At 39.8% G+C, this 72,089-nt stretch overlaps 3 protein-coding genes across 5 annotated transcripts; all 3 read left to right on the top strand.

Annotated features, from left to right (window-relative positions):
* Positions 1 to 20,304: 20,304 nt before the first annotated feature.
* LOC117421847 (zinc finger protein 501-like) lies at positions 20,305 to 30,220 on the top strand. 3 transcript variants are annotated; one of them, XM_058991221.1, is made up of 3 exons: positions 20,305 to 20,609; positions 26,358 to 26,472; positions 27,973 to 30,220. In XM_058991221.1, the coding sequence occupies exon 3, from the start codon at positions 28,027 to 28,029 to the stop codon at positions 29,500 to 29,502; it is 1,476 nt and encodes a 491-aa protein (XP_058847204.1). In that variant the 5' UTR covers positions 20,305 to 20,609; positions 26,358 to 26,472; positions 27,973 to 28,026; the 3' UTR covers positions 29,503 to 30,220. The 3 variants fall into 3 exon arrangements, with proteins under 3 accessions (XP_058847204.1, XP_058847205.1, XP_033892154.2); XM_058991222.1 differs by lacking the exon at positions 26,358 to 26,472 and having other exon boundaries at positions 20,305 to 20,635; XM_034036263.3 differs by lacking the exon at positions 26,358 to 26,472 and having other exon boundaries at positions 20,306 to 20,609.
* Positions 30,221 to 35,775: 5,555 nt separating this feature from the next.
* Positions 35,776 to 48,856, top strand: LOC117421838 (gastrula zinc finger protein XlCGF7.1-like). The gene is made up of 2 exons (XM_034036250.3): positions 35,776 to 36,047; positions 45,101 to 48,856. The coding sequence occupies exon 2, from the start codon at positions 45,150 to 45,152 to the stop codon at positions 46,089 to 46,091; it is 942 nt and encodes a 313-aa protein (XP_033892141.3). The 5' UTR covers positions 35,776 to 36,047; positions 45,101 to 45,149; the 3' UTR covers positions 46,092 to 48,856.
* Positions 48,857 to 52,339: 3,483 nt separating this feature from the next.
* Positions 52,340 to 66,089, top strand: LOC117421833 (oocyte zinc finger protein XlCOF26-like). Its single transcript, XM_034036238.3, has 2 exons — positions 52,340 to 52,998; positions 64,002 to 66,089. The coding sequence occupies exon 2, from the start codon at positions 64,037 to 64,039 to the stop codon at positions 65,129 to 65,131; it is 1,095 nt and encodes a 364-aa protein (XP_033892129.2). The 5' UTR covers positions 52,340 to 52,998; positions 64,002 to 64,036; the 3' UTR covers positions 65,132 to 66,089.
* The last annotated feature ends 6,000 nt before the right edge of the window (positions 66,090 to 72,089 follow it).

Genomic DNA, 72,089 nt, shown 5'->3' with positions numbered 1-72,089 from the left:
TGGACTATCAGTGGTTCACAGACCACGATTCACACTAATCTTGGACTATCAGTTCACAGACCACGATTCACACTAATCTTGGACTATCAGTGGTTCACAGACCACGATTCACACTAATCTTGGACTATCAGTGTCACTTTAGGGAAGCTAGTCTGGGATCTGTGAAGCCAGCTGTACATGCTGTTTTATTTCTTTCCTTTTATTATTAAGTGAAAGCAAATTCTAACACACCCTACCTTTCACTGTAATTAAACTTGTGTAGCTAAACTTTTTAAAAGTAAACATGGACATTAATTGGAAATGTTGCCATTTCTCAAAGTGGTTGAGTTAGACGATATAAAAATGTGGTAGTGGAGTGTTTTGTTGTTTGAACCGTGGTTGTGTTTGTCCCAGACACAGCTGTTTTGTATAGGCATAATATTTCCTATAGCGACTATGTGATCAACTCCAGTTTTCTAGCACATTTTGTTAGCCCATGTATATACTTTCTCTGCAGGTCATGTCCAGTTGTTGTATTTCACATGGGAAAGTTATCCAGCTGCAAGTCTGCAGCTGCAGCCCAGGGAGCGAAGCCCGAGAGCTTTATTTCAACAGCAGCAGCAATAGCTGGGAGGATATCCTCAATCAGGAACACAGAGAGCACAATGAATAGCCTCCCTGACAGAAATATAGCTGTGAATATCTCAGCCTGTGTTACACTGGGTGTGCTAACAACCTCTGAGACTTCTGAGCTCTCGCTAACTAACCTGTCTGCTCCGATGTCTACCCATGCAACTCGTACAGAAAGCATGCATTATTCATAGAATAATATGTATGGCTTGAAGTGAACCAACCAGACACGTATATTATTGTGCTGAGAATATTTGGATTCTCTCTGAACGCAATGTTTTTATAAAAAGCGTGCTGTTAAAAACGTTTATTTCTTCTGTTGGTATGAACCTTGTTTCGCAGTTACATACATATGAACATGAAAAATAAAAGGCTATAAAAAATAATGAATTCACACTTTCTGCCAACATCTGAAGACAGATGAATACATGCTGTGTTATATGTACAATGGTGCAAACCATTATCCAGATAGTAAATGCAGTACAATATTGTTTAATTGTGTCTTTCTTAAGCTTTGGTCTAACAGCAAAACTCATGACCTACAATTATACGCCATCACAACCTTTACAGCCAACCAGATCACTCCGTTACTATAGGATATGTCACAATACACGACAGCGTTGGGTATCTGTAGTGTATGAAATGGAACACGTTTAAATTGAAAATAAAATATCACTATGGCAACCATGGAAACTAATGCAGGAGAGAGCAAAGATGTATTCAGGTATCCGAGAATGTGAACAGAACATGTTTTAATTATATTTTAGTTTTTTTACAAAGTAACGGTGTATAATAATGGTGATTTGTTTTAAGTGCAGTGAACTTGAAGGAAAACATTCCAAATCATAAAATAAATGACTCAGCAGGTTTATTAGAATTAAGATTGTTTACGTCCTAGTACACTACTCTTGAAAACAAATGATCGCTTCATTGCCTACTGCGTTGCATGCATTCCTGCAATATCTTTTTCAACATAAAGTTGTATGTTTTGATATTTTCATCAATTGGGAAATGAAGACAAACAGCAGACATTTGTTGCTTGACATACGTTCCACCCTGTAAGTGGAGGTGCGTGGGGGTGTGCTGGCTGCTTGAGAGACTCGAGATCGGATGGTTGGGATTGACACGCCCCACAGTCGCGCAGGTTTTATTTATTTATAGACATAAACAGACTAACAGGAACCAATGGTAGCTCACGTGAGGCATACGGTCCAGCGTACAAAAGGGAGAACTAAAACTACAAACAAAAGTTAACACCGCGAGTGCTGCTCTGCTAAGACGGAAGTGCTGCTTATACACCTGTCTGCTATACTGGTGGGATTTACTATCCCCAAACGAACTCCCTGTCCCTTGGGCAGCTCACCCAACCCCAACCCTGGATTATACACATGGTCGCTGATCGTTGCACCTTCCTTCTCCCGGGAAACAACCCCCAACCAGCTACCGACCCCAGATATACACACGGTCGCTGATCGTTACACCTTCCTTCTCCTGGGAAACAACCCCCAACTAGCTACCGACCCCAGATATACACACGGTCATCGCAAGAGTTGGTCGCTTCGTTTCCTGAAGCCCAGTCCTTCGCACAGACAGACTGCTGGACCCTTTTATTCATGACACTTTTGTTTTCATTATTTTTATTAACATTTAAAAAATATATAATTTATGATATATTACAAAAAGTACATATAACATGGGTTAACTAGCGGGCTGAATAATAGACTCTGTGCCATGTATGTTATAGAATGGAACTGTGGAACTAAGCTCTGTATGCGTTGAAGCATTTGTCTACTAAAACAATGTGCTCTGTGCTTCTCCCCACAATCCATGTCTGGGCTCTCTATTCTGCCTTCTGGCCTGGATGCAAACCAGAGTTCTGCCTGCTATTTTGTTCTTTACAGGCACCCAGCCAGTTATGTTAGTGATACTACAGTCATCGGCAGATCATCGGTCTGTGATCGTTTCGACCTGTTTTAAAGCCAGATTTACTGCAAAGGCTGGAAACTGTAATACAGGGGCAAGTTGTTATTGCATGGCTGCCAGCAGGCAACAGAAAGGAAGAGTATCATTTCTGAGTTTTTTCTTTTCTTCCAGTTACTCAAGGCTCTGATTCTGTGTCCACAGTAAGTTGAGACTTTGAAATCCTGCTCTATGATGGTACAGTCAGTGCAAGAAGATGAGTGTTTATTCAGACAAGCAGTTTGTAGAAACGCAACACTGCACTTTCCCATGCAGGCGCTGTCTCTTAATTGGTCCAGTCTGGGACTCTATATCTCATTGTGTCTATTCCTGAAGTCTGCTGTCATTGTAAAATCCAGATGTGCAGTCCAGGGCTTTCTCTTCCTTTGCATGTGCTCAGGCCCCTAAAAATAAATTGATACCAGACCCTTTGTCAATAGGTGTCTAGTAAGAAAATAAATTAGTACAAAGACAAACTGTCTGTCTTTCTCCCTTTGTATGTGCATGATTTGGCTTGGATTTCGAGCCTAAAGGAGTGGATAACCAAAAGATCCTTTCTGTTCTAACAGGTTGAACTATGCAGTGTTCTGATCTGCACGTAGTGTTACACAACACCCTGCAAGAAACACACTCTGCAGTGTTCTGATCTGCACGTAGTGTTACACAACACCCTGCAAGAAACACACTCTGCAGTGTTCTGATCTGCACGTAGTGTTACACAACACCCTGCAAAGTACAAGAAACACACTCTTTGCCGTGCCCTGCAGCTTTTTATTTTTAACCATAGCACTTTCTCTTTAGACATTTTCAGTCACACCTCATGGGTCATCAATCAACTGAACAACACATTTTACTCTGGAGTGTTCACCAGGAGAAAGAGAGATCTTCTAAGGATGACTGTGTAAGGTAAAGCAATGTGTTTCTTGTGAACACTGCAGGGGGTATGTACACTGTGTGGTGTAACAGCTATGGTTGCTCTCCAGCATTGTGTCCCGGGGATTGGGCTGGGAATAAGCCTGTACCTCTGCTCTTACAGTTTGCCTGCTCCATGCCTGCCTATAAAGGACATCTTTACAGTGGCTTTTCTGAAAGCTGCTACTGTTATAGGGATCAAGTCTTTCATTTAAATTACACAGGGATGTTCTGCTTCACTAAATGCAGCAGCATTGTGCTGTACGTCCACTGAATGCCATGTTGTGTTCACAACTAATGCTCATTTGATTCACACTGTCAAACTTGCAGGGCACGTGTTTCAACTGCTCTATTCCACCACACATCACCAATAAACCCATTCATGATATCAGCTCTATCATATTGAGTTTCTATTCTCAATACCGGTACTGTTGACGTCACTTTAGAAAATCATACCTGAGGCGCCGCTTGGAATTCAATTGAAAAGTCAGTTCAGAATAGCTAACGGCAACCCTAACCCTAACCCTAAACCTAACCCTACCTCAGCCACTTAGTATTGTCTTCATCAAAATGATGACATCACAATAGTCCACCTACCTCAGCCACTTAACATTCTCGTCATCAAAACGATGACATCACAACAGGCCACCTACCTCAGCCACAGCATTGTCTTCATCAAAACAATGACATCACAAGAGGCCACCAACCTCAGCCACTTAACATTCTCTTCATCAAAATGATGGCATCATAATCACCCACTTAACATACTTTTTATCAAAATGATGACATCACAATTGTCCACCACCTCAGCCTCTAAAGCCCACCATACACGGCTGTGAATAGTAACAGGCGACGTCTCGCATTCTATTCATCACCATACACAAGGCGATTTTTTGTTGATAATGGCCGATGAAGAGGTTTTATAGCTACACATATTTGAACCGTGACATGTTTGGTGTCTGTATAGCAGCAAATGCACTAATTGTAACTATATTACAATTTTGTACTTTGTATTTTGATATTTAACAAAACGTACAATGGTGCTACGAAAATAAATAAACATCAACAATAACAATTCTATTTGGAATACAACATTACATTACTTTATTAAAGTAGGCTACTTCTAAGAAGACCTGTCTATACTCAACACGCTTAACTTTTTTTCTGTTTAAAATTTTCTTTTTAAAATACTCATAGACATTCTAATTTAAGATTGACCAGCATTTGCTATTTAAACAGTCTGTATGCGCTTTTCTCATATCAAAAACTCGCCTGTCGTATTAATCTCAGCAGCAATTTGCTCAATTGCCTTGTTCCCATACATTTCTGTCATGGTACGTTTTCATTTTCATATTATATAGGCACCGATAATTCTCATAGAGGTCAATTAATTTTTCAATATGCTCCTGTTGCCAAGCCATTTTGTTTCCATTACTTTCTCGCAAAGACACACACAATTATTACAATAAGTAGGTTTCATACCATTCAAGAATATTTTATAGCCGTAAGTTTATTTTATATGAGCGAAAAGAACACTTTTATATAGGCTAATGGTTAATCTGTTTCTACAAAAATTGCTAGTCAAGTCAAAGTTGTAGGTAATATACTTCTGTGTAAGGTTGGGGATAATTATTGTGTTGATGTTGTTTTAACTTCAACTCAAAACCTTCAGTTTTATCACGTAACAAAACCAGCTTCTTCCTATTGGCCAATTCCTGGAGATTTGTCGCTGGGATTAGAGGGTAGCTCTATTTGATTAGAAGGTAGCTATATTTGATTAGATGGTAGCTCTATTTGATTAGAGGGCAGCTCTATTTGATTAGAAGGTAGCTATATTTGATTAGAGCGCAGCTCTATTTGATGAGAGGGCAGCTCTATTTGATTAGAGGGCAGCTCTATTTGATTAGAGGGCAGCTTTATTTGATTAGAAGGTAGCTCTATTTGATTAGATGGTAGCTCTATTTGATTAGATGGTAGCTCTATTTGATTAGAGGGCAGCTCTATTTGATTAGAAGGTAGCTATATTTGATTAGAGCGCAGCTCTATTTGATGAGAGGGCAGCTCTATTTGATTAGAGGGCAGCTCTATTTGATTAGAGGGCAGCTTTATTTGATGAGAGGGCAGCTCTATTTGATTAGAGGGCAGCTCTATTTGATTAGAGGATAGCTCTATTTGTAGATGACTTCTCACTTGTCGTTGGTAACTGACAGTTTTTCACCATACACTGAGTGATTTTGTCGGTGCAATAAATTGCCGGCGACAAACTCGCCCCATGTATGGTGGGCTTTACTGCATCAATTTTTTCAATAAAAATCACAATGGACAAAATAAAGTTGGTTATGAATATATATATTGAGTGACCAATTATTTTTATTTCTTTTCCCCCAATTTGGAATGTCCAGTTATGTTTTTTCTCCTCACAGATGTTCTGAGTGTGTGAGCATCCTCCAAACTCACAATCCTAAAGCCAGAATCGCTTTTACGCCGAGCAATCCAGAGTAGAGGTGGGCGGACTACCGATCCCTGAGAACAGAGATCAGTCCTGCTTTTATCCACTCTGAATGTGCTCAGTGTCTGGCCAGTAGGGTTTACTGTTACATGATGAGGAGAAGCAATCCTTGCCAGTTTCTCATCCAATACCCCAGGAGCATCAGAGCCAATCTGATGCAACGTTCAGCCTCTTTGCACAGCCTGGAGGTGAACTGGAGCAGTGCAAGCTGTGTGACTCGTCCTGCGCTCCCAGTGGCAGCGCATTAACTGGATGAGCCACTCGGGGACCCCATGAATAGATTTTGAAGTTGCATATTAATAATAAAGCAGTCTCCAATAGGACGTCTGTGTTTGGGTTATATCGACACTCAAAAGTTTATTTATATAGCGCCCTTCATACAGGTGTATCTCAAATCACTCGTAGAGAATTAACACTTTTTCATGTGTCAACTCATACCTACTATAACTCTGTATTATCCAACAACCAGACACTGCTAGCCATTCTGTTATTACTCAATAACAGAAAACATGATCCTAATTAATGGCCCCTGTTCTCAAATCACTGCTTACTGAGGAAATGCTTCACAGAGTCCTGTTCTCAAAAAGTCTTTCAGTGGACTGGCATGAATATTTCAGACAAACAGGTAAATAAATAGCTTTCAAATGTAAAATTCCATTATTGCCGCTTAACATATCAATACAATGCCATTATCCCTTAAAGGAATCTGCATTTCTCTGTTGCAGCATCAGAGAATATGAAACTCTTTCTACAGCCATTCTGGAGTACAACCCCAGATTTCCAACCCGACTTCAGCTTCCCTGATGGAATCAGAGACAATATTCATTGAGGAAAATGATCATTGAAATGAAAACATTTAAAAACAATGTGCTCACATAGTCTGAGAGGAAGTGCCTTGAAAGATGAATTATTCATACAAACACACATGTAAATTGTGAACAGCTGTTCCTGCAGTCCTTGATTGGCTTGGACTCAAGAAGCCTGTTTAACAAGATGCATGGGACACTTTTATTGCCAAAACATTTATTTTACAACTGTGGGGAAGTAGCACAGGTGCCCTGTCAAATAAAAGATCCATGACTTCCACCCAGAGGTACGCAGGGGATTTAAATCCCTCTGTAACACTGCCTGTCCAGATTAGTTCCGTATCTGTGTGCTGCAGTGGTGTCACAAGAGCCCTATTTGTGCACCAAGAAAATAAGCATGTCAGTAAATCTCAGAAATGTCTGTAATATAGAATTCAAGCTATTGGTATGTACATGGAAAAATATAAGAACAACATATTTACTTAAATTGTCTAGTGACTTTATTGGGACCTGTCTATCCAATTGGATTGGCATCACCCTGGTGTGGGCCGTGTTCTCCTGGTATACCCTGGGTCCCTTTACTCTGGAAAAATGAATGCCATATTTAAGCATCATTGTGGATCAAGTCCACCCAACAATGCTGCACTCGTAGCCTTTCAAGGTCGTGATGGCCCCTCCACTGTACCAGCATTGTGTGTGAATGGATTGAGGAGCATGACAGAGTCAATCTCCAGATCTCAGCATGCTTGGGATTAACTTGAGGGAAGCATTCATCATCACGATCCTCTGCCTTCAGCTCTGCACCATTGTGTGAAATATTAGTGATTCGTCATCACGATCCTCTGCCTTCAGCTCTGCACCATTGTGTGAAATATTAGTGATTCATCATCACGATCCTCTGCCTTCAGCTCTGCACCATTGTGTGAAATATTAGTGATTCGTCATCACGATCCTCTGCCTTCAGCTCTGCACCATTGTGTGAAATATTAGTGATTCGTCATCACGATCCTCTGCCTTCAGCTCTGCACCATTGTGTGAAATATTAGTGATTCGTCATCACGATCCTCTGCCTTCAGCTCTGCACCATTGTGTGAAATATTAGTGATTCGTCATCACGATCCTCTGCCTTCAGCTTTGCACCATTGTGTGAAATATTAGTGATTCGTCATCACGATCCTCTGCTTTCAGCTCTGCACCATTGTGTGAAATATTAGTGATTCGTCATCACGATCCTCTGCCTTCAGCTCTGCACCATTGTGTGAAATATTAGTGATTCATCATCACGATCCTCTGCCTTCAGCTCTGCACCATTGTGTGAAATATTAGTGATTCGTCATCACGATCCTCTGCCTTCAGCTCTGCACCATTGTGTGAAATATTAGTGATTCGTCATCACGATCCTCTGCCTTCAGCTCTGCACCATTGGGTGAAATATTAGTGATTCATCATCACGATCCTCTGCCTTCAGCTCTGCACCATTGTGTGAAATATTAGTGATTCGTCATCATTATCCTCTGCCTTCAGCTTTGCACCATTGTGTGAAATATTAGTGACTGAATAGATCCCTTGAGACACCTTCCAGCACCTTGTGGAGTCTGGGCAAATGGTAGCCCAACCCAAAATAAGGTAAAGGTCCTAATAAAGCATACAGATAATAAGACATATATTCCAAGAGTCTTATCTCAATAAGTGTTAGAGAATGTCCATACCAAGTTTCATCACACACACACAACAATTACATTTGATAAAACATACATTTAAAAAAAGAGATGAAAAATGTGGCTTTAATTGTAAAAAAGCTAGTTTCTAGAAACAGTAATTGAAAGAGTCTAAAACAATCTTGACTTAAATCTTGACTTAAAAACATTCAGAGTCCGAGCTTCCCTGACAGAAGGCGGCAGAGCATTTCATAATGTAGGAGCTTCACAAGTAAGGCCCTTCTTCCCCTGCTGTTCTTCTTCACCCTGGAATAAACAGCATCCTGTGATCTCAGAGTGTGGTTAGGAGTGTACAGGGTGAATAACCAGCAGCCTGTGATCTCAGAGTGTGGTTAGGAGTGTACAGGGTGAATAACCAGCAGCCTGTGATCTCAGAGTGTGGTTAGGAGTGTACAGGGTGAATAACCAGCAGCCTGTGATCTCAGAGTGTGGTTAGGAGTGTACAGGGTGAATAACCAACAGCCCTGCATCCTGTGATCCCAGAGTGTGGTTAGGAGTGTACAGGGTGAATAACCAGCAGCCCTGCATCCTGTGATCTCAGAGTGTGGTTAGGAGTGTACAGGGTGAATAACCAGCAGCCTGTGATCTCAGAGTGCTGTTAGGAGTGTACAGGGTGAATAACCAGCAGCCCTGAATCCTGTGATCTCAGAGTGTGCTTAGGAGTGTACAGGGTGAATAACCAGCAGCCTGTGATCTCAGAGTGTGGTTAGGAGTGTACAGGGTGAATAACCAGCAGCCTGTGATCTCAGTGTGGTTAGGAGTGTACAGGGTGAATAACCAGCAGCCCTGCATCCTGTGATCCCAGAGTGTGGTTAGGAGTGTACAGGGTGAATAACCAGCAGCCTGTGATCTCAGAGTGTGGTTAGGAGTGTACAGGGTGAATAACCAGCAGCTTGTGATCTCAGAGTGCGGTTAGGAGTGTACAGGGTGAATAACCAGCAGCCCTGCATCCTGTGATCTCAGATTGTGCTTAGGAGTGTACAGGGTGAATAACCAGCAGCCTGTGATCTCAGAGTGTGGTTAGGAGTGTACAGGGTGAATAACCAGCAGCCTGTGATCTCAGAGTGTGGTTAGGAGTGAACAGGGTGAATAACCAGCAGCCTGTGATCTCAGAGTGTGGTTAGGAGTGTACAGGGTGAATAACAAGCAGCCTGTGATCTCAGAGTGTGGTTAGGAGTGAACAGGGTGAATAACCAGCAGCCCTGCATCCTGTGATCCCAGAGTGCGGTTAGGAGTGTACAGGGTGAATAACCAGCAGCCCTGCATCCTGTGATCTCAGAGTGTGGTTAGGAGTGTACAGGGTGAATAACCAGCAGCCTGTGATCTCAGAGTGAGGTTAGGAGTGTACAGGGTGAATAACCAGCAGCCTGCATCCTGTGATCTCAGAGTGTGGTTAGGAGTGTACAGGGTGAATAACCAGCAGCCTGCATCCTGTGATCTCAGAGTGAGGTTAGGAGTCTACAGGGTGAATAACCAGCAGCCTGCATCCCGTGATCTCAGAGAGTGGTTAGGAGTGTACAGGGTGAATAACCAGCAGCCCGCATCCTGTGATCTCAGAATGTGGTTAGGAGTGACAGGGTGAATAACCAGCAGCCCGCATCCTGCGATCTCAGAGTATGGTTAGGAGTGTACAGGGTGAATAATGAGCAGCCCACATCCTGCGATCTCAGAGAGTGGTTAGGAGTGTACAGGGTGAATAACCAGCAGCCCGCATCCTGTGATCTCAGAATGTGGTTAGGATTGTACAGGGTGAATAACCAGCAGCCTGCATCCTGTGATCTCAGAGTGTGGTTAGGAGTGTACAGGGTGAATAACCAGCAGCCCGCATCCTGCGATCTCAGAGTATGGTTAGGATTGTACAGGGTGAATAACCAGCAGCCCTGCATCCTGTGATCTCAGAGTGTGGTTAGGAGTGTACAGGGTGAATAACCAGCAGCCTGCATCCTGTGATCTCAGAGTGTGGTTAGGTATACTGGGTCAGCAGTTCTCTAGATGTAAAAATGTAAAACACTGTAACTGTTTGCTAAACTAGAAGAAAAACTTGTGTTAACAAAAACAGCTTGTAGCAGCCCTTTAAAGTAATTGTAGTTAACAAAATAGTTTAATACATTTCAAATATATCTTTGAATGGCTAAATCATTAATTGGGGGGTCTCCAGTATGTATACTCTATTGCCTTTGACCAACATTTTGTATATGGTAGCACTGAAAACCTAATTAGGGTTAGTTTTATATTAAATCATGCTGTCAGAAGAGCACATCCTTTAGCATTAGTAATGTGCAGATTATAAATGAGAACACATGCATTGCTTGATGTGTTGCAGTTAACATATTTTTAACCTATCCTTTTCAAAGCGTCTCACAAGAGCAATGGTACCCCAACATGTTATTGTAAGAATGATGAACAACTAGGCTGGGGTGTTGTTAGCCCTTCTAACCCCTTGTTCACTAAACATCCTGGTATTGTATTGTACTGCACGCAGGCAATAAAAATGTGCATTATAAATATCATATGGGAGATATTGAAATTGAAGAAGGGAACTATGAAAAAGACTTAGGAGTTTATGTTGACTCAGAAATGTCTTCATCTAGACAATGTGGGGAAGCTAGAAAAAAGGTCAACAAGATGCTCTGATATATTGTGAGAACTGTTGAATTTAAATCAAAGGAAGTAATGTTAAAACTTTACAATGCATTAGTAAGACGTCTCCTAGAATATTGTGTTCAGTTCTGGTCACCTCGTTACAAAAAGGATATTGCTGCTCTAGAAAGAGTGCAAAGAAGAGCAACCAGAATTATCCCGGGTTTAAAAGAATTGAATCTATTCAGTCTTGAACAAAGAAGACTACGCCGTTATCTGATTCAAGCATTCAAAATTCTATAAGGTATAGACAATATCGACCCAGGGGACTTTTATGACATGAAAAAAGAAACAAGGACCAGGGGTCACAAATGGTGATTAGATAAAGGGGCTTTCAGAACAGAAAATAAGATGCATTTTTTTACACAGAGAATTGTGAGGGTCTGGAACCAACTCCCCAGTAATGTTGTTGAAGGTGACACCCTGGGATCCTTCAAGAAGCTGCTTGATGACATTCTGGGATCAATAAGCTACTAACAACCAAGATGGGCTGAATGGCCTCCTCTCATTTGTAAACTTTCTTATTTTCTTATGTTCTTATTTCTCAGTGGTCCCTCTGCAACAAAAACATGTCTGGATGGGATATTTGTTAGTTCCTGCTATTGTGACTGACAGACAAGTGCAGCAATCAATTTAAACCTCTCAGGAACTCCTGACACATGGGGCGCTTGTGAAGGCAGGTCCATGTCGAAGTGAGTGAGAGTTGTGATGGAGCTGCGTTAAAAAACTGTTCCTCGCTTTGCTGTGTGTTCTGGGGACCTCTAGTGGTGATTACTGTCTATTGCAGAAGGGGGCTGAAGCTGTGACGCATTCTTTGTGTAAGGGCTCCCTCATGTGGTAGGAATAAGACATTGCTCTTCAGCCATATTCTCTTGCTTGCAGAATAAGGGTTCCCAGCTCACTGTCCTCAGTCTTACATGCTTCTCATGTCTGAGGAACAATAAGCTCTGCACCAGCATCTTCTCATCTTGTCTTGTAGAGAAGCCATGAGCTCCAATTTCAAGGAGTGTGTTTAGTGACTGTGCAACTCAGAAGTGTGAGCAGCAGCTCAGCAGATTCCATTCCTGAGATTCCAGTAATGGAACCCTTGTTAACACAGTCTGTAAAGTGCAATTTAGCAGACCCAGGCAGCTTTTATAAATATTAAAAGGACCCATTTACATGATTTTACCTGCCAGTTTGATAGATCACCCCAGCATGTAGGTAGGTAGATACAGATAGATAAATAGATAGATAGATAGATAGATAGATAGATAGATAGATAGATAGATAGATAGATAGATAGATAGATAGATAGATAGATAGATAGATAGGTAGTAGATAGATAGATACACAGATAGATAGATTTTGTTTTTTACTTTAAAAAAAAAATACATTATTTTCTTTTGAGAATAAAAAAAGTTTAACACATAAAATACATCAGTCACACTTCACAAAATGACATTTAAATATTTCTAAAAGATCAGTTGACTATTTACGAATAAATATTGAGAATTCCTCCATCAGTCTCACAAATACACCGATTCAACACAAACATAGGAGCCTGTGTGGTCCAGTGGTTAAAGCAAAGAGCTTGTAACCAGGAGGTCTCCAGTTCAAATCCCACCTCAGCCACTGACTCATTGTGTGACCCTGAGCAAGTCACCTAACCTCCTTGTGCTCCGTCTTTTGGGTGAGACGTAATTGTAAGTGACTCTGCAGCTGATGCTTAGTTCACACACCCTAGTCTCTGTAAGTCGCCTTGGATAAAGGCGTCTGCTAAATAAACTAATAATAATAATAACATTTCTAAATGGTTTATCATACTGTAATACTGATAACCAGCATCCATAACACAGTAATAACATCTGTTTCACCAGCATTAGAAATTTTAGCTTTCCTACTGTTTAAAACAGATGGCTTTGCTTGTCCTAAAAGAAAGTTTGCCAGCTGACACAAACCTTCATTTATTTTAGTGTATGGTATACAGGGCCGAAGCCAGCCATGTAGAATGGCCTAGGCACTTGTCTATGCACCCCCCCACTGAAGTTTTTAGAACGGAAGAAAAAAGATCTGAGGAGATTATTTTATGCTGTTTATTTAAATACAGAAGTTTAGTTAACAGGTTTTTTTTTTTCTGAATAAGATACTATAATATAATTTGAGTACCTGAGGTTGTAAATTTGCAGGACCTGTATGGGTTTGTACAGTGCTATGACACAGCAACTATACACACAAATGGAAGTCCTCTCATATACACACAAATAGAAGTCCTCTCATTCAAGAAATGCAGTGCACTGATTGCCCTTTTTACACAACATCGTGCATCAGGTTTTAAATGCAATCTGTCAATCTTCCTGTGACAACTGGCATCAAAGTTCTGCACAATGTCTGTTCTGGAGAGCTCAAGCTCAAGTCTGTGACAGTGCAGCAGACCACAAAGCCCATCTTCATTCTGCATGTTATTTGCTGGAGTAGAAAGCAGTCTTAGTTATCGGCTCGGTTCAGAAAAAAAAACATATTAAAAGGCAGGTACATTCATCAGAAAAACAAAACAAGAAACAAAAAGCTATAATTTAAATACCCATGTACATACAGCATGTGGAGCTGCACACTGCTTGTACATACAGCATGTGGAGCTGCACACTGCTTGTACATACAGCATGTGGAGCTGCACACTGCTTGTACATACAGCATGTGGAGCTGCACACTGCTTGTACATACAGCATGTGGAGCTGCACACTGCTTGTACATACAGCATGTGGAGCTGCACACTGCTTGTACATACAGCATGTGGAGCTGCACACTGCTTGTACATACACTATCAGGAGCTGCACACTGCTTGTACATACAGCATGTGGAGCTGTGCACTGCTTGTACATACAGCATGTGGAGCTGCACACTGCTTGTACATACAGCATGTGGAGCTGTGCACTGCTTGTACATACAGCATGTGGAGCTGCGTACTGCTTGTACATACACTATCAGGAGCTGCACACTGCTTGTACATACACAATGTGGAGTTGTGCACTGCTTGTACATACACTATGAGGAGCTGCACACTGCTTGTACATACAGCATGTGGAGCTGTGCACTGCTTGTACATACACTATGAGGAGCTGCACACTGCTTGTACATACAGCATGTGGAGCTGTGCACTGCTTGTACATACACTATGAGGAGCTGCACACTGCTTGTACATACAGCATGTGGCGCTGTGCACTGCTTGTACATACAGCATGTGGAGCTGCACACTGCTTGTACATACACTATGAGGAGCTGCACACTGCTTGTACATACAGCATGTGGAGCTGTGCACTGCTTGTACATACACTATGAGGAGCTGCACACTGCTTGTACATACAGCATGTGGCGCTGTGCACTGCTTGTACGTACAGCATGTGGAGCTGCACACTGCTTGTACATACAGCATGTGGAGCTGCGCACTGCTTGACTCAACACGAAATGATAATTTTTACACCCAATTTCACCTGCGTATTGATGGCCTATTCACGGAGCCCAAAGTTTGGGTCTCGGGACTCAGCTGTGACGACACTGCAGAAGGCCCATGTATGATGAATATTTATGTATAACAAGTTACAGTGTCTATCACGAGCAAGCCCCCAAAACCCTACCTAAACTGATGTAATATTCACAACCTAAACTGATATAATATTCACAACATTAACTGATATAATATTCACAACCTTAACTGATGTAATATTCACAACCTAAACTGATATAATATTCACAGCCTAAACTGATGTAATATTCACAACCTTAACTGATATAATATTCACAACCTTAACTGATATAATATTCACAACCTTAACTGATATAATATTCACAACCTTAACTGATATAATATTCACAACCTTAACTGATGTAATAATAATATTCACAACCTAAACTGATGTAATAATAATATTCACAACCTAAACTGATGTAATAATAATATTCACAACCTAAACTGATGTAATAATAATATTCACAACCTAAACTGATAATAATAATAAAAATGGCCATAATAATATTCACAGCCTAAACTGCAGTTTACAAGCCACTTCCACTAGCGCTTTAGCATTGGAATAATAATAATCTGGGTTCGCTAAACTGAGACTGCCAAGGGAATGTGTTATTCCTTATTATTAGGCTGGGATGTGCTTCTTTCTAATCAACATTATTACTTTGCCTCACCTTGTAAAAAAGTCACAAATAATCCATGGTTGTTTGTGACGCATTCGAACACGTTTAATTAACAGCTATGAACTGGTGTTGCTGTGGTCTGCAATGTGACAGTTAGAGATTCTGAAGAGCACAGAGGCTGTGTCAGCAGGAAGTTTAATGTATGCACACAACGAAGGATGAAATGGATTTTATTGTGCGACAAAGCAACGTGAATAAATCATTTAGTATGATTTTAACTGAGGCCCATGCCTCGGCACCTCATAGCTGACTACGGCCTTGGGTATACCAAAGATGCAAATACATTCAGAAAAATTCAAACCCACCCTGACAAACAGGGTCTTCATTAAAACAAAAACAGGAATTAATCTGTTACTAAAAACAAAACCATGAAAAACAGTTTCCATTGTATATACAGAGATATGAATTGACAGTGAGAATGGTGTGCTGGAGTCTCCACTGCTCCTGATACAGAGATATGAATAAACAGTGAGAATGGTGTGCTGGAGTCTCCCCTGCTCCTGATACAGAGATATGAATTGACAGTGAGAATGGGGTGCAGGAGTCTCCACTGCTCCTGATACAGAGATATGAATTGACAGTGAGAATGGTGTGCTGGAGTCTACCCTGCTCCTGATACAGACGTGCTCAAATTTGTTGGTACCCTTACAGCTCATTGAAATAATGCTTCATTCCTCCTGAAAAGTGATGAAATTAAAAGCTATTTTATCATGTATACTTGCATGCCTTTGGTATGTCATAGAATAAAGCAAAGAAGCTGTGAAAAGAGATTAATTATTGCTTATTCTACAAAGATATTCTAAAATGGCCTGGACACATTTGTTGGTACCCCTTAGAAAAGATAATAAATAATTGGATTATAGTGATATTTCAAACTAATTAGTTTCTTTAATTAGTACCACACATGTCTCCAATCTTGTAATCAGTCATTCAGCCTATTTAAATGGAGAAAAGTAGTCACTGTGCTGTTTGGTATCATTGTGTGCACCACACTGAACTTGGACTAGAGAAAGCAAAGGAGAGAGTTGTCTGAGGAGATCAGAAAGAAAATAATAGACAAGCATGGTAAAGGTAAAGGCTACAAGACCATCTCCAAGCAGCTTGATGTTCCTGTGACAACAGTTGCAAATATTATTAAGAAGTTTAAGGTCCATGGAACTGTAGGCAACCTCCCTGGGCGCGGCCGCAAGAGGAACAGAAGGATAGAAGGATAGTGCGAATGGTAGAAAAAGAACCAAGGATAACTGCCAAAGAGATACAAGTTGAACTCCAAGGTGAAGGTACGTCAGTTTCTGATCGCATCATCCGTCGCTTTTTGAGCGAAAGTGGGCTCCATGGAAGAAGACCCAGGAGGACTCCACTTTTGACAGAAAAACATAAAAAAGCCAGACTGGAATTTGCTAAAATGCATATTGACAAGCCACAATCCTTCTGGGAGAATGTCCTTTGGACAGATGAGTCAAAACTGGAGCTTTTTGGCAAGTCACATCAGCTCTATGTTCACAGACGAAAAAATGAAGCTTTCAAAGAAAAGAACACCATACCTACAGTGAAACATGGAGGAGGCTCGGTTATGCTTTGGGGCTGCTTTGCTGCGCCTGGCACAGGGTGCCTTGAATCTGTGCAGGGCACAATGAAATCTCAAGACTATCAAGGCATTCTGGAGCGAAACGTTCTGCCCAGTGTCAGAAAGCTCTGTCTCAGTCGCAGGTCATGGGTCCTCCAACAGGATAATGACCCAAAACACACAGCTAAAAGCACCCAAGAATGGATAAGAACAAAACATTGGACAATTCTGAAGTGGCCTTCTATGAGTCCTGATCTGAATCCTATCGAACATCTATGGAAAGAGCTGAAACTTGCAGTCTGGAGAAGGCACCCATCAAACCTGAGACAGCTGGAGCAGTTTGCTCAGGAAGAGTGGGCCAAACTACCTGTTAACAGGTGCAGAAGTCTCATTGAGAGCTACAGAAAACGTTTGATTGCAGTGATTGCCTCTAAAGGTTGTGCAACAAAATATTAGGTTAGCGGTCCCATCATTTTTGTCCATGCCATTTTCATTTGTTTTAGTATTTACAATATTATGTTGAATAAAAAATCAAAAACAAAGTCTGATTTCTATTAAATATGGAATAAACAATGGTGGATGCCAATTACTTTTGTCAGTTTCAAGTTATTTCAGAGAAAATTGTGCATTCTTCGTTTTTTGTGGAGGGGTACCAACAAATTTGAGCACGTCTGTATGTATATATATATATATATATATATATATATATATATATATATATATATATATATATATATATATATATATATATATAATTATATACAGTGCCTTGCAAAAGTATTCAGACGCCTGACCAATTCTCTCATATTACTGAATTACAAATGGTACATTGAAATTTCGTTCTGTTTGATATTTTATTTTAAAACACTGAAACTCAAAATCAATTATTGTAAGGTGACATTGGTTTTATGTTGAGAAATATTTTTAAGAAAAATAAAAAACTGAAATATCTTACTTGCATAAGTATTCAACCCCTCTGCTGTGGAAGCTCCCAGTTTACACAGATAAAAGAAATTGCCCTAACGAGGACACAATTACCTTACCATTGGCCTCCACCTGTGAACCATTAAAGTTGCTGTCACATTTTCTGGATAAAAACCCCACTGTTGAAGGATCATTGGTCAGGCTGTGAATCTGAAGGAAAATGAAGACCAAAGAGCATTCTACAGAAGTTAGAGACAAAGTAATACAAATACATAGATTAGGGAAAGGGTACAAAATAATATCCAAATGTTTGGATATCCCAGTGAGCACAGTTGGATCAATAATCAGGAAGTGGAAGCTGCATCACAACACCCAGGTACTGCCAAGAAAAGGCCGTCCCTCAAAACTCAGCGTTCAAACAAGAAGGAGACTTGTGAGAGAAGCCACAGAGAGGCCAACAATCACTTTGAAGGAGCTACAGAGTTCAGTGGCTGGGAGTGGAGTAATGGTACACCAGTCAACCATATCAAGAGCTCTGCATAACACTGGCCTGTATGGGAGGGTGGCAAGAAAGAAGCCGTTATTCAAAAAGTGCCATCTGAAAGCACGTCTGGAGTTTGCCAGAAAGCATGAGAGTGACCCAGCTGCGATGTGGGAAAAGGTTTTGAGGTCAGATGAGACCAAGATAGAGCTTTTTGGCCAAAACTCAAAGCGCTATGTGTGGCGCAAACCTAACACTGCCCATGCCTCAAGACACACCATCCCTACAGTGAAGTATGGTGGTGGCAGCATCATGCTGTGGGGATGCTTCTCATCAGCAGTGACTGGGCATCTTGTTAAAATTGAAGGAAGAATGGATGGAGCAAAATACAGGGAAATACTGCAAGAGAACCTGCTTCAGTCCGCTAGAAAACTGAAGCTTGGGAGGAAATTCACCTTTCAGCAGGACAATGATCCCAAGCACAAGGCCAAAGCAACATTGGAGTGGCTCAAGAACAAAAAGGTGAATGTCCTACAGTGGCCCAGTCAAAGTCCTGATCTCAATCCCATTGAGAATCTCTGGCACTATTTGAAAATTGCGGTCCACAAGCGTCGTCCAACCAACCTGAACAACCTGGAGCAAATCTGCCAAGAAGAATGGGCCAAAATCACTCCAACACTGTGTGCAAAGCTGGTACATACTTACCCCAAAAGACTTAAAGCTGTTATGGCTCTACCAAATATTAATGTGTGGGGGTTGAATACTTATGCAAGCAAGATATTTCAGTTTTTTATTTTTCTTAAAAATATTTCCCAACATAAAACCAATGTCACCTTACAATAATTGATTTTGAGTTTCAGTTTTAAAATAAAATATCAAACAGAACGAAATTTCAATGTACCATTTGTAATTCAGTAATATGAGAGAATTGGTCAGGGGTCTGAATACTTTTGCAAGGCATTGTATGTATGTATATATATATATATATATATATATATATATATATATATATATATATATATATATTAAAATACATTGCACACAGACTACAGCAAAACACATTGCACAATAATAATAATAAAACAAAGACTACAGTAAAACACATTTCACAAAGACTACAGCAAAACACATTGCACAAAGACTACTGTAAAACACATTGCACAAAGACTACTGTAAAACACATTGCACACTAATGAGTGTACCATTTGAATCTAAAATATCTAATAATAAATGAATAATTGGATCGTTAAGGAAACATGCCTGGGCAGTGTAAATTACTTTGCAATCACAGTGCTGGCAGCCACCTGAAGTTTCAGTTTTGCTACTTGGGGTCATACCCAGTCTACCCAATCTTTTTGTTAGCTGTCCCGTTTCAGATTTGGGAACATGTTGTTTAATAACGCTGGAGAAGATGATCAAATTTGAATGTAATTAATTGTTTAATGTCTTAAAATACCAATTTTTAGACAATGAAATGTCGTGAAATAATTTTACCGTGAAAAAAATACAGACCTAATTTCCCCTGATCCGCGCAAGTCCTCTGGTCAGCAGTACGATAGATAGCTGAGACAGCACAAGAAATGTGTTTTGTTTTTGCAATTAGAGAGCGCAGCTAAGGTTTTTGGGGTAGAAGGGTGAGAGAGAAGCGAAGACTTGAGCCCAGTCTGAGGGGCGGCTCGGTTAAAAAATAATAATGTACATTTACATTTCAAGCACAGCGCTGAAGTAAAAACTGCTATACATTGCACTGGCTTTTTTTTTTTTTTTTTTTTTTTATTAATCTTCCTTTGCTTACCTGCCGTTTTTAGGAGTTAAAGCAAAAGCAAATACAATTAGTTGTTGTTTTCTTTTAAGACAGCTCTTCTATTAATAGTACATTTCCAGAAGTGAAAAAAATATAATACTTGAATTAGAAAAGCATTCGCAGATAACAATTGATGGTACAAGATTGTGTTTATTACATAACCCAAAACAAGAAAAGAGAAATAAAACGTGAAAAACATCAACACTGAATTAAGAACTATAAACCTTGTCCTGCCAGAATTGGGAACCCACGTTAAGCGGAACTCGTGTGAGGGAAGTCGTGGTGGCTTTATTTTATGTGACCCCCACAGGAAACAGAAGCTATTTGTTTTGTGATTTGCCGAATCAACCCGCAATGGAACTTTATTTCTCGCTTTGTTTGTTTTTTGTTGTTTTGTTTTTAAGTTCATGATAATCTTTCTTGTAACCACTGTGGTTCTTGGCTTCTGCTAGCGCTGGATAAACTCGGGAGTCGGGAAGCTGAGCGAAACTGTCGGTAGGTTCTCCATACCAGTGGGGCCAGTAAGTGGTACATCGTCAGAATACGTTTAACAAAACTTGACCCGTGTAACGTCTGAAAATGGTACGCTGTCAATGGTGTGCATGACTACTCCACAAATCACTACGAACAAGTCGTATATGTTTATAATTTTAGATAACCTCATTTGTTGTTGCTCATCAGTTAGTCACATACATGTGCTGAATTGTGAAGATATTTATATTAAAAACAACTTTACGGGCAAAACTCAGTACATCGTACCCCCTTCAGATGGGCTTTTTCTGAGCGCGGGGCAAGCGCTATACAGGGTCTACCACGTTTTAACATGTACCACAAAATAATACCACACCGGGACTGTAGAAAACAGTACAGTTCAATTGTGGAAAAAATGATTAAACTGTTTGAAATTTACTTTAAAATGTACAGTTACGAACACCTTGTGAATGGAGGTTGTGCGGAAGTCTGAAATGCCTGTAACTCTGAAAATTAGTTTTCAATGGTTTTAATAAATGTTTACACCTGCTATCTACACTGTCAATCTGAAGAATACAGGATTACAGCACAGTAATACAATACTCATATTGTTATGGTCATAAAGTCTTTAAAACAGTACTATAAATGGAAAGAAGGCTAAATTGAAGTTACCATTAATCGTAACTGTAGCAAAAACACACATTTAAATGTATGTAGGAGTGTCTGTCTGGTTGCATTGCATGCGTGATTGAGTGATTGCATACTTCCGGTTGAAAGTGGGGGTTCGGTAGAACGTTCAGTTCATAAGTTTGGTGTTTGTAGCTCTGGGGTTCTACTGTATAAGTAGTAAGAGAAAATCCAAATTCGTTATGCCTTGTTTTTCATAGTGTGAAAATTATACCATCTGAGCCTATGGTTATGGCCTAAAAACTTAAAAGTATTCTTAATACAACCAAGGCGAAGGGAATAAAATGTTGTGTGTTCCGAGCTTCCACTTGCTGGATACTAATAAAACCAGGCATTATTTTGTAGTTCACACTCGTGCCTTCAGTATCCAGTCATGATCGGTGTGGCACAGTTGTGTAGGTTAATACTATCTGTATAGCCAAGCAAAGGAACATGTGTACTCCCATGCTAATCATATATTTACAATGTGTCCATTAATACAGATCCATTTTACAGGGGTGACTCTCCTGACAGACAGGTTGTGCTGATTGGGCATCGTTCTGTAGCTCGCATGGCTGCTGCCTTCAATTGCCAGCTAAGATCAGAGTGGCCAACCAATCTGATTTAAGGCAGTATTATTGGCCCCTCTACCCAACCAGCCCTGGTTATTATTAGAACTACCTTTTTAAATGAGCAGGTGCCAGCAGTCAGGTTCAGTAACTGTGCTTTAGTTATTACAGGTCGAGTCACAGATTGAGCATGTAGGTCTTCATTTGATTACATTAGTGATGCATAAAAAGATCCAGGTAACTGTGGAGGTAGTTATAACATAGTGAAATGCAGTAGCATTAGGGTGTTTTACAAAGTTACATTCAAGTAAGTACATCATTGGAATTGGCTTCCTTTTTTGAAAAGGTGTCTGTTTATTGGAAAAAATACATTTTTAAAGTCCATAGGTGTTGAATGTTGGGCCATTTTAAATTGGGCTTGCAGTGAGTAGAGAGAGAGAGCTGTCTTTGAACATGAAATGTATGTGCAATTTTGATGCAGCTTGGTAAGTACATTACCTGTTTCTTAAAAAACATTGCTGGCCCGATGAAGGCTCAGTAACTTTTTGTTTTCTGATTAATCTTTTTAATCCTTGAAAAGTTTCAGGACAATGTGCATTGACGCTGTTCTGATTGGTCAATTCCCTAGTTGTCACGTGACAAATTGCAAAATATAGGATTCAATTCTATTTACTTCATGTCGCTCCCGCATCGCCTGTGGTGTGAAAGATGCTTCTCAAAAGTATACGTTCTATTCATTTTGTCACAACGCTGTACAGTTTTGCTTCTTGCATCGTGAATGGTGGGTAACAGCCTTAAGCAAGCCCTTGATGCAAAAAAACTCCAGTAAGGCCACACCGTTAATTTGAAACATGCTGGCACACAGGTCGAATGCCGCCCCGTCATTAAATGAAGTATGATGATCAACAATATAACTAAGCTAAACTCTCCGGTTGTCTTCCAGCAGCAGGGCTTAAATTGGCAACAAAAAGGGCAAGGCCAAAACGGCCTTCAGTTCAATAACTTTGTAGATGGCACGAAACTTAAGTCAAGGTCAAAGTGTTGGATTCATATATAAAGCTAATTATTGACCACAGGAAAAAAAAACACAGTTTTACTTAATAATAACAATTTATTGATTCAGAAATTAATTATTTTTTAGTCAACCAGCAGCCTACAGCTATGGCCAAAAGTTTTGCATTAACTAGAATTTTAGGATTGAGACATAATAATAAATAATCCTGTAATCAAAGAAACTACAAAATGATATTGCAAAAGTCGACTGGAAGCCATTAGTAGTACAGTATTTAATGTTAGATTTAGAAATGTCAGTTATTGTCAGTTTTTCGGTAAGTGCTATAGAAAACTACAAAGCGGTATGTCATTCAGTATGTTAACGTAACATTATTCAGCAGGTTTCATTCAACTTTATGAAGCAGAATTAGTTCATTCTATAGGGTGATGCCAAACTTTTGCCAGAGCTGTAGATTTGGAGCCTGCGAGGGCATAGCTCCCTGCGTTGAAGCCAGGCATTGGCTTTTATCACTAATCCATGGGACCGTTTTTGTTCAGTAATGGCATATATTCTACTCTGTTTAACATAAACTCATTCCCTGTGTAACATACAGTCCAAGTCACTGTGTTGCATTTACGGATAAAGCTACCAACTTTCCGAAGCCTAAATCTGCAACTACTTTGCAAATACAGGTACCTAGTGTTCTTTCAATTTAATCTTTTCTGCACCGCAGTTTAATAATATGTTTGTGTGCAGAGCGTGTCTACACTGCCAGCTTGCTGCCAGGAAACAGGAAACGTTTTTTTTTTCTGAGCTCCTATATAAAATATATAATGAAAATATTTAAGGTGTATTTTACTGTTGGAATTTCATAAACGACTATTCTATCATCATGCTGCCTCGTAGTAATTAAGCAGCAATATCAGTTTAGCAAAGGGTTAACACTTCATTAACGGATTATTCTTTCAGTTTAGGGGCAACTTTAAAAACCAGTTTGGTTTCGTTGTGGTAAAAATAAGGAAATAAAGGGATAACGGCAATTGAAACATATTCAAGTTAGTTACAGTAAAATCATTTATTTAAAACCTGAAAGAAAACCACTTGTAAGTATCATGAACATTTTTGAACTCCTGACCTGAAAACTCCTGACCTGTATCAATAATCAATTTGAAAAGCTAAACTGTCCTCATGTAGTACTAATTATATGATAACGGCGACAGTACTATATTAATGGTAGATAGAAACGCATTGTTATAATAGCAGTTACCATGATGATAGTCTGGCTGATCAAACTTTAATAACAGAAGTAACACAGTGATTTAGAAATATTTGCACATGTTATTCCACATATAGGTTAACACCCTTGCTCTAATAATGTAGTGTGATTTTCAATGGATCATTTGTTATAATGTCAAGTCCAATATAATGTATATTAGTTTGTTTTAAGTTAAAATTGTATTGAAACAGGTACTGACATTGGTATTTGAAAGGTTATATTTAGAGCCCCATGAAATTATTATTATTATTTTCTCAAATATCGTTTTTACAGATAAAAATTAATAAAACAATTCAAATATATCAATAATTGTATAGTTACAGTTTTAACTACATACATATTTTTTTTTATTAAACTATCTTTTTAGCTTTAAAAAAAAAACACATTTTGACATGAACAGACCTCCCACAGAAAAATAATTTAGTTACCATAATTTCTCATTAGCGGCAGTAACGGTAACATACAGTCCCTCAGTCTTTTTAATTAACTGCCTATTTACAGTAAATATTGCCCTACTATTGTGGGGCTGTCATAATAATTGCACATACAGCATTAAAAAAAAAGATTTGTATTTCAATCCCATTGCACTGAAGCTGTATACAGCAAGTTTGAGGTTTCTCAGTATTTAAACACTAAGCAAAGCAAATCCATTCAAAACCAAAACAGCATTTGCTCCAGTGCAAAGTTTGCACCACTTGAAATAAAACAAAGAATCTGCATACTAATACAAAATACAGATGAAGCCGTTTTATATCGCCTCGCTTGATATCATACCCCGTTTATTATCACCATTTTTGAAAATCTGCTCGCCATGCACCAGAGGTTCTTTGAGAAATGACCTCTCTTAATATCATCTCACAAACCTGCTTATTGTCACGTTTTGTGCAGCCTGTCAAATGCTGCGTGGGCGGGTCTTGATAAGTAACGGGGGGGGGGGGGGGGGGGGGGGGTTTGAGCACTGACATTGTAAAGTTTTCATGCTTAGGAAGTAGTACTCGGGGAGATGGTGTTGAATTCTCAAAATGTTTGTTTTATTTGAAACTATAGAGAATTCCTGACAAACTGAACAGACAAGAAGTCCTGCAACAAAGCAGGTGTCCGGGTTGTTAAAATATATTTTTTTAAATTTGAAAGTAAAAGTATATGAAAGCATGATGACCTTTGTGTACAAAGATCTTCAGAAATATACAATTGAATTGTTGAGGATTTATTTTTGTTTTATAGAGTATTAAATGGCAGTGTTTATATCTGATAGTGAAGATGACTCGAGAATTTCAGCTGGCTGACTTCATCTTTCAAAATACTGCTTGTTTTCTCAACTAATCGTGTAGCACTGACAGTTAACAACACCCTTGCAAACTGAAGGTTATAGTTTCAAATTCCACGTATACCAGACCTTTATATTTATATTTATATAAGAAGATATTTTTTGCAGGCAAATGTTCCATTTTAAACAGAAATAAATCATTTCATATAAATGATATAGTCATCACAATAAATGTGTTCCCTAGTGTATTTCCACTTTGACAAAACAAGTTCATTTTCATTAAACTCGGATGTCCTGTAATAAACATATGCATGGATAAAATAGTGCCTTTTGTTTGCCTTACTTTGGCGACTTATTTCTCGTACTGTACGACAGGTTGTGGCATAGTGGTTTCTGATTATGAACGGGTGCAGAGGTGATGCAGAGATACAGAGATTTGTAATCCGGTTTGGAAAATAGTCATTTTATTTATGTTATAATCCAGGTCTGATGACCAAATAATAAACTCTGGTTATACACAGCAATGTGTAAAACACGGAAAACAGTAACAGGGATTGCAGCCCTAAACAATAAACACAGTATCTCTCCCACAATATACAACCACGGTCACCAGTCCTGGGTGCGTGCTGTAGTGTTCGTGGTGGGTGATACAGTTTAAAGAGTGACAAATAGTGCAGTGCTGTTCCGGGTTCAGTGGTGGCTCTTAGCGACAGCTCCGGAGCGTGTTAGCCGTCTATAAACACACAAGTAACAATTATAGACAAGACAAACAAACAAAACACTCACGAAATTCACAACTCTTAATACACAGTGCACGGTTCCTTCCGGATCTATTTCGAAACCAAAAGCGAAGGAAAAGATTTACGATTCTCCGGCCCCTTTATGCGATTATGCATGACCCCTTGGTAAACGATTGCAGCTGATTCTATTGCCTGCAGCTGCTACCTCATTTACCTTCCGGGTCAATACGTTTCTGCAATGGAGTCTCACTTTCTTCCAGGCTGACTGACTTCCCGACCCAGGAAATGAACTGTCAGGCCAGCCCTTTCTCTACTTAGCGCCCTCACAGGTCGGGAGGATTTACAACCAGAACTCATTATACTTCTGTCACACAGGTATTGACTTTTTTTCTACATTTAACCTGAGAGTGTTGGGAACTACAAATTAAAAGTGAAATGGTGTTTTTGGCTGATTTACTTTTGCTGCGCCAATATCCTGAAAACACATAAACTGTCCTTGCTGTGTAGAGAGTCTGGCAGTTCTCGCACTTCTCTGATAACTACTGTTCCTCTCAATAGCTGATATGCTTGCAAGTAACACAGCCATTTATCAATCGCTGTTATATGCATTATTATATGTGAAGTGTAGGTACTTCATCAGCAGAATAAATCGGTCGTTTTGACCAGTACCAATCCTGACAAGGTTTCCTTACAACCCCTTGTAACATCAAAGAAATAAATACCCTCATCTCATTCTCCCGATCGCGGCCGTCCAGCTTTGCTTATCTATGGAGGGGCCGGTCTGTCAAGCACAAACTGCAGACTATACTGTTTTGCACTTACTTTTTATTACATTCCTAAGTTTTAATACATTTTTTTTATTAGTGTAATGCGTGTCTTAATAAAGATTTTTAACCGCGTACACGCATGTTTCTTTTGTTTACTGTACCGGTGATTGGGGGACATTTTGAATGTCAGGTTATTGTGTGGGAGTTTATACCGTCCATCGCTTACTGTGGGCGAATCACATTAATACAAACACGCCTGTTCTAAGCGGAGGCGACTGTACAGGGTGATTTAGAGAGTAAGTTTGCCACATCAGTAATATGGTGGGTTGATGTGTTAAACTTATTTCTAATCAGCCTGTATATAAACACAAGTAAAAGACTACAGGTTCTGAAGTTGATGTTGGTATTTGGTTAACGCTTGCAATAAGGGATTTAATGGCCATGGACCAGAGTCTCAAAGCTATTTACTCCAAAGTGCCATTTTTTTAATAAAAAGAAAATAACCCCAAATACAAATGTTGATGAATTTTATTCTGAAATGTCTTCTTAGTCCAGTTAGATAAACTACCAGCTCAGTACCAGCCCTTCATGGACTGAACCTCTGTAATCCTGGCCTGCTTTGGAAATAGTGTGGACAAAATACAGTGCAAAAACAAATTACAAATACATAAAAAGATGTCTGAGAGGGACTTTCATGTCAAATAATTCCAATAACTTACAAGAGGTTGACATTCCCAGATATGCTGAACAAAGAAAAGCAAACATGCCAATGTTTTGACAAAAATGGTAACATTAAAAAATAATAAACTCCAGTCCCCTCCAGCTTCTTACATGAATCACAGCGTCCAGCCGATTGTGCAGCAGCAGGTAGATTGCAGCACTAGAGGTCACGCTGTGCTGCTGTATACACTCATGGGAATCATTTACAGAAATGATGCCAACACAAAACGGAACTGAATCTTTAATACATTCCCCCCACACCATTCATTAGTGACCCAATACACTGTTATTCAAAAACAAGTTAATATGAGACAATTGACCAGATATATGCCACAATACAATATCTGCTTTCTTTTTCCTGTTGTAACACTTCTGTTCTGTTTTTCAGGGCAGAGGTACTGAGCACAAAGTGCCTTTTATTTTTATAAGACAAGGATCAAAGATGGAAGCTGTCCACATTAAAGAGGAGGCCCCTGACATGGAACTTGTCCACATTAAAGAGGAGGCCGCTGACATGGAACTTGTCCACATTAAAGAGGAGGCCCCTGACATGGAACTTGTCCACATTAAAGAGGAGGCCCCTGACATGGAACTTGTCCACATTAAAGAGGAGGCCCCTGACATGGAACTTGTCCACATTAAAGAGGAGGCCCCTGACATGGAACTTGTCCACATTAAAGAGGAGGTCCCTGAATTTGAACTTGTCCACATTAAAGAGGAGGTCCCTGAATTTGAACTTGTCCACATTAAAGAGGAGGTCCCTGAATTTGAACATGTCCACATTAAAGAGGAGGCCCCTGACCTGGAACTTGTCCACATTAAAGTGGAGCACTCTGAACTAGAACCTATCTACATTAAAGTGGTTCTCCCTGAGCTGGAACCTGTCCACTTTGAACCAAGTGTGTCCAAGCCTGACCCTTTGGTAATAAAAGAGTCCAATAAGCAGAAACGATGCATCCCTTATAGGAAAGCTATCAAAATGCACCCTTCATATGAACAAAGACCAATCTCTTCCTTATCCCCTGTGACTGTAAATCTTAAAGGTTCACTGCCAGGTCATTCCAAATCAATACATAGCGGCCATCACTGTAGCGAATGTGGAAAGATTTTCTGTCAGTTCTGGCAGCTTAAATTGCATCTGAGGGTTCACACAGGAGAGAAGCCCTATCCGTGTACAGCATGCGGGAAGAGTTTTAAAGAATTAGGAACCCTTAAGAGACACCGGCGAATTCACACAGGAGAGAAGCCGTATCACTGTACTGAATGCGGAAAGAGTTTCAATGAATTAGGGAACCTGAACAAACACCAGCGAATTCACACAGGAGAGAAACCATATCGCTGTCCAGAATGCAAGAAGAGTTTTAGCCGATCTGAACACCTTAAAAATCACAAGAAAATTCATACGGGAGAGAAACCCTATTGCTGTTCTGTATGTGGGAAATGTTTCAATCTGTTAGGAACCCTTACAAAACACAAGCAAATTCACACAGGAGAGAAGCCTTATCACTGTTCTGAATGTGGAAAGAGTTTCAATGTATTAGGGAACCTTAGGAAACACCAGCGAATTCACACAGGAGAGAAACCGTTTCACTGTACTGAATGTGGTAAGTGTTTTAATCGATCAGAGCACCTTAAAAATCACCAGCGAATTCATACAGGAGAGAGACCTTATCTCTGTACTGAGTGTGGGAAAAGCTTCAATCTGTTAGGAAGCCTTAAAACACACCAGCGAATTCACACAGGAGAGAAACCCTATCACTGCTCTGAATGTGGCAAGTGTTTCAATGAATTAGGAACCCTTAAAAGCCACGTGCGAACTCACACGGGGGACAGACCCTATCAGTGTAACCATTGTGAGCAAACTTTTAATCAGCTGGGAAGCCTGAAAAAACACAAGCAGATGCACAGACAGGAGTGAAATCTTACCTGAGCCCCCATGAGGATGTCATTCTTCAAGAAAGTGACTTGTGTAAGAAGGAATCCCCAAGAGAGCTGGAACTAAAGTATTGAATTCTCTTTATGTAGATTTAAAAGAAGCAGGTCCAGGATAACCAAGAAAACCATTCACTCCTGAAGCACTGTATTTGAGAGTTGAGAATTAAGCACAAGCAGGCCTATTGCTGGGCATCTCTCAAGCACATCACCTCTCATCTAGGAAGCCTGTCATCCCTTCTGTTACATTCCACAAAGGTCATGCACAATCCTAGGATAAATGCATATGATTTTGATTTAGACTTGTTATTGAACTTGAGAAAGAATCAAATTATTATTGAGTAGTCAGGCCATGGGAATAAGAAGTGATGCATCCCACTGTATTGAGCTCAGTACAGTAAATCCTGTTTAATCCAGCCCCTCTACAAACCGGTTATGATCCTTTATACAATCCCAATCCTGTCTGTTCTGGAATCCAGTATGATTTGTAAGCCTATCTGTCTGTAATCAATGTAAAGCTTACTATGCAGTCTGTCACCATGTGATTTTTTTTTCTAAATGTATAATCAAGTATGTTGCATACATTCACAGATGTCCCTCAGGTATCATATATATATCTGCAGTAAAACACTAAATTACAGAGAAATATACCTGCACAGTACTTCTACTGTATTAACTGCAATAAAGTTCTTTAAGTGTTCAAATAGTTTGCCATGTATACCTTTTGGTACAGTATTAGATTTCCCAGTAAACCAGCACACTGTATAACCCCAAGTGTCCCGAGGTCTTGAGCAATGCCAGATTAGACAGGTTTTACTAGATTACATTTGGATGACCTCTAATTTACTAAGGGGTCCTCCCAAAATGATCATCAATTACAGAAAATGTACACAGCGTTCTCATTTCAAGACACCCCTAACCCTCCACCCCTCCAGCCAAAAAGCTTAGAAGCAGACCCAAGTTATTTGGACATGTGCTTGTACCTGGTTTGTAAAGCTGTATTCCCATGATTTACCCAGCCAAACAGCGGCAGAACGCATTTTAATGAAAAAAAGACAAGCTTTATTATGAATTAAGGTTCTAAATCGGAGTATAAAAGAAAATTAATATAAATGGTTGCTTACCGCTTACAGTTGTAATGACATGACAGAAGTCATGTTTATATGAATTCTATAAACACACACACACACACACACACACACACACTTATGTCGTGTTGTTATTGTAACTGATTCTGCTTGGATTGCAGGAGCATGATACTGATGCCAAGTAAAAACAAAGCCAACTTAAGCAAAACAAAACTTTATTTAAAATACACGTACCAGCGTTTGAGATGAGATGCATCTTTAAACCTCCAGTACATTGTAGGCCTGTCCATGCACAGTATTGGCACAAAGAACGCCAATGCAAAGTGATAGTGAAGGAGCACCAGGAACAGTGGCTTAGAAATCAAACTCAGATTCTTAGATCGAGTTATCCTCATCATCTGCTCAGGTTTATTCAGAAAAGACAACGTATGTTTATTTACTAGCACAGCTTCGCAATTGGAGTATGTAGAGTACAGGCTCAATACTAATGCGTTGTGTAACTAACGACTCAGTTTCACTAACTTTCACACTTTGTTTTGCTCACTGTGGAATGGGATTTGTACCTATTCCTAAAAATACCTTGTAGTGCTTTGTAGAGGTTTGCCAGCTGATAGTTCAGCATTGTCTTGCTGCTCTCCGCATACCAAAACTAGAAATGCCTACTCATCTGGACAACCTAAAAAAAGACTAGCAAAACACATTGCACACAAAGCCACTAAGCTTCTGAACCAGTGCAATGGTTTTAATCTAAAAGGACAGATACTTGTTTTTGTTTTAATATTTTGTATATCCATGATGTTTATATTACATTTATAACAGTGAACATAGACATTGGTATGTAATTTACAGTTGTTTTGTTAAGATTGCCACCACTAACCTTCGACCAGATATTGTCTTGTGGTCTGGATCAGCACGCCTTGTTCACCTGGTAGAGTTAACAGTGCCATGGGAGGATGCTGTAGATGAGGCGTATGAGAGGAAGAAACTGCGGTATGCTCAACTAGCCACTGAAGCGGAACAGCGAGGATGGAGAGTTCGGGTTTACCCAGTGGAAGTGGGTTGTCGAGGATTTGTGGCACACTCTACAACCCGGTTTCTCAGAGACGTCGGATTCAGTGGCCAAGAGTTGCGTCGCACAGTGAAGAACTTATCTGAAGCAGCAGAAAGGAGCAGCAACTGGCTGTGGTTGAGACGGAAAGATTCTGGCTGGGGACAGGTAAGTAAGCTGGGCTGAGTTGAGTGGGGGACGGAGGGGGGTGATGCGGGGACGCCAGAATCACTGTTGAGCCCTCTTGAGGTGTCGTGGGCTAGTCGACGAAACACTGAGGATGGAAGGTCCCCACTTGAAAACCCCAGAGATGTACCCTACTTAGCTCAATCCAGACGGTTGTCATGCTGATGCGCTGGGGAGGCCGCACTTTGGTTGATCCCCGGAGCCAGCATCGCAGCCGTTGTGTGTGCTGATGCGCCAGGGAGGCAAAATAAGCTGATCCCTGGAGCCAGCATTACACTTCAGCCATTAACACCAGACAGAAGGATATCTACATCATCATATGGAAGGAAACGTAAATGGATGGAGACACATATGGATCACATTAGTTTACTGTAAAGCTACGTCTTAGTTGGTGCTTATCTTGGCGAGAGCCGAGTTCAAATCAGCATGAAGTTTTAACATCTACTCTCGTGTAATGGAAATTATATGACTTTCCAATGTAAAATATTTGTGTTTTGTGCTCTGTGTTAAGGACAAATAAACTTTCCAGAAATCCTATTCATTTTGTATCATTTATTAATGCTTTTGGTTTTTTGTGCTTGGGAAATCATTTGCAAGTAAAACCAGGGTAAAAACCACGATGAACCAAAGTAAATACTTATAGTATAATCTAGGTAACATTGTATAAGGTTGATAAATTGTTGGAGACATTTCGATTATGTATTGTACCCTGGTTGATCTGGTAGCTCGTACATGACGAGGTTTTCTTGTGTGTATCTTATTAATCCGCTTTATAAGCAACTATTATTATTATTTATTTCTTATCAGATGCCCTTATAAGAGTCCAGAGCCCTAACCACTACTCCACACTACTGCTCTAGCAGCAGGCAGAAGGTGGTTTACTTAGTCTAGTTGGTACCGTGTTAGTTTAGCCTGTCTTAAAGAATCAACACACGTTTTGTCGAGTAGATTTAATTATGTTTGGCAACACCATATTAGGAAAATCATCTGTTCACAACATTTTAAAATAAGAATATGCACATAATCTAGAGAGTCTTGGGTTTTGCATGTTACACATAATTACACTACAAGAAAAATCATATTTTATTTGCTAAATGTAAATATCTACATTCAGAATGCATTACTTATTTAAATTATTTTATAAAATGTGCACGTTTGAGTTTATCACCAAATATAAGATATTCAAATCCAAAATAAGAACATTTTAATTACCTACTTCACCTTGCAGTCGGTATCAGGATATATAACATACGAACAGCAGTTGAAAATGCATACTTTTCATAATTACCGTAATCCAGTGCTTTAACACAATCACCATATATATATATATATATATATATATATATATATATATATATATACAGACGTGCTCAAATTTGTTGGTACCCCTCCACCTCCGCGCCCAGTGAGGTTGGCTACAGTTCCATGGACCTTAAACTTCTTAATAATATTTGCAACTGTTGTCACAGGAATATCAAGCTGCTTGGAGATGGTCGTGTAGCCTTTACCTTTACCATGCTTGTCTATTATTTTCTTTCTGATCTCCTCAGACAACTCTCTCCTTTGCTTTCTCTGGTCCATGTTCAGTGTGGTGCACACAATGATACCAAACAGCACAATGACTACTTTTCTCCATTAAATAGACTGAATGACTGATTACAAGATTGGAGACATGTGTGATACTAATTAAAGAAACTAATTAGTTTGAAATATCACTATAATCCAATTATTTATTATCTTTTCTAAGGGGTACCAACAAATGTGTCCAGGCCATTTTAGAATATCTTTGTAGAATAAGCAATAATTCATCTCTTTTCACAGCTTCTTTGCTTTATTTTATGACATACCAAAAGCATGCAAGTATACATGATAAAATAGCTTTTAATTTAATCACTTTTCAGGAGGAATGAAGCATTATTTCAATGAGCTGTAAGGGTACCAACAAATATGAGCATGTCTGTGTGTATATATATATATATATATATATATATATATATATATATATATATATATACAGCTCTGGAAAAAATTAAGAGACCACTGCAAAATTATCAGTTTCTCTGGTTTTACTATTTATAGGTATGTGTTTGGGTAAAATGAACATTTTTGTTTTATTCTATAAACTACTGACAACATTTCTCCCAAATTTCAAATAGAAATATTGTCATTTAGAGCACTTATTTGCAGAAAATGACAACTGGTCAAAATAACAAAAAAGATGCAGTGTTGTCAGACCTCGAATAATGCAAAGAAAATAAGTTCATATTCACTTTTAAACAACACAATACTAATGTTTTAACTTAGGAAGAGTTCAGAAATCAATATTTGGTGGAATAACCCTGATTTTCAAGCACAGCTTTCATGCGTCTTGGCATGCTCTCCGCCAGTCTTTCACATTGATGTTGGGTGACTTTATGCCACTCCTGGCGCAAAAAATCAAGCAGCTCGGCTTTGTTTGATGGCTTGTGACCATCCATCTTCCTCTTGATCACATTCCAGAGGTTTTCAATGGGGTTCAGGTCTGGAGATTGGGCTGGCCATGACAGGGTCTTGATCTGGTGGTCCTCCATCCACACCTTGATTGACCTGGCTGTGTGGCATGGAGCATTGTCCTGCTGGAAAAAACAATCCTCAGAGTTGGGGAACATTGTCAGAGCAGAAGGAAGCAAGTTTTCTTCCAGGACAACCTTGTACTTGGCTTGATTCATGCGTCCTTCACAAAGACAAATCTGCCCGATTCCAGCCTTGCTGAAGCACCCCCAGATGAGTCAAATTTTCAGCTTTGCCCAACACCTGGTCGTCTAATGGTTAGACGGAGACCTGGAGAGGCCTACAAGCCACAGTGTCTCGCACCCACTGTGAAATGTGGTGGAGGATCAGTGATGATCTGGGGGTGCTTCAGCAAGGCTGCAATCGGGCAGCTTTGGCATGAATCGAGCCAAGTACAAGGTTGTCCTGGAAGAAAACTTGCTTCCTTCTGCTCTGACAATGTTCCCCAACTCTGAGGATTGGTTTTTCCAGCAGGACAATGCTCCATGCCACACAGCCAGGTCAATCAAGGTGTGGATGGAGGACCACCAGATCAAGACCCTGTCATGGCCAGCCCAATCTCCAGACCTGAACCCCATTGAAAACCTCTGGAATGTGATCAAGAGGAAGATGGATGGTCACAAGCCATCAAACAAAGCCGAGCTGCTTGAATTTTTGCGCCAGGAGTGGCATAAAGTCACCCAACATCAATGTGAAAGACTGGTGGAGAGCATGCCAAGACGCATGAAAGCTGTACTTGAAAATCAGGGTTATTCCACCAAATATTGATTTCTGAACTCTTCCTAAGTTAAAACATTAGTATTGTGTTGTTTAAAAATGAATATGAACTTATTTTCTTTGCATTATTCGAGGTCTGACAACACTGCATCTTTTTTGTTATTTTGACCAGTTGTCATTTTCTGCAAATAAATGCTCTGTTCATTTTACCCAAACACATACCTATAAATAGTAAAACCAGAGAAACTGATAATTTTGCAGTGGTCTCTTAATTTTTTCCAAAGCTGTATATTGGGTCATTCATTATCAAATCAACCACAATTCAGCAAAATCCCTGTCTCGAACAAAAGAAACCATCTCAGCCAAACAAAAACAGCTTAAGAAGTCACGAAACATAGAATAACGGCTGGATTAGTGCGTATTACCAGGGAGGTTCTGGGTACTGTGGTGCCTGGGTATGGAGAGCTGCTGGATATGGAGAGCTGCTGGATATGGAGAGCTGCTGGATAACCTCACTCAGGCTGCTTGCTCACTAAATAAATATCTTGGTATCGCTGAATAGATCATTGCACTTGTGGGACAGACTTCTCATTTTTAATACAACAAATCCACAACCGGCTTTTTGTTTTTCACAGCTTTCCCTTTTTGTAGACAAAGCATCTGCTGTCCTGTACCTCGCCTTATCAGTGTAGGAAAGCAACGTTACGCGGAACTCGTGTGTAGGACGTCGTGGTGACTTTATTCTATGTGACACCCACAGGAAACGGAAGCGTCTTTGTTTACCAGAGTAACATACACGGATGAGATAAGTTGTTGAGAATCAACCCGCAGTTGAACTTTATTTCTCTCTCTCTTTTTTTATTTACATGATTGCCTTTTTTTAACCGCTGTGGTTCTTGGCTGCTAGTGCTGGATTACTCGAGAAGCGAAGCGAAACTGTCGGTAAGCGCTGCATAACTAGGTCACTTGCAAACAAAACATTCAGACTGTTTGAAATGCATTTTAAAGTGTTTATATTTAAAATGTGTAAGTATTAAGAGAGGCAGATACCAATTAGTTATGCTTTATTTTCATATTCTGAGTCGTATCACATCGGAACCTATGGTTATGGCCTAAACATTATATAAATCAACGTGTTTGGATTTTATATATACACACACACACACACACACACACACACACACACACACACACACATATATATATATATATATATATATATATATATATATATATATATATATATATATATGCATATATATATATATGCATATATAAAAAACAAACACGTTGACCAATAGTTTTTTTTCAAGAAAACCTAAAGTGAACAATGCATCATTTAAAGGGGCCTATGTGATCCCCTGCAGCTAACACTGAAGATTGTAAACGAACTGGACTGTCCACATGGTTTTGATTAAGTAGAGTACACAGGTGCTAAACTATGAAAATAATAATAATAATGTGGTTGTTCACTGCAGTTTTAAACTGCATATGTTTTATTTTGACAACGTTGGAAGGTTTTGATTTTAAGGGTGTATGAATTAAATAATGATAACATTTTCTTATTAGATTATGAATTGCAAGTTTTTACAGTTAGCAGCCTTTGTCTATAAACAAAACCATGCTGATCTCATTGCTATATTATGCAATGGAAATGTTTCATAGTGGCATATCTTTAAGTTCTTTAAAATACTTCAGCAGTTGAGGTCTGTATTGTATTGTTGTGATGACAGATACACATCCCTCGTGATAACAGTATGAGACAGGCACAGATCTGAAATAGTGCTGGGACAAACACAGGATTTTCATGTTCGGATATGCGATCATAATTTAAATATTCGTTCGGATATTCATTTGTTTTTTAAAAAGTAATATAAGCCATTATATTGCTCTGAACACAGGCAGAGACAGCATAGCAGTAGGGGTCGTGGCCGTGGCCCCTGTGTGTGTGTGCCTGCCTTTATTTTACAGCAAGACCTTACAACATGTAACATATTAAAACAGAAAAATATCCCAGGAGTAAAGAATAAGATGTGTAGGACTTACTTTACCCCAGTGAATTAACTACAAAACAAAGGATGCCAAATAGCAGCTCAAGTTAAACGTTGTTTTGTTTATTCCCGAAATAAATAGTACATAACGTTGACACCGCAGTTTATTTCTTTCTTTTTTTCATTCCTTGCCGTTTCTTCACAGTAAACAGTGGTCATCGACACGTTTTCATAAAGTAATAACATGAGGTTTGCTTGTGCCTTATTGTAGCTGAACAAGCAAACAAACTGAAATTTAACTTTAAACACTTCAAATAAAACAAACGTGGAAATGGTGTTGTAAAGTGAAGGGGAAAACAATTCACCATTTTGCTTCTCGTTTATTACATTCCACATAACAGGAAGTCGCAACAAAAAAATATATATAATACATACAATCTATATAAAAATCACTACACAACATTTTCAGGAAGTTGGGTACTGTTTAATCGAGGCATTTCAGCATGACGTGCTTACCTTTTTTCTGTCCCATGAGATTCTCCTCTAAAGCAGCACAACGAGTTTTTGTCCCAGATGGCTTTCCATTGAGATCACTCTATGCGTGTGTGCACAAAGTCTGGTTTGTTTACTTTTTGCTGTCTACTATATATATATATATATATATATATATATATATATATATATACAGTGCCTTGCAAAAGTATTCAGACCCCTGACCAATTCTCTCATATTACTGAATTACAAATGGTACACTGAAATTTCGTTCTGTTTGATATTTTATTTTAAAACACTGAAACTCAAAATCAATTATTGTAAGGTGACATTGGTTTTATGTTGGGAAATATTTTTAAGAAAATAAAAAACTGAAATATCTTGCTTGCATATGTATTCAACCCCCACACATTAATATTTGGTAGAGCCACCTTTCGCTGCAATAACAGCTTTAAGTCTTTTGGGGTAAGTATGTACCAGCTTTGCACACAGTGTTGGAGTGATTTTGGCCCATTCTTCTTGGCAGATTTGCTCCAGGTTGTTCAGGTTGGTTGGACGACGCTTGTGGACCGCAATTTTCAAATAGTGCCACAGATTCTCAATGGGATTGAGATCAGGACTTTGACTGGGCCACTGTAGGACACTCACCTTTTCGTTCTTGAGCCACTCCAATGTTGCTTTGGCCTTGTGCTTGGGATCATTGTCCTGCTGAAAGGTGAATTTCCTCCCAAGCTTCAGTTTTTTAGCGGACTGAAGCAGGTTCTCTTGCAGTATTTCCCTGTATTTTGCTCCATCCATTCTTCCTTCAATTTTAACAAGATGCCCAGTCCCTGCTGATGAGAAGCATCCCCACAGCATGATGCTGCCACCACCATACTTCACTGTAGGGATGGTGTGTCTTGAGGCATGGGCAGTGTTAGGTTTGCGCCACACATAGCGCTTTGAGTTTTGGCCAGAAAGTTCTATCTTGGTCTCATCTGACCACAAAACCTTTTCCCACATCGCAGCTGGGTCACTCTCATGCTTTCTGGCAAACTCCAGACGTGCTTTCAGATGGCACTTTTTGAGTAACGGCTTCTTTCTTGCCACCCTCCCATACAGGCCAGTGTTATGCAGAGCTCTTGGTATGGTTGACTGGTGTACCATTACTCCACTCCCAGCCACTGAACTCTGTAGCTCCTTCAAAGTGATTGTTGGCCTCTCTGTGGCTTCTCTCACAAGTCTCCTTGTTTGAACGCTGAGTTTTGAGGGACGGCCTTTTTTTTGGCAGTGCCTGGGTGTTGTGATGCAGCTTCCACTTCCTGATTATTGATCCAACTGTGCTCACTGGGATATCCAAACACTTGGATATTATTTTGTACCCTTTCCCTAATCTATGCATTTGTATTACTTTATCTCTAACTTCTGTAGAATGCTCTTTGGTCTTCATTTTCCTTCAGATTCACAGCCTGACCAATGATCCTTCAACAGTGGGGTTTTTATCCAGAAAATGTGACAGCAACTTTAATGGTTCACAGGTGGAGGCCAATGGTAAGGTAATTGTGTCCTCGTTAGGGCAATTTCTTTCATCGGTGTAAACTGGGAGCTTCCACAACACGGGTTGAATACTTCTGCAAGGCACTGTGTGTGTGTGTGTGTATATATATATATATATATATATATATATATATATATATACAGTACTGTGCAAAAGTTTTAGGCAGGTGTGAAAAAATGCTGTAAAGTAAGAATGCTTTCAAAAATAGACATGTTAATAGATTATATTTATCAATTAACTAAATGCAAAGTGAGTGAACAGAAGAAAAATCTACATCAAATCCATATTTGGTGTGACCACCCTTTGCCTTCAAAACAGCATCAATTCTTCTAGGTACACTTGCACAAAGTCAGGGATTTTGTAGGCATATAGTCAGGTGTATGATTAAACAATTATACCAAACAGGTGCTAATGATCATCAATTCAATATGTAGGTTGAAACACAATCATTAACTGAAACAGAAACAGCTGTGTAGGAGGAATAAAACTGGGTGAGGAACAGCCAAACTCAGCTAACAAGGTGAGGTTGCTGAAGACAGTTTACTGTCAAAAGTCATACACCATGGCAAGACTGAGCACAGCAACAAGACACAAGGCAGTTATACTACATCAGCAAGGTCTCTCCCAGGCAGAAATTTCAAGGCAGACAGGGGTTTCCAGATGCGCTGTCCAAGCTCTTTTGAAGAAGCACAAAGAAACGGGCAACGTTGAGGACCGTAGACGCAGTGGTCGGCCAAGGAAACTTACTGCAGCAGATGAAAGACACATCATGCTTACTTCCCTTCGCAATCGGAAGATGTCCAGCAGTGCCATCAGCTCAGAATTGGCAGAAAACAGTGGGATCCTGGTACACCCATCTACTGTCCAGAGAAGTCTGGTCAGAAGTGGCCTTCATGGAAGACTTGCGGCCAAAAAGCCATACCTCCGACATGGAAACAAGGCCAAGCGACTCAACTATGCACGAAAACACAGGAACTGGGGTGCAGAAAAATGGCAGCAGGTGCCATTTGGCTGTAGCAGAAGGCAGTTTTTTCGCTGAAGGGCTGGAGAGCGGTACACGAATGAGTGTCTGCAGGCAACAGTGAAGCATGGTTTGGGGCTGCATTTCTGCAAATGGAGTTGGGGATTTGGTCAGAATTAATGGTCTCCTCAATGCTGAGAAGTACAGGCAGATACTTATCCATCATGCAATACCATCAGGGAGGCATCTGATTGGCCCCAAATTTATTCTGCAGCATGACAACGACCCCAAACATACAGCGAAAGTCATTAAGAACTATCTTCAGCGTAAAGAAGAACAAGGAGTCCTGGAAGTGATGGTATGGCCCCCACAGAGCCCTGATCTCAACATCATCGAGTCTGTCTGGGATTACATGAAGAGAGAGAAGCAACTGAGGCTGCCTAAATCCACAGAAGAACTGTGTTTAGTTCTCCAAGATGTTTGGGCCAACCTACCTGCCGAGTTCCTTCAAAAACTGTGTGCATGTGTACCTAGAAGAATTGATGCTGTTTTGAAGGCAAAGGGTGGTCACACCAAATATTGATTTGATGCAGATTTTTCTTCTGTTCACTCACTTTGCATTTTGTTAATTGATTAAATATAAATTATTAACATGTCTATTTTTGAAAGCATTCTTACTTTACAGCATTTTCACACCTGCCTAAAACTTTTGCACAGTACTGTGTGTATATATATATATATATATATATATATATATATATATATATAATATATATATATATATATTCATCTCACATCACACGTGTCTTCATTTGCCATTTTTTTTAAACTGTCGCGCAAATTCTGATTTGATGGTAAATAAGCGCAAGGTATTTGTGTAATTTGTAGCGAATACAAACATCTGATTTTTTTGTATCCGAATACGAATATCAAAAAATATTCATTTGGATCCCAGCACTAATCTGAAAGGGAAGCCAGCTCAGTGTAACTGATCGTTTACACTTCCTGATTAATGGGAATGGTCTGATGCAGTCGTTCACAATGAGTTCATCTTTAATAACATTCACACATTCTTCGAATGAATAATAATAGAAACAGATCCAAGGTGCTTTGTAGCATGTCATGTAGAATCATTTTCATAACTTACTGCTATTCTCATAACCCTTTTAAAGCTGGCAAATTCAAATGTTCCGTATTGTGGGAACTGTTGGTAAAATATAACTGCACTGTTCACTTTGACCCGTGATCTAAGATGACCGGTATCATCAAGTTTTGGGCTCATGAATGTCTAACACTTTGAGATATTCTTATGCAGTACACAGCTGTATTCTATGATTCTCTCAAGTTCAGTTGTGGGTGTGGTGCAAAAAAGAACACTCTTATGCCAGTACCATCATTATATATATATATATATATATATTAGGGATGTGCTTTTGGTAAATTTTTATGAACGTTTAAACTGTTTGTAATGTCAGCGTTTAAACCATATCTACATACACACACACTCTTTATATTACATGCTGATACTCACAGCCCTGGTTCGTATCTTCTAAGCAAATAAACTCTAAATAAGCAAATAACATTTTAACATCGCAAAGACTTAACTACAAAGTTAAAAAAAAAAACTAAAAAAAACACATCAAAGTATATATTGAAATGTTTATATTTATGGTTATAATTAAATTTGCTAGTGAAGATATGACTATATACATATTGAACACGTTTTCGGATAGTATAATGTTTTTAGAATAGTGTGTTTCTTAAAGGTTCACTTAACAACAAAAAAACAGGAACCTATTACCTTTTTTTATATATATATATATAAGCAACTTTACCCAAAATTATGTGATTTAAATTTTTTTTTTTAAATAAATAGAGTTTTGCTTACAACTGAAAAAAAGTTGGAAATACTTTCACTTCTGGAAAAGGTAATTACCAGGGATAAAATAGCACAATAATTTGAAATTTTAAAGAGCACTGTGACTGATGTTAAAAAGTCTGCCTCAGAGATTTAAAGTTTGCAGTCTTTGATAGTAGCAGTGGGATTTTTGAGGTCTATTGTTGCTCGAGACGAGTACTTGAGCATTACAATTTCTGAGTACTTGAATCAAACGCCACTCTCCTCTACATACTGTACTAGTGTACATAAACCTCCTAAACATTGCCACAAGTCCTATTTAAAATGCAAAATTAACACACAATCAAGTAATATATTAAGTAATTAATGTAATGTTTGTGTTCTTGTGCAGTTAATTGTATATGGTCAAGTATTACTAAATAACGTAAAGTATTCAAATTCACGTATCCACACAACTTTACATTAAATTGTAAAAAGAGATGCCTGGCCTACCTGTCTGAAGTGTGTCTCAAGGGTCCTTTACTTTAGTGCAGTAGTTGCAACATGCAAATAAAAACTACTAAACATAAACGGCCGTTCAGTCCAAAAGCTTACAGAACAATTTCAAGTGAAAAAAGCCTTCCACCTATGGGAAGATTGGGGAATGGGGTCCACGAATCTGTGGTAATTGCAACTTTTTCTCCCATTGAAAGTTTTGTATGAACAGCTGGAGCACGATTTTCTTTAAGTTTTTCCAGCCTTGCTGTTATTGTTTTATGGGTCGGCACAGTATTGGGATAATCTTACATTGATTTCAAAACTGCTGCATTCACGATTCACACGCACTGTCCTCATAGGGGATAACGTGATCACGTCCTGTTCGGCCAAATCTATAGCAAATGTTGTTATGGATGTTTGCTTTTTATTGCTATCAGTAGCTGCATCCACAATAATTCTGAATGTTTTCATTTCAAACTGTGAAGCATTGAACTTGTGTTTTTGTGGTACAGCACATTTGTTTGGCATAATTGTTGACATACCACGGTTTTCTCATCCGGTTCCTCAAAATACTTCAACTGTGGCTTCCTTTGTTTAGAGATGCCATTTCAAATGTAGAATAAACTCAGAAAAAAAACGCTCCTCTGTGGAATTGATACCATACCACGCCTACTACAGGCATAAACACACACAGAGCACCAATGAAGCGCCAGATCGACAGAGAAAAAAAACCCACCCCAGCGTCAATCTTTCTGTTGCACCAATTAGAAAAGCTAATTGCCAAACCCCTTCCTTTTTATAATATCCGCCCTTACGGTGGCACTAGAGCAGTCTCAAACTCGACGGGCTAGTGATGATAAAATACTAAAATTAATGCATAAAAAAATATGCGTTTGGTGTTTGTCACGTGACTGGTTATACATGTAGCATATTATTAAACGTTTAACCACTTTAGAGTTTACACGTTTAAACATTTAAAATTCCCATCCCAATATATATATTCCCACGTTTAATTTGTGTCTTGCCCTAATGAAAATATTATTTTTCAGATCGCTAAACATATAGGGCGATATGTTTATCTCTTAGGCACATGTAACATTTTTAGCTGCGCTTAAAACCTGGGTTATTTTTAGTCGTATTCTCAGTATCATATTTATCTGTACATGCTTGTTTTTTTAAGGTTCCTAAAAATGACAAAAGTGTAGAATGTGCTGCTGGTACATTAATGTCCATAATTCTCTTATCAGTTACAAATATCTTTAAAAAATGTTACAATGTCAACTTGAGCTGACAAGAATGGAACTAGCGTGGCTTTTTAACCTAACCAAATAAGTATACATTTATAATTAATGAAAGTTATAAGCTACAGGGCTCTAGACTGCGACTAAAATGGTCGTTAAACGCAACCATACACAGGGCGCTTTTGTCTCCACCAAAAACCTGTGAGGAGCGCCAGGTTGTCCGTGAATAGAGCTCTTCTCTATTCCTGGCCACAAGTCGCTTGTAATCAACCAATACTTTAAAATTATGTTTTTAAATTAAAAAAAGCACAGCAGTCTCTCAATAAACCAGACATGTCGGGAGACAGACAGGTTGTCACACTTTACACAATACTTTTTACATTTTCATAATTGTTTTACAGTGTATGCCTATCTGCTACTTTTGTTTTCCGTTGGTATACTGTAGCCCACATCTTGCTTTTGGAACCACTGGAGTCTTTATGTAATTCTGAACGCTTCACATCCTTTTCCACCTGATGGATCGCAGTTAGTTTAAACTATATCCTTGGGGGACATATCTTGTCTCCAGGATATCTGAATGTATGGCATAATGGTGTTTGCATTAGCGAGGGACAAGTCTACCAATTTACTTATTTTAATGAATTAGTCTTTTTCAGTACTGTATTTTTAATAACAAAAAAACTTGTTGTCCAAGGGACCAAATGGTAGAAAAATCTGCTTGTCCTTCTTAAAAAAATACTTGCCCCCTCCTCGTTGCACAATACACACACAAAAAAGTAGAATATAACTTGTAGGATTGTGTTTTTATTTAACAGTGAACACAATCAATCAATCAATTAGTGTTGCATTCAAGAAATTTAGAACAAGTGCAACGTTGCACACATGCCGTTAAAAAAGGTCCCCTGAAAACAAAATAAAGAAAATACTTCTAATGAAGGGCTGAAATGCCTCAAAAAGGTAAATTATTAAACAAAAAACTAAAGTGAAAAGGTTACCGTACCAAGCTGAAAAAAGTTTTCTTTGTGACCTCCACTAATCCAATATTGTCTTTGCCAGTCAAATCATAGGTGCCTGAATAAAGTAATCACAGCTAAACCCTGCCTATCACATTTAGATGCACTTAGCTGAAAGGGTGTTACTTGTATCTGTATGAAACAGCTAAACCCTGCTTGTCACGTTTAGATGCACTTAGCTAACCGGGTGTTTGAGTCAGTTTGTGAGTATTGGTTGAAGTTTCATTGAAAGCCATTTGAGCCAGACGTGTTTAACTCCAATTTGCACACATGTAACTCTTAGCCATGTCTAAACGCCTGGTAAATGAATATGGACCACAGATTTCTATTTACAAAAAAGACTAAAACATGAAAATAATCAATATCTATGTCACTGTAATAAATATGCAGGGATTACATTGTAAAGCTTCTGTTCTGTTTTTCAGAGGTGGGAAAGATAAACTGGATTATTTTGGTCTGAGGCAAGGATCAAAGATGGAACACGTCCACATTAAAGAGGAGGTCCCTGAACTGGAATCTGTCCATATTAAAGAAGAGGTCTTTGAAGTGGAACTTGTCCAAATTAAAGAGGAGGAACCTGAGGAGGTCTATGAAGAGGAACCTTCGTCATTCAAGACCATTCAGGATTCTGTTTCTGACCATTCCAAACACACAAGCAGCTGCCATCAGTGTACTGAGTGTGGGGAGAGTTTCACTTCTTTAGTAAGCTTTGAAAGACACCAACACGTTCACACAGGAGTGAAACTGTATCCCTGTATTGACTGTGAGAAAAGTTACAATGAATTACGATACCTTAAAAGACACCAGCGAGTTCACACAGGAGTTAAACCACATCACTGTGTGGAATGTGGAAAGACTTTTAGTCAGTTAGGAATTTTGAAGAAACACTTGAGAATTCACACTGGAGAAAAGCCATATCACTGTACTGAATGTGGAAAGAGTTTTAATCAGTTACAAAGCCTTAAAACACACCAGCGAATTCACACAGGAGAGAAACCATATCACTGTTTTGAATGTGATAAAAGTTTCAGTCAGTTAGGACACCTTAGAACACATCAGCGAATTCACACAGGAGAGAAACCCTATCATTGTACTGAATGTGAGAAGAGTTTCAATGAATCAGGGCACTTCAAAAACCACCAGCGCGTTCACACAGGAGAAAAAACATATCACTGTACTGAATGCGAGAAGAGTTTTTACCATTTAACAAGCCTTAAAACACACCAACGAACTCACACAGGAGAGAAACCACATCATTGTAGTGAATGTGGCAAGAGTTTTTATCATTTAACAAGTCTTAAAACACACCAGCGCATTCACACTGGAGAGAAACCATATCGGTGTACAGAATGTGAGAAGAGTTTCAGTCGGTTAGGACTCCTTAAACAACACCAGCAAATTCACAGAGGAATATAACCACAATCCTGAACTGTAAGGGCATCAACCCTTGTGCGCGGGGGGGGGGGGGGGGAGTCAGAAATTAGATTGTTAAAAGTCATCTGCCAAACTGAATCCTTGAAACAACCTAAAATCAAAAAGGATGCCATAAATAACTTCTCTACACCAAGCTCAGAGAGGACATCTTTGAACCTTGGAAGGACCGATTCAGTCTCTCATGGTTAATTTAACTCAAATTAGCAATCGCTGCAAAAAAGGAACTATGAAATTACCAAAGATTGGCACAAATCAAAACCAATCAAACAGACACACATCTGCAGTTCCCTAATTTGGTCCGCAGAACCAGAAAAGATATAAAAAGTATACATTGTGTTATTGGACTTGAGAAAGTTTTAAGTGAAAGGACCGCATGTTAGAATTCATGCTGTAAATACAAAGAAGCTTGGTTAGATATTACGAGTAAGTTCAAAGAATCTATTGAGTTGAACAAGAAGTGTCTCGATTGAATGTAACACTTTTATATAATGAAGTAGAGGCTATGTGGATGAATAATGTTAATGTTAAAAGGATGTGATATTGTAGTAGTTAGAGAGAAGATATAAGTTTCTGTTGATCCTAATCAAATGCATGTGAATATCAGCTGTTAAAACCCAATGTCAATGTCCTATTTCTTTACACAGAGAAAACTTTGTATTTTTGGTTTATTATTAACTTCAATTAAAGTTGGGAGAGCATCAAACAAAAACTTTTTTTGTTTTCTATAGATTACACCAATCTGAACAGCTCCTGTGTGGTGATTATCTATCAAACCGTTTGGGATTAAGTTTGAGGTGATAGGAGAAAATGTTATGGGCCATATTTTCAAAGAGGAAACAGTTAATTAACTCCTGTTTTAATTTTTCATCTTTCAAAAAAATCAGAGTTAATTAAAGACTGGAGTAAGTGCTTTAAAACATGTGGCCCTATGTGTTCTGTTTTCAGAGGTGTGAAACATAAACTGGATTAAATGCAATTTCTTCCCCAGTGTATTGGGTTGTGCTGTGCGGTGTGCAGTGGAGAGCCACATTCCCGTCACATTTCACTCCTGACTGGCCTGAGTCGAGATCAGAGACAGATCTGTAGAATTGCAACTCGAACGATAATGAAACTTGATTGCTTTTTAGCTAAAGATACTGGAAGATTTTGAAAAAAAATGGATATTGATTATTTTGGTTTGTTATAACAAAGAAACTAAACGAAACACATAATTGTATCTGACAACCTGTGTATCCATTACATTGGGAACACAAGACCAGCTGCAGAGCAGTAAACATGCCCCTCAGAGTGCTGTGTGGAGATCATTTGAAACGAGATTCCAATGAATCTCACATTCAAAAGCAAGGTGTCAAGTCTGGGATGTTATGCTTTAACATGGGGATCAGACCTCTAGTTTTCATCTCCAATCCACGCTCTGTTCAGAAGTGTAGTTTACAGTAAGGCAAATACAACTAGTAAAATACAATGTGAAATAGGATGCAACAAGTTAGGATTACAACACATGATATCTACAATGACATATTAGTAGTGCAAGGATAATGCATTAGCTGAGGATCTAGTAACACGGTGCGTAGGTCAGTGCATAGTAGGAGGGGTAGATAAAGAGATCTACAAGAACAGATTGGAGTTCTAATTGGAGTTTTAACAAAATTCTGCAGGATCTTGGGAATAAATTATTCATAATAGTTAACAAGTTGTGTTTGTGTTTTCTGTTAGGCCAGAGGTTTTCAACCAAGGGGCGCATACCCCGGGGGTACTTCTAAGGGTTATAGGGGTACGCAGGAAGATGTGGGGAACATTGGTAGTTATAATTGAATGTACTTGGTAAAATGACATTTCCATTCTTAGATCAATGAGACTTGAGATGCTATGATGTTAATTAGGTTTGTCTTTCCCTCAAGCCAACCTTCCCCACAAAACATACTTGAGTGATCTACTTCAAAAGGACTAGATACTGATAACAGAGTCGCAAAGATATCCATTGGGGAATGGTTTAGAATACCTGCTGTGCTGACCTGCTAGTGCTGTAGAAACAAACCAAGCTGATTCTTATCTTTTAATTCAGAATGTCTGTCTGAAACCCAAAAACATTTCTTTACCTGTAAAGTATTAAGAAGGGCGACTAAAAAAGACTAGTGGATAACTCGACACTGTCGTTTCATGTGACTGAACTCTGCTTGACTCTCTTGTTTCACGTGACTGACCTCTGACTGGAAACAGATCGTTCATTCATTCATTCACAACTACAAAGTGCAGCTGGTTACAGTATCAGTTCATAATGAGTGCGAAGTGAAAAATTTCAATTGGCTTAAAGCTCGGGTTATTCGGGCTAACTTGTCAGCAGAACTTTCAAAGCGCGTGTTTTTGCATGCAAAACAATTGACAATGCTTGATTTCTGTGTGAAACTTGTTATTATTGCTTTTGTTCACCAAGTTAATTCTGTATAATGTACATTTGTTAACTTTTGCAATTTAAGCTGTCAAATTAGACCGTACAAGCCAGTAACTAAAAGTATAGTCAACAGTTTGTGGTTGAATTATTTTTGTAAAAATAACACTGTCGTTATTTTATTCATTCTTATTTCAATCGAACTACACGAGTTGTACCGAGTTTGTACAGTGCTGGATACTGTGATTGATTCATTCACTGCAGTTCTTTCAACTGTTTTCATAAGGACATTTAACTAAAAATAAACTTGTAATTCTGTAAACATGTGAGTTCTGTTACTTCTATGCATGTTAATGCCATGGCTCACCCGTGGTTAACTCGACACCTTGGGTAAGTCGACACTAAATGGCATCCCGGTGGGGTGTCGGGTTAACCAAGGTTGACTGTATTTGATAAGTACAATGGTGAATATAATCCTATAATGAATATGAAACATTACGGACTATATTTATATTTAAATATTAATCACATAATGGAGGCATCGTCCTTTATATTGAGAAATGAATATTAACTAATGCTTGTATTTTACCAGCATAGTGGGGGTGTTGGCTAGGATATTGAGGTATTAATGTTCAATATTATATCTTCCTAAATGTGCACGACAATGACTCAAAAATGAAAGTAAAAGAAAATGATCTTGAATAAACTGTATTTATACAGGGTGATTAGAAATTAAGTTGACCTCATCAATGATATGGTGCGTTCATGTGGTGAACGTATTTTCTAATAACTCTGTATATTATCATCCACCTGTAATATTCAAAGTTATCATCCACTGTACGCATGCGTGATTTCGATTGAGCGCATTTCCACTCATTTTAGGTGTGGCTGTATTTTAGTAACAGTAACAGCGATTGGTTGAAATGTTTTCGATGTTTGATAAAGGACATCCAGATTATCCTGTGGATTTTTCTCAAGTCAGAAATGTATAAATTTCTTATTTGCAAAAGAAGAAAACACAAGAGTCTACAGAATGTGCAAAGCAACAGAGAGTTACACAGAGCCACACTGGATCATTTTTATGTTGGCTTTAATAAAAAGTTCACCATTGTTAGTTATTGTAGTTTTATCTTGAGGTTAATGTTTTTGAAATGGCACATAGTTATGCTGAGATGAGAATTAAATGGTAACGTGATAAACATTTACAGTGCAGACTATTTTGCATTATTTATAATAACTTTGCCGAATAGAAAGTGAAATAGAAACAAGGGGTGTGTGTCTGCTGTCCCTCCACTCTGCTGCGCTGTATTAACCAGGGGTGTGTGTCTGCTGTCACTCCACTCTGCTGTGCTGTATTAACCAGGGGTGTGTGTCTGCTGTCCCCTCCACTCTGCTGCGCTGTATTAACCAGGGGTGTGTGTCTGCTGTCCCCTCCACTCTGCTGTGCTGTATTAACCAGGGGTGTGTGTCTGCTGTCACTCCACTCTGCTGCACTGTATTAACCAGGGGTGTGTGTCTGCTGTCACTCCACTCTGCTGTGCTGTATTAACCAGGGGTGTGTGTCTGCTGTCACTCCACTCTGCTGCACTGTATTAACCAGGGGTGTGTGTCTGCTGTCCCCTCCACTCTGCTGCGCTGTATTAACCAGGGGTGTGTGTCTGCTGTCCCCTCCACTCTGCTGTGCTGTATTAACCAGGGGTGTGTGTCTGCTGTCCCCTCCACTCTGCTGTGCTGTATTAACCAGGGGTGTGTGTCTGCTGTCACTCCACTCTGCTGCACTGTATTAACCAGGGGTGTGTGTCTGCTGTCACTCCACTCTGCTGCACTGTATTAACCAGGGGTGTGTGTCTGCTGTCACTCCACTCTGCTACGCTGTATTAACCAGGGGTGTGTGTCTGCTGTCCCCTCCACTCTGCTGTGCTGTATTAACCAGGGGTGTGTGTCTGCTGTCCCCTCCACTCTGCTGCGCTGTATTAACCAGGGGTGTGTGTCTGCTGTGCTGTATTAACCAGGGGTGTGTGTCTGCTGTCCCCTCCACTCTGCTGCACTGTATTAACCAGGGGTGTGTGTCTGCTGTCCCCTCCACTCTGCTGCGCTGTATTAACCAGGGGTGTGTGTCTGCTGTCCCCTCCACTCTGCTGTGCTGTATTAACCAGGGGTGTGTGTCTGCTGTCCCATCCACTCTGCTGCGCTGTATTAACCAGGGGTGTGTGTCTGCTGTCCCTCCACTCTGCTGCGCTGTATTAACCAGGGGTGTGTGTCTGCCAGACCTAATTGTACATGTTTGATACATGTTTGATTTAAAGGTAGAAATGGTATGCATACGATTACTAAATTGTTTCATTTTCATTGGTAGTTTTCATATTCTGTACCATCAATTTAATAGGTGGTATAACACTGTGGTTATATAGTCTAGTTTACTGTCTGTGTTGTGCTTGTTTGAAATGGGAAGAACTGGCATTTAATAGCACTTCCCAAGTCATAGGGGAAAAAACTGTTCAGAAGATCTTTAAGGTATGGGGGAAAATTCAAATGTAATTTGAAGCGAATCCCTCAAAAGATAATTGTATGACAATTCTAGTAGATAAGTGAGTGGGAACAAGGGGCAGTACATGGCCCCTCCCCATTCTGTTTCAAGGCTAGTGACACCAAATGACCACCAGCATGTATATATTATAAACTACATGCAAGTTATTTGTATAGAAACACTGTCCTGTAGACATGGCTTGTGGTCTCATGATTATGATGAACCTTTTAGATTTGTAAAGGCTTTGATGAAGTCTCCCTCTACTCCTCTTTGTTCTCATGTAAACAGATTCAGTTTCCCCAGCATGTCTTCATGTCTCATACCTTGCAGATCTGAGATTAGTCCAGCTGCTCTGCTCTCCTCTCAGACCCTCTCATTTCCTAATGGAGACTCTAGTGGAAATATTACACACAAATTCAAGTGCTGGCCGGTGTAGTAACATAAGCCATAAAACAGGCATTAAGACAAATGAACATTGCTTCATGAAACTACCCTGTGATTAGGACAAGCTGACCAGCGCTGTTTTATGCTGTGTGTGTGAAATTGGAATCTGAGAGGTTTTAGGGACTCGGTGTATCAATGCTATGTGGTCTTGAGCAGCGCTCCGATAAGCTGCATACCGGACATTGAAAAAATCTGCATGATGTTTCAATTGAAAGCATCAAGAACACAGCTTGAGTGCGCATGTTATCAAATTTCTTTCTTGAAATTTAGTTAGTGACAGGGATAGGTTTAGGTTTAGGGGTTGGGGTAGAGGTTAGGTTTAGGGGCTGGGGTAGTTTAGATTTAGGGTTAGGTTTAGGGGCTGGGGAAGAGGTTAGGTTTAGGGGCTGGGGTAGAGGTTAGATTTAGGGTTAGGTTTAGGGGCTGTGGTAGAGTTTAGGTTTAGGGTTAGGTTTAGGGGCTGGGGTAGAGGTTAGATTTAGGGTTAGATTTAGGGGTTGGGGTAGAGGTTAGGTTTAGGGGTTGGGGTAGAGGTTAGGTTTAGGGGCTGGGGTAGAGGTTAGTTTTAAGGGTAGGGGTAAGGTTAGGTTTAGGGGTTGGGGTAGAGGTTAGGTTTAGGGGCTGGGGTAGAGGTTAGGTTTAGGGGTTGGGGTAGAAGTTAGGTTTAGGTTAGGTTTAAGGGTAGGGGTAAGGTTAGGTTTAGGGGTTGGGGTAGACGTTAGGTTGAGAGAGTCAGTCAGTCTTATGTGCAGTGCTCTTTTTACATTGGAGGCGAAAATGGTTTTTTTTTTTTTTTTTGTTCGCGTTCTTGTAGCGCACTTTACCGCTGTTCTGCACAGAATCGCAGAGATGCGTGTTCTTCGAGTGCTGCTGCGTGACGTCACTCAACTCCACCCGCAGCTTGAATGGTTAATTTGATGTGAAACTGATTCAACACGCACGCACGCACATTGAGCTTGGTTTACGGAGTTTATTGAGCTGGTTGTTTTAACAATGTTTTTAACAAACCTATTTGATAGCATACTCATATCATTCTGCAGTTACCTTAATATGAAATGTAATACCATCACACACTTGGGCTATTCGGCTGCGCTGCAAGGTTTGGAGAAAGCGTTTCTCAAGAAGCTGCGTGTGACGTCAGACAGACAGCAGCCACGAGCAGCAGGCTCTGTGATATGAGAACGCAACCTTTTAGCTTAGAGGTGTTGGTCCCTGCACATTAACGGACATGAACGGTTTTTTTAAAAAAAGAACCCCACTGCAAGGTATTTTGGGCAGCTGTGGAATCCTTATCCAAAATATATCCTTTGCTTATCTCGACCTTAGGCGGAACTAGTGTGTTGGGAGCCGTGGAGGAGCTTATTTCATGTAACTCAATAGGAAGAAGCCACGGCGAGGGTGCAAGTTGAGGAGAAGCAGCTAACAATTTATTTTTTTTCCCCGCATAATTATCTTACCTTTAATACCTTTGGGTCTGGCTGTTGCTGTTGGAGTTTATTCGGGAGTCGGCTCAACGGAACTCTGTGCAGGTAAGCTGTCCATTCGTATATATTAGAATCCTTTGAATATACAATCAATTGATGTACAATGTTAGGAATCCTGGCGTTTGTACGTGCTGTTTACTTTAAAAATACACATCTATATTATTTTAAATAGTTGGATGTTAAATTAGGCGTGTCTTTAGTTAACTGATGGCTCTTTCTAAAACATTTGAACTTTAAAGTTTTGACGCAGCTCGTAAGAATTTAGAGCAAAGATAGGTAAACAAACTTAGGCAAAATTCTCGTGTCCTTATTCAGACCTGAACAGGCTGAAGACTGAATTGGTTGTTGATGCCATGTTTGGTTTATTTGATATATTCTCATATTACAACTGGCACGCTTAAAATATGAGTCGAAATTATTTTTGTGACGTTTTTTAGAAAGTGCGAACTGCCTGCTTCATCTTACAATGTGTGCGTACCTAAAATTCAACGGTACTGTTGAGCGTTGACTCAACGAAAACAACACTAACGGGTATTTAGGAACGCTTCATTCCTAAACTAAACGGTAACATTTAAAAATGGAAGCGATTACAGTGGTTGCAGCAGCTTTTAATGATATTTTCACCGCAGAAAAAAGTGTTGTGTATTCCTGAAATAAATGACTCAACGCTAGATGATGTAGCTACAGTAGCAGTTTATTTACAAACGCAAAATAGAGAGATTCGTGCAAAAGTGCGAAAATATGTGGAAGTAGTGGTTACACTGCACTCTGAAATTGATTTCAAATACCATTTCAGGCTTTCTCTTAGCTCAGTGCAGGTACGGTATTTTCATATTGTAATTAGGCTACCCCATGTGTTATACAATGTATCGTTAATGTTAATACAATGATAATACGTTAATGTATCTGGGTATTGTTGATTTAGGCACTTTATATAACAGTTATGAAATTATTATTATTATTATTATTATTATTTATTTATTTCTTAGCAGACGCCCTTGTCCAGGGTGACTTAGTCGTAAACAAAAAATACATTTCAAGAATCATAGTACAAGTAATAATACAATTAAGAGCAAGATAAATACAATGACTTTGGTTCTAGCAGGTACAAGTGTGACAAAATACGATTCAGTAACGGAGCAGATAAGTGTCAGTGATAGTTACATCAGGATATAATTAAATACAAAATACTACAGATTAAATAACACTTGACAGATTACAGTATTCTAAAGTGCAGGATAAAATAGGGGGCAGACCAGAGAAATTAAAGCACATTTAAGAAAGAGTGTCCATAGGGAAAAAAAGAGGAGTTCTACAGGTGCTGTCTGAAGGCGCCGGAAGGTGGGCAGGGACTGGGCAGTCCTGACATCTGTAGGAAGGTCATTCCACCACTGCGGGCGAGGGTGGAGGAGGCAGGGGAGCGTAGAGGAGGTAGAGCCAGCCTTCTAGTGCAGGAGAAGCGGAGAGGTCGAGTTGGGGTGTAGGGAGAGATGAGGGTCTGGAGGTAGCTGGGTGCAGTCTGAATAAAATGATATGGCCCAGGGGGTGGCAATTGATAATTCCTGTAGTAAATTAGGAGGGGACCGGGATTACTATTTTGGCTGTGATCAGTGTGTTGCTGTGTATTGCTGTACTGTGTGTGTGTGTGTGTAATGTGCTGCTTGTCGTCAATGTGTTCTGAGTTAGGTCTGCTCTTTGCCTCACGGTGATTGGTGCGGAGGTGTGCCGAGTGTATTTAAACCACAGTGAGTGGTTTAAATAGCTGAGTGAGCAGCGAGTGCTTTGAGTGAGAGTTTGAGCTCAAATCCATTGTTTACTAAAAGAGAAACCAACGGCACTTGTAAGCACCACCCTGTCCATTTTATTAAGAGCAATAAACGGCACTTCTTGGCGCCAAAGAAATCCCTTTTTCAGTGTGTCCACCTTCCCACCGCAACCCACTACACACCGTAGCAGTATGTTATCAAGAAAGCATGTAGACACTTTATATGGTAATGCTTATTTACAATTAAAAAATACATTTGTGCAAAAGTGCGAAATTATGTTACAGATGTCGTTAGTCTGTAGCCTACTCTGAAATGAAAAAATGTCCATATCGATGACAAAACAGCGCAAGCCATAATATTCAATATCGACACATTGTAGTTACTTATTCTACTTCTGTAAGCCACTATACTCTTTTACTATTCGATTTCTTTCATTATTTCAACTCATCATCGAACTTCTCGGCAATCAGGCAGATGATAGGCTGATAAGAATAGCAGGGAGCCAGCAGAGAATCTGGAGACAACTGTGTTATCTTCCATATGGACATTAGCGAATCAAGAATCTTTTAGAGGGGTAGCGGATAGATTTGGGTTGGGGAAAGCTCACGCTCATAGGGAGTTTATTCATTTTTGTAAAAATAATCTAGTTTTTCCCACTGGGAACAATGCTTTGACAGTCTGCAAACAGTTTCAAGAACTTTGTGGGACAAGAAGTTTCCTGAATGTAATTGGATGCGTTGATGGGACACATTCCAATTAGAGGGCCTGTAACAGATAGTGCTAGCTGTTACAACCACCAGGGGTTTCATTCCATTTTGTTGCAAGGCGTTTGTGATGCTAACATGGTATTTACTGATGTGTTTGCTGGCTGGCCAGGGTCATCGAATGATGCCACAATGTTGAAACGTAGTCCAGTGTATTGCAAATTAACAAATGACACCGATACAATACTGAGGCCAAATACGCATCTTCTTGGCGATTAAGCATATCCCCTTGACACCTTTTTGATGACCCCATACAGAGGTAACCGTCATCTCACAAACTCACAGAAAAGCTTCAACCTGTGTTTGAGTTCCAGCCGCGTAGTAATTGAACAAGCATTTGGAATTCTCAAACGTCGCTTTAGGAGGCTTAAATATTTAGATATGTATAGGACTGACTTAATGGCAAAGGTCATTTTAGCATGCTGCGTACTGCACAATATTTGCTTGCTCTGGCAATGAACCCCCAGAAATGATCCCAATGATGACATAAACAACACTCTTAACGACCAGTACAGTGAAGCAGCGCTTAAACGAGATGCAATAGCAGACCTTATAATACACTAACGTAGAAAGGTGTCTGATTGCTTAGACTTTTTAAATGGTTAAGATTATAAAAAGTTATATATTTCAAGTTCCTTATACAACTGTATACGTAAGTGCAAAACTCATATTAATTAAGGGTTCCATTAAGTAATTGAATGTTGGAACAAAAAACAAGAGACGGGAGAGCCCCTGTGGTACTCGGCTCCATTCCTGAGGACCCACGATGTCTTCTGGCTTTTGTTCCAACTGAGCTCTCAATTAATTAATTGAACCCCTAATTAAACTAATATATATATATATATATATATATATATATATATATATATATATATATATATATATATATATATATATACATACAGTACTGTGCAAAAGTTTTAGGCAGGTGTGAAAAAATGCTGTAAAGTAAGAATGCTTTCAAAAATAGACATGTTAATAGATTATATTTATCAATTAACTAAATGCAAAGTGAGTGAACAGAAGAAAAATCTAAATCAAATCCATATTTGGTGTGACCACCCTTTGCCTTCAAAACAGCATCAATTCTTCTAGGTACACTTGCACAAAGTCAGGGTTTTTGTAGGCATATAGTCAGGTGTATGATTAAACAATTATACCAAACAGGTGCTAATGATCATCAATTCAATATGTAGGTTGAAACACAATCATTAACTGAAACAGAAACAGCTGTGTAGGAGGAATAAAACTGGGTGAGGAACAGCCAAACTCAGCTAACAAGGTGAGGTTGCTGAAGACAGTTTACTGTCAAAAGTCATACACCATGGCAAGACTGAGCACAGCAACAAGACACAAGGTAGTTATACTGCATCAGCAAGGTCTCTCCCAGGCAGAAATTTCAAGGCAGACGGGTTTCCAGATGTGTTGTCCAAGCTCTTTTGAAGAAGCACAAAGAAACGGGCAACGTTGAGGACCGTAGACGCAGTGGTCGGCCAAGGAAACTTACTGCAGCAGATGAAAGACACATCATGCTTACTTCCCTTCGCAATCGGAAGATGTCCAGCAGTGCCATCAGCTCAGAATTGGCAGAAAACAGTGGGACCCTGGTACACTCATCTACTGTCCGGAGAAGTCTGGTCAGAAGTGGCCTTCATGGAAGACTTGCGGCCAAAAAGCCATACCTCCGACGTGGAAACAAGGCCAAGCGACTCAACTATGCACGAAAACACAGGAACTGGGGTGCAGAAAAATGGCAGCAGGTGCTCTGGACTGATGAGTCAAAATTTGAAATATTTGGCTGTAGCAGAAGGCAGTTTGTTCGCTGAAGGGCTTGAGAGCGGTACACGAATGAGTGTCTGCAGGCAACAGTGAAGCATGGTGGAGGTTCCTTGCAAGTTTGGGGCTGCATTTCTGCAAATGGAGTTGGGGATGTGGACAGAATTAATGGTCTCCTCAATGCTGAGAAGTACAGGCAGATACTTATCCATCATGCAATACCATCAGGGAGGCATCTGATTGGCCCCAAATTTATTCTGCAGCATGACAACGACCCCAAACATACAGCGAAAGTCATTAAGAACTATCTTCAGCGTAAAGAAGAACAAGGAGTCCTGGAAGTGATGGTATGGCCCCCACAGCCCTGATTGATATATATAACAATTACCGTTTTGAAGGCGGATTGCAGTATCTATAGCTACATTCTGATCCCATTCATAGTTTTTATATACTATCAGTAAGTGCTGTCTGTTGTAACAAACCCTGATGTGTGTGTGTGTGTGTGTGTGTGTACTGTGTTATGAGTTTTTTCACTGTGCATTTAAGTTACCAGGGATTCATGTCTTTGAAGGCTGTTTGCCAACTGGACAATGGCTGCAAGTATGTACAGATTATAAGTTGTGATACATTTAGGCAGATGCATGTTGGATACATTAGTTGTGGTAGAAATGTATTTGTAATGTGTGTTTCAACAGGATAATTCACCTCTTCAGTTCTGTTCATGCTACATATGGAGTGGCAGTGATCCCTGGAGTGGGTTATTGCAACATGTTCATTTTAACATAGAATCACAGGTATTGCTGTCTGTACTAATAATACATCCAGGAGCATATTACCTGATACTGTACTGAATATCTTCACATCACATTCAAAATCCTTCTCCAGTCAATACATTACAGTATGTTAAGGCCTTGTTAGTGTACATGTCTGGAGGGAATCCTGCATTCAGTCTATTTAAATCAATTTCAAATCTATTCCTCAAGTCACAAGGATATAGCCTAAACAAAAGGGAGCAGCTGAGTAACTGCTCTGTGCTTATGCCCAGATTTCAAAAGCAGCCCAGATGAGATGCTGTCTTAGCTCCAACGCAAGACACTGTGAAATCATTTCCATGTAGTACAGTTCCACAATTGCTCGGCCAATTGTGCATTGTTGTGAATGCTTTATTCCATTTATATTGATTACCTGTAAAATAATAGGATTTTCAATCAAATATAAACAAGTAGCTATGGTGACATCACCAGTAAATTACACCGTGTAACAATTTTTTTTTTTTTTGGTTCCTGGGTAGTAAGTGTTATTTCCTAATTGCTTATGCCTCAAAAGTATAGAAAATGGCTATTATTCCCCACAAACTTTGCTTTTGTGACCAGGACAGTGATATTTTGAAATTTACCTATTTTCCAGAACATTCCAGATAGATTCAGTGTTGAGTGAACTTTCCAGTAATATAAATAGTAGTACAAATACAGGGGCCTTAAGCCCACCAGTTCAGTTTAGTTCCAGCTGCCTAAGTGGATACATATCTGCATTTTTCTGAGATGGCATCAAGGTCATAGGAGACTTAAAAATGGTGGCATTCCTGATGGGTCTCCAAGGCGGTTTTACCAAGTTTCCCTGCTATCTTTGCCTTTGGGACAGCAGGGACACCAAGGCGCACTACCACAGGCAGGACTGGCCACAGCGGACCGTTCTCTGTGGGGAGGAACAACGTCAAGTGGGAGCCACTGGTGGACCCCCGGAAGGTGATGATGCCACCACTGCACATCAAATTGGGCCTTATGAAACAATTTGTCAGAGCTCTAGATAAGGAGTCGGCAGCCTTCAAGTACCTTCAAGACTTCTTCCCTAAGCTGTCTGAGGCAAAGGTCAAAGCCGGTGTCTTCGTCGGACCACAGATAAAGAAGATCCTGGAGTGCAATGAATTCCCCAAGAAGCTCACTAGTAAGGAGAAAGCGGCTTGGAACAGCTTTGTCGCAGTGGTTCGGGGCTTCCTGGGCAATCACAAGGCCGAAAACTATGTGGAGCTGGTTGAGACTCTGGTGAAGAACTACGGCACAATGGGCTGTAGTCCATATCCTTGATGCTCATCTTGATAAATTCAAGGAGAACATGGGAGCGTACTCGGAGGAGCAAGGGGAGCGCTTCCACCAGGATATACTGGACTTTGAACGCCGCTACCAAGGACAGTATAACGAGAACATGATGGGAGACTACATTTGGGGGTTGATTCGTGAAAGTGATTTACAGTATAATCGTAAATCTCGAAAAACTACTCGCTTCTAAATCTTTTGTAGTCATTTTTGTATTACTTTAGTATAAATACATGTTAATTTGGATTCATATGTTATTTTCTTCTGACTTTATGTGAACGAAAAGACACAAATTTGCCCGTTTTCTCATTGGAAATAGGTAAATTTCAAAATATCACTGTCCTGGGAATAATAGCCATTTTCTATACTTTTGAGGCATAAGCAATTAGGAAATAACACTTACTACCCAGGAACAAAAATTGTGTTACATAGTGTTATGCAAATGAGTACCATCGAAGGTTCAAACCTTCATTCGGTAATGTGTTCTGAACCTTCGAAGTGCAAAATGTACCCTTCGTTGCAGCCCTAATATTTTTCAAGATCTTTCAGAAAGTATTGTAAGGTCCCTAAGGTCATAGAATAACATGTTTTATACAGGTATCTGAAAGCAGAATACATAATAAAAAAAAAAAATGAAATAGTGTTTGTGGGGGGGGGGTGGAGTGAAAAGTTTGTGTGGTTTCTGAAGTACTTTATAATGTTCCCCAGCGTCTTCTGGGGGTAAAAAAAAAAAAAGGACACCAATTTCAAGATGCTACTGTAAAAAATAGATTTTTAGTGAATTTGTTTAGGAAGAGTCAAGTACAGCCAAAAAAGCCCTGGTTCTGGGGGAGCATCCCACTGAGTAATGCTTGGTCCGTAAAGGGTTAACCTTATTTGATGAAAGTCAATGCATAACACATTTTTGCCGTATGCAAATGTTGGTATTAGTTTGGCAAATAAAAGGATATTTTCGTGCATGAAAAGGGTCAAAACATACCTGTGTACAGCTACTGGGGATGAGAGATTAAGCGATCTTTTGGTTATTGTGAGACAACCCGGCAAACAAAAACATTGGCGTTGCAGGCTGGTGCTGACAAATTTGCCAAGATGAAAGCGAGATGCTACCACTTTTATTTATTGTGCTGATCTGTGTAGACATGTTCAACGTTGCTACATATTTCTACTGTCAACATTCACAGGGATGTGATGCTTATTAAGCAGTTTGTTCATTGGTTTGTATTTGATACAAAGTAGTATTCTTTGTAGAAAGCAGGTGAAATTCATAATAAAAAGTTAAACTGCATTCTTACCTCTAGCTCTCTTTGTAAAACACATGCAATACAAGACTTTTTTAATTTATTTTTTATTTTTTTCCCCCCAATGATCTGAAATAAGAGTAGTCTAAAGTAGCAGTAGTTACAGTATGTAAGTGACATTGTTCAAACTGTAACTGCCTGTTTTTTCATGATGCTATTTGTGTTCAATGCTGACACAACTTTGCACCCCCTGAATTTTTCTGAAATGACACGGCTGGGCAAGATGTTTCCCTTGTTTTATTAACAATGTGAGTGTACCTGTCGCTGTGTTATTTAGAGCATGTTTACCTAGTGTTACTATTCCAGTGTAGTAAAGCAGCCTACAGACCAAGAGCCTTGTGCTGTTTCACTGTCACTTGCCCGAGGGTATACTAGCTATATTAAAAATCACTTGCTTTTAATATTGAATATGAATCTATATTTACTTGCCCAATGTCTCTGATGTATGTTAATAAACGTACTTTGTGTATATACATACAATCCATGACAGGGGTAAGTAACTTACTATGGTGTGTGTGTGTGTGTGTGTGTGTGTGTGTGTGTGTGTGTGTGTGTGTGTGTGTGTGTGTGTGTGTGTATATATATATTAGAAGTCGGCATGGGTACCCGAAAACCTGGGTATCGATTTATTTGAGAATTAAGAAAATGTAGAAAATATGACAATGCAGTTGAAAGCGCAGGTCTCTGGCCGGCATAATAAAGACAATGTTAAAACAAACTTTGCATTGAAGCCTTTTCTCAGGAACGAAATCAGAAAGAAAACCACATAACTACATCCTGTTGGGTTTATGTCCGTGATAACTCTGTGATCCATTAATAATGATAACCGTGTGTCTTCCAATACGGTATGCTTTATCTACAGTTATTGCGCAGGTATAGTGTCTTACCAAAAAGATCAAATAAGCAGTCTTTATTTAAAAATAAATAAAGTATTGTGAGCGGTGTACCCTAGAAAACAAATGTGTGTGTTTTTTTTTTTTATTATTATTTTTGGCCAAATAAAAAACAATGTGATTTGGGTTATGCTGGGAAAAAAAATAGGGTATGTAGGTATTTTTTTATTTTATTTTATTTTATTAAATTAATTTCCTGAACAAGCCGTGTGAGCATATTAAAGTGGCAAGTGCTATGTTCCAGTACATTGTTAATAACCCTGTTGTACTTTCATTAGTTACACTGTCATCTTGCTTCATTCTCCCACCGTCTCCCCTTTCTCCACCTTACAGCTGGCTCAGTCTCATTTTGAGGGCACATCTTCATTGGTAAACTTTCCACCTGCCTTGTTTTATGCTATAGGCAGGCAGCTCTAAGGAGTGAAACCACCTAAAATACAGCAGCATCATTACTGCAGCACTGAATGACTGTCAGTACATTCTTTTCTACACTGAATTTCTTGCCATAAAATGTCTGCTGTACATAGTGAAAAGAGATGTCGCCTATTAAAAATAACACATCTGCAATAATTTAACTTAAAACAGATGTAGCAACGAATTAACAAAGTTAAGTGTAACAAGTCGGTTTTAGCTTAAACTCCTACATAAGTTGAGGTATTTTGTGCATTTTCTAATTAACATATTCAAGTGCATGAATTTCACTTTGCATGTCAGGTTAACATCAGTAGCAGTTTTCTGTTATGAACCCCTGATTATTAATATTATCATGGTACTTGTGTTTAGACACTAAAGAGCTTCTGTTTAAAGAGTGCATTCTTTGTCTTATACAGACATGTTTTGCAGTGATGTCTTTAAGTAACATTAATATCTCAAATCATTTGTCAAAATTGAAATCCGACATAGAAGTGCTGGATTAACCGCATCAAAGTGAACTGGTATTCATATTCATTAAAACATCACAAATCCGAACGTCAGTAAGTTTATGCCCCAGTGATTTCCCAGCACAGCACTGGTGCTTCAGAACACTGCCTGCAAAGCTGAATTAAAACATTTTGCAAAACACCTCCGCTGCAGGCAGAACGAACTTTGCTGGTATTTAATAAATGGTTCCTGTTTTCAAAGACGCTGCATCCCTAGACGTTTGGATTGCGATGTTTTACTGTGTTCTGTATTTAATGTGTCTTGCTGTGGGTGACTGAGGGTTTGTGAATTAAAATGATATGTGTATTTGTGTACTCTGTGTATTTTTGCTTTGAGGTTTAGAGTTATGCATTTTTTTTTTCTGCGAGACTTCTGCAGTTTAGAGTTTTCAGGACCTTGCTCGACTCCATAGAAATCTACAGGAGTTTTTCTAGCAACAGAGCATTGACAAAAGAAGAAAAGAAAGTACTTGTCTGACGGACAAAGTATAACGGTAAAACTTGTTGTCCCTCACACACATCTTGTGTCGGGCGATTTATGAATTATACACACCCCTGCGAAAGGACAATCAAAATGAACGATAAACTGTTGGAGTAAGTTAACGAGATGAGATTGTGAATAAAAGCAGAATTACATGTACCTGTTTGTCTCATGTCTGCAGTATTCTGCCTTTGCTTTATCCTATTTGTTAAAGAATTAAAATGCAGCACAAAAGCAAAAATCCAAATTGAAGATGAACCTTTATTCAAAATAATGAATCGTTTCAAAGTGCACCAAATCTTAATCCAACATGCAAGAATCCCAAACCAAGCTTTTATTCCAAATCAACCCGACGTGAAAAGTTTGACCTGAAAAGATCATCAGATCCTTAAGTTGTTTATTTTTTCTTTAATCAATTTTGCTGTGCCACATGGTTGCGGACCAAGCTAAAAAGAGTGCTTTTTGTCAACCTATATCCATGACAGAGATATGCCCGCGTTACTCCTTTTTTCAAAAGATCAATATAGTTTCCAGCTTTGTTGCAACATAAAATGATTTTCGTTTTGGAGGCATAGTTTCACAGCACACGCCTTTTATTAAGACAAAAGAGCTGACTTCACTGCGGAGGGGCATCTCCTGCGTACAGACCGGGATGGTGACAGTGTGTTTGTTTTTTTATTTTTTATTTTTTTATTTGGGGGCCAGGTTCGTTATAGTGAATGGTGTTATAGCGAGGGTGTACTGTATTGCTTACAAATCAACAGATTCATCCTTAAACAATTGAGTACAATACACATTTAACTAAGTACGATTGAATATGAACATATATTGCAGCAAAATAAAAGAACATTTGTATATAATTTGTAAACCTAATTGCACTCAGGACCGGACCTTGTTAGAACACTCATGGACATGCATGTTGTGTCTTTAGTTGGAGTGCTGTTGCATTTGTTCTATTCTCATCCTATGGTTGGCCCAGTGGTTGTTTGGCTGCAGGTTAAATTCTACCTAGTTTTTTGGTAGGTTTCCACTAAAACTTGTGTTTTATGTTTTACAGAACTGGCCTATATTGGTGTAAGGCGAGGACCAAAGATGGAGCCTGTCCATGTTAAAGAGGAAGTGTGTGAAGTGGAGCTTGTCAGAATTAAAGAGGAGGAACCTGACCTGGAGCCTGACCTGGAACCTGTCCATGTTAAAGAGGAGGTCTTCGAAGTGGAGCTTGTCAGAATTAAAGAGGAGGAGCCTGAGGAGGCTGATGAAGAGGAACCTTCACAAGAGACCACAGGGCTTCAGGGTTCTGTGTCTGACCATTCCAAATACACAAGCAACTCTCTTATATGTAGTGATTGTGGGAAGAGTTTCAGTCGCTTAGGAAGCTTTAAAAGACACCAACAAATTCACGTAGGAGTGAAACTACATCTCTGTACTGAATGTGGGAAGGGTTTCAGTCGTTTAGGAAACCTGAAATCACATGAACAAGTTCACACAGGAGTGAAACCGTATACTTGTACCGAATGTAGCAAGAGTTACAGTGAATTAAGATACCTTAAAAGACACCAGCTATCTCACAAAGGAGTGAAACCACATCCCTGTTATGAATGTGGGAAGAGATTTAGTCAGTTAGGAGTCCTTCGAAAACACCAGAGAATTCATACAGGAGAAAAACCTTATAACTGCACTGAATGTGGGAAGAGTTTTAATCAGTTTGGAACCCTTAAAAGTCATCAGCGAATTCACACAGGGGAGAAACCATATGCTTGTTCTGAATGTGGCAAGAGTTTTAACGAGTTAGGAACCCTCAAAAATCACCAGCGAATTCACACAGGCGAGAAGCCATATCAATGTACTGAATGCGAGAAGAGCTTCATTCAGTTAGGACACCTTCGAACACACCAGCGACTTCACACAGGAGAGAAACCCTATCAGTGTAACGAGTGCGGGAAGACTTTCAATGCATTAGGGCACTTTAAAACTCACCAGTGGACTCACACAGAAGAGAAACCATTTCACTGTACTCAGTGTGATAAAGGTTTTTACCATTTAGGAAGCCTTAAAATACACCTGCGAACTCACACAGGAGAGAAGCCATACCATTGTACGGAATGTGATGCAAGTTTCGGGCGGACGTATCTTCTTAGAAAGCATGAGCAAATTCATGCTGAAGAGAAAACTTGTCCACAGAAGTAACTAGACCAGAAGGTTAACTGAACTCTTAAATCACTCATGAGGCCACTCAAGTTTATACAGAGGACTTCATTGAGTGAATATTAGAAAGAAAACTTAGACTCTGAATATTGAACTTGTGAACAAGATAAATGGCACCCATCAATAAAGGGACCCACGTTTGTAATGGCTGCGAGAAAGGGACAATCTGCAGGACTCGCATTTTTAACTCGCGCATTTTGAACACAGAACAAATTGTTGGTTGGAAATATAATGCAAACTACATGCCACCTGCATAAAATAGTTTTTTTTTTTTTATATTCAAATACAGTCATTTCTCGTTAATACAAACTCTGGTAATACCTGTTGCACACTACATTTTGTAAGTTGTACAATGAAATTAGCCAGCCATGTTGCATAATTCTGTAGTTTGTCGCTTCTGATCATGTCATTTATTAAACTTTAATACATTTCTGGAAAAAAATGTCTACCAAGCACAGTAGTTGTAATAGAAATGTATCTCCTGCATTTATTTATTCTTACCTCTGCAGGGCAGGCTTGCAAGCTGTTCTATTTTAAACATAAATCAATATTGTTATGTTATTATATATTGATATTTTCACTATGAAACTGTATTCTATATTGTCACTTACTAAGTGCTGTAACGTCAGTGTTTTTCCTAATGGGTGTGTATTTGTATGCCTGGACTGGGACGACCCTGTTATGCTGTCTAGATGCCTGGACTGGGAGCACCCCCCTGTTATACTGTCTAGATGCCTGGACTGGGAGCACCCCCCTGTTGTACTGTCTAGATTGCTGCAAGGCAGCTCCTACAAAGTTGCAGGAATGCAGTACCTTGCCGGCTATACGAAAATGAATTGCTCTTTTTTAGTTTTTTTTTTTCTATTCCTTTTTGGTGTGTGTGCAACATGTTGTTGTTAATGTTTAGTTTAGTAAGGAGAAATAAATATTGCAATAATCATTTTATATTCAAGTTCATAGAAATCTATTTAAAATAAATACAAAGCAATACAGCCAGTGTGTTGAGGGACGAGCCACATTTCGAGCTATTGAGAGGGCAGAAAGAGAAGGTTTGCATCCTTGGGTGCTGATTTAACACTTGAACCACCGCGATTATACTCCTACCTAAAATCACCGCCGGCAGTGATTATGACTGTTAAATTCTAAACAACATCAATAATAAAATGAAAGACAAACTATCAGTTTTATTCAAGCACGTCATATCAAACATCTGCACAGCCGAAACACTATATTTAAATTATTTTCTAACTTTCCACATATAAAGTACTACTTTAAAAAAATAAAAACTGTAATAAAATAAACATTTAAAAAGAAACTAGTGTGTAAACAGGTATCTGCACATACAAAACTGTAAAAACGAAAGTTGTTTTTAATTTAAAACAAAAGTAACATGTTTTCTCTTGCGTGTTGTCACTCGGTGCAGCACTGAATCCAGGTTGAGCTGCAGCAGCTTTGCAGTTTTCTGATCGAAAAGTTTCTGCCAAGTGCTGTGCCTAGCTTCAAGATGAAATCTCTCCTACTGATATTTTCCCTGGTGCATTCCTTGTACAAAACGAAGGAATTGATGGCTGCAGGCTTAAATATAAAAATTAAATAGAATATTGTAGGTTATATTCATAATAAAAACATGTATTGTAAAAGGCAGTCAGTGATGGCTTTGGCGGTTCTAGGTAGAGGAGATTATAACTTTATTTTTGCGATCATGCCTTTCAAAAGCCATCAGGGTATTTAATACATGTATTTAAGTAAAGTCAAGAACGGACAACCGTGTATCTTTAACACACACACGGAGTAATTAAGATTTTAAAAGTGAAAACTGTCACAGTCATTGCCGTGGTGGTTTTGGTGTGAAAGAAGCTTGCACTTGTCTCTCATGCCAAATTCAGCATTTTAACAGTTACTTTAAAGGAGTGCTTATCAATACTTTAGAATCCATTTTCTCACTCCATGCATTCAGGACACACTTGCTGGTACACGTGGTGTGATTGGATTGCAGCGACTTTCCATTACAACACATGAAGTGATACGGTACCAGGAAGCAGCAGGTAGAAGGGAGTGGGATCAGTGATAATATTGCTTGTGTAAATAAGGTAAGAAAATGTGTTTTAAAGCCTTGCTTAGCACTCCTTTTAAAGGGATAGTTTAGTATATCTTATGTGTTCTGCACATTCTGTTTCTGTTTAGTCTATTGTTTGCCATGCTCTCTGACTGTTACAGCAACAAATTTTCTGAATAGACACATCAAGGTTGATTGTGGGGAAGTTAGAAAGCATATCCATGTTGCACAGGCTTCACCAATGAAATACAGCGAGATACTTAATGTATTTACATTTATCTTTTATATTTATCCTAAATAAAAAAAAAACTAATTATGTAATTATGTAATCTTCAGATTAATCATAAAGATGTATGTAAAAAGTGAATGATTGTTTTGAAGATCCTAATAAAGCAGTTACGCCAGAGAACCAGTCTGTGTCCAGTAAATGGTCAATGTGAGGACAATTGATTCATCCTACAGTGAATAAACGTTCTTTACAGGAAGACTTGCTTATGTGGACTGAAGGAAACTCAGTACCTGTTGGGAATACAGGCTTCTGAACAGAGAGGTGCTCTTCCTGAATGTCACTTCAAACCAGAGAAATCTCACCTGTCTGCTGCACTACACTTACATGAAATACACCAAAACCCTGCTGTCCACTCCACTGCTACACTACGCTTACATGAAATACACCACAACCCTGCTGTCCGCTCCACTCTGCTGCACTACGCTTACATGAAATACACCAAAACCCTGCTGTCCGCTCCACTACGCTTACATGAAATACACCACAACCCTGCTGTCCGCTCCACTCTGCTGCACTACGCTTACATGAAATACACCACAACCCTGCTGTCCGCTCCACTCTGCTGCACTACGCTTACATGAAATACACCAAAACCCTGCTGTCCGCTCCACTCTGCTGCACTACGCATACATGAAATACACCAAAACCCTGCTGTCCACTCTACTGCACTACGCTTACATGAAATACACCAAAACCCTGCTGTCCGCTCCACTACGCTTACATGAAATACACCACCACCCTGCTGTCCGCTCCACTCTGCTGCACTACGCTTACATGAAATACACCAAAACCCTGCTGTCCGCTCCACTACGCTTACATGAAATACACCACAACCATGCTGTCCGCTCCACTGCTGCACTACGCTTACATGAAATACACCAAAACCCTGCTGTCCGCTCCACTACGCTTACATGAAATACACCACAACCCTGCTGTCTGCTCCACTACGCTTACATGAAATACACCACAACCCTGCTGTCCGCTCCACTCTGCTGCACTACGCTTACATGAAATACACCACAACCCTGCTGTCCACTCTACTCTGCTGCACTACGCTTACATGAAATACACCACAACCCTGCTGTCCGCTCCACTCTGCTGCACTACGCTTACATGAAATACACCACAACCCTGCTGTCCGCTCTACTCTGCTGCACTACGCTTACATGAAATACACCACAACCCTGCTGTCCACTCTACTCTGCTGCACTACGCTTACATGAAATACACCACAACCCTGCTGTCCGCTCCACTCTGCTGCACTACGCTTACATGAAATACACCACAACCCTGCTGTCCGCTCCACTCTGCTGCACTACACTTACATGAAATACACCACAACCCTGCTGTCCACTCTACTCTGCTGCACTACGCTTACATGAAATACACCACAACCCTGCTGTCCGCTCCACTCTGCTGCACTACGCTTACATGAAATACACCACAACCCTGCTGTCAGCTCCACTCTGCTGCACTACGCTTACATGAAATACACCAAAACCCTGCTGTCCGTTCCACTACGCTTACATGAAATACACCAAAACCCTGCTGTCAGCTCCACTCTGCTGCACTACGCTTACATGAAATACACCAAAACCCTGCTGTCCGCTCCACTCTGCTGCACTACGCTTGCATGAAATACACCAAAACCCTGCTATCCTCTCTGCTGCACTACACTTACATGAAATACACCAAAACCCTGCTGTCCGCTCCACTGCGCTTACATGAAATACACCACAACCCTCCTGTCCGCTCCACTCTGCTGCACTACGCTTACATGAAATACACCACAACCCTGCTGTCCGCTCCACTCTGCTGCACTACGCTTACATGAAATACACCAAAACCCTGCTGTCCGCTCCACTACGCTTACATGAAATACATCAAAACCCTGCTGTCAGCTCCACTCTGCTGCACTACGCTTACATGAAATACACCAAAACCCTGCTGTCCGTTCCACTACGCTTACATGAAATACACCACAACCCTGCTGTCCGCTCCACTACGCTTACATGAAATACACCACAACCCTGCTGTCCGCTCTACTCTGCTGCACTACGCTTACATGAAATACACCACAACCCGGCTGTCCACTCCACTCTACTGCACTACGCTTACATGAAATACACCACAACCCTGCTATCCGCTCCACTACGCTTACATGAAATACACCACAACCCTGCTGTCCGCTCCACTACGCTTACATGAAATACACCAAAACCCTGCTGTCCGCTCCACTCTGCTACACTACGCTTACATGAAATACACCAAAACCCTGCTGTCCACTCCACTACGCTTACATGAAATACACCAAAACCCTGCTGTCCGCTCTACTCTGCTGCACAACGCTTACATGAAATACACCAAAACCCTGCTGTCTTTTCCACTACGCTTACATGAAATACACCAAAACCCTGCTGTCCGCTCAACTCTGCTGCACTACGCTTACATGAAATACACCACAACCCTGCTGTCCACTCCACTCTGCTGCACTACGCTTACATGAAATACACCAAAACCCTGCTGTCCGCTCCACTACGCTTACATGAAATACATCAAAACCCTGCTGTCAGCTCCACTCTGCTGCACTACGCTTACATGAAATACACCAAAACCCTGCTGTCCGTTCCACTACGCTTACATGAAATACACCACAACCCTGCTGTCCGCTCCACTCTGCTGCACTACGCTTACATGAAATACACCAAAACCCTGCTATCCGCTCCACTACGCTTACATGAAATACACCAAAACCCTGCTGTCCGCTCCACTGCGCTTACATGAAATACACCAAAACCCTGCTGTCCGCTCCACTCTGCTGCACTACGCTTACATGAAATACACCAAAACCCTGCTGTCCGTTCCACTACGCTTACATGAAATACACCACAACCCTGCTGTCCGCTCCACTCTGCTGCACTACGCTTACATGAAATACACCAAAACCCTGCTGTCCGCTCCACTACGCTTACATGAAATACACCACAACCCTGCTGTCCGCTCCACTGCGCTTACATGAAATACACCACAACCCTGCTGTCCGCTCCACTACGCTTACATGAAATACACCACAACCCTGCTGTCCGCTCCACTCTGCTGCACTACGCTTACATGAAATACACCACAACCCTGCTGTCCGCTCTACTCTGCTGCACTACGCTTACATGAAATACACCACTACCCGGCTGTCCACTCCACTCTACTGCACTACGCTTACATGAAATACACCACAACCCTGCTGTCCGCTCCACTACGCTTACATGAAATACACCAAAACCCTGCTGTCAGCTCCACTCTGCTGCACTACGCATACATGAAATACACCAAAACCCTGCTGTCCGCTCCACTCTGCTGCACTACGCTTGCATGAAATACACCAAAACCCTGCTGTCCACTCTACTGCACTACGCTTACATGAAAAATACCAAACCCCTGCTGTCCGCTCCACTACGCTTACATGAACTACACCAAAACCCTGCTGTCCGCTCCACTCTGCTGCACTACGCTAACATGAAATACACCAAAACCCTGCTGTCCGCTCCACTCTGCTACACTACGCTTACATGAAATACACCAAAACCCTGCTGTCCACTCCACTACGCTTACATGAAATACACCAAAACCCTGCTGTCCGCTCTACTCTGCTGCACTACGCTTACATGAAATACACCAAAACCCTGCTGTCTGTTCCACTACGCTTACATGAAATACACCAAAACCCTGCTGTCCGCTCAACTCTGCTGCACTACGCTTACATGAAATACACCAAAACCCTGCTGTCAGCTCCACTCTGCTGCACTACGCATACATGAAATACACCAAAACCCTGCTGTCCGCTCTACTCTGCTGCACTACGCTTACATGAAATACACCAAAACCCTGCTGTCCGCTCTACTCTGCTGCACTATGCGTACATGAAATACACCACAACCCTGCTGTCCACTCTACTGCACTACGCTTACATGAAATACACCAAAACCCTGCTGTCCGCTCCACTACGCTTACATTAAATACACCACAACCCTGCTGTCTGCTCCACTCTGCTGCACTACGCTTACATGAAATACACCAAAACCCTGCTGTCCGCTCCACTACGCTTACATGAAATACATCACAACCCTGCTGTCCGCTCCACTGCTGCACTACGCTTACATGAAATACACCACAACCCTGCTGTCCGCTCTACTCTGCTGCACTACGCTTACATGAAATACACCACAACCCTGCTGTCCGCTCCACTCTGTTGCACTACGCTTACATGAAATACACCAAAACCCTGCTGTCCGCTCTACTCTGCTGCACTACGTTTGCATGAAATACACCAAAACCCTGCTGTCCACTCCACTCTACTGCACTACGCTTACATGAAATACACCAAAACCCTGCTGTCCGCTCCACTACGCTTACATCAGGGGTCGGGAACCTTTTTACCTAGAAGAGCCAAACAAACAAACATTTTGAGAGAAATTTTTCAAAAGAGCCACAGCAAATTTTACACTTGTGTATTAGAAATATTAGCGAATTTTTATGTAACAACAACAGCAGTAATATAATTTTTTTTCACTCAGTGACACCCAAGCTAACTGTAAGCTACT

The sequence above is a fragment of the Acipenser ruthenus genome, chromosome 18 (assembly GCF_902713425.1).
Source record: "Acipenser ruthenus chromosome 18, fAciRut3.2 maternal haplotype, whole genome shotgun sequence".
NCBI classification, from domain to species: domain Eukaryota; kingdom Metazoa; phylum Chordata; class Actinopteri; order Acipenseriformes; family Acipenseridae; genus Acipenser; species Acipenser ruthenus.
The sequence above is the reverse complement of the archived record's forward strand: the minus strand, read 5'-3'. Positions and strand labels throughout refer to the sequence as shown.

Coding starts and splice junctions, on each gene's coding strand:
- LOC117421847 (XM_058991221.1), top strand. CDS start 28,027: ATGGAAGCTGTCCACATTAAAGAGGAGGCCCCTGACATGGAACTTGTC.
- LOC117421838 (XM_034036250.3), top strand. CDS start 45,150: ATGGAACACGTCCACATTAAAGAGGAGGTCCCTGAACTGGAATCTGTC.
- LOC117421833 (XM_034036238.3), top strand. CDS start 64,037: ATGGAGCCTGTCCATGTTAAAGAGGAAGTGTGTGAAGTGGAGCTTGTC.